The following is a 72,089-nucleotide window of genomic DNA, read 5'->3' on the forward strand; positions in this document are numbered from 1 at the left end:
CTGGAAACGTTACATTAACTACTGGAGCTACTGTGCTGTACTGTGCGGAAACTGGGTAAAATAAAATTTCACTAACTGACTCTATTAAACTGACAACTGGTACACCCATGATGTTATAAGGAAGGGTTCAAGACCTTTCCGGTTGGGGTATATGTGCTAAGGAGGATACTTGACCTCCCATCTGAGCTAGAACTCAAAGCTAATTTCCCAGCTAGCTGCTGTTCGATCCACGAATCGATCAAACTTGCCGTGATTTTGTGCCCTGCTGGATCGGTCTGCGGACCGATCCAGCAAAGGCTGGATCGGTCGGCAAGACCGATCCAGGTGTGTCTGGATCGGTCTGCAGACTGATCCAGGCACCTGGAGACGCTGGGATGCCTTCTGTTCAATGCTGGGTCGGTCGGCTGACCGATCCAGGGAGATACAGTAGGCTACTGTATCCATCTGGATCGGTCGGCTGACCGATCCAGGAAAAGGAATGGCACTGGATCGGTCTAATGACCGATCCAGGTTCTGATAGTCTGAAACGAAATCAGAATTTCTGATTTCCAGCACTAATTCGTGCCAAAAATCACATACACAAGCTCTAGATACATGAAAAACACTCTAGCATGTAAATACTAACATTCTAAACATGATAAACTAAACAAGGCATAGTTTACTAAGCTATAACACCTAGTAACAAGACTAAGTCATAAAAATAGACATGTTAAGTACTAAAACTGAAATAAAAGCGTGTAGATCCCAAGGATCTTTATTCCAGACCCCTTGCCCACACACATCATCGTAGCATCGCCCTCCAGCCTCCGCTAGTCCACTTTTCTTTTATCGGTATCTGCAGTATAAGAAAAGTAGCATCTGTAAGCTAAGAAACTTAGTAAGAAACCATCTACCTCACAAAAACATGCAACGATGCGATTATGTTTTTAAAACATGCTGTTTGAAAACTGAACTGAGCATGGCAACATGGCATGACATACAAACATGTATTGAACTAATCATGGCATACAAACAAGCTGAGCATAACATACTGTATCTGAAACTAAGCAGGAATACTGAACTGGTCATGCATATACATCTAACTGGTCATGAACTCAAATCATGAAACTTAACTGAGATAATTAACTGAAATTGAAACTAAGTTAGTGTTTCCATCACTGATTATATATTTGGAAAAAGTATATATAATAATAGATGAAAATACTAAACATGCTGCTGGGGCCCTGGCAACTGTACTTACTATGCGCGCATCCCTACGAGACCCGGGATTGCAAGTTTCGAATCCAGCAGGGTTACTAGGTTATCTGAACCTAGGGACGACTGTGGGAGTCCAGTCCATGGATATCTGATCCAAGTACAGTGCCATCTGAATAAAAGTAAAATACTGAACACTGTTTTATTTTACTTTGCTGTTCTAGGTTATCTGAACCTAGGGCTACTGTGGGAGCTCACCCAATAGATATCTGATCCATATAGCTGTAATAACTGATAATAAGCTGAATAAAATGTTTCTAATACATTTTTCATGCTGTTAGGACGCCTACTGGTGCATCCTTCTGAACTGGGCATTCTACCGAATGCTTGGTGTGCATTAAAAGCACACCCTAAAACTGAAAACTGTAGAACTACTGAACTAATGCCAAAACTAACAAGCGAGAGCAATTATACTGCAGGTGAGGGGTTTCTTACCTCAATCACAAGGTTTTCTTACTATTCTATCCGCTAGGTTTTCCGGAAAAACTGCTCCGTTCGACAACCCACTTACGTCCTCGCGTTCCTCTCGCGGAGAAGAACCGACTTCGTGCTGGTGTTGTCGTCGGAAAGTGAACACACGATCCTAGAGAAGGAACCCTAGGTCTCCTTTGTTTTGTTTGCTGCGCCGAGAGAAAGAAACGGGAGAGGGAGAGAAAGGCTTCGGTGAGGAGAAAAATGCCGAACCCAAAAGAAATAAACCAATCCCACTTAAGTTTTCTATTTATATCAAATAGTTATTTCTCCCAAATCAACTATAAATATATTTGATTTCCTATCCTTTTAGCACGGCCCTGCTGGGTTCACTTGGTTTCCGGAACACATAATAAGTCGTAGGCTCCGATGGGTCCCGGGTTCGATTCCCGCGTAAACCATTTTGCGACTTATTTGTTTTTTTTTTTTGTTTTTTCTACTTCCGGTACTCCAACAATTATGTAAAAATATCCTAATAATCTAGAAAAATCATAGGATATTTCTAAAATAAATTCGGGAATTTTTCGGGCTTTACAATCCCCCATATCTTATAAAAAGTTCGTCCCCGAACTTAAAACAATTCTGGGTACTTCTGTCTCATGCTGGCCTCTGTCTCCCAAGTCGCCTCTGCTGCTGTGTGATTTTGCCAGCTGACTTTGACTAATGGTACTTCCTTGTTCCGTAATTTCTTTACTGCTCGGTCTATTATCTGAATAGGCCGACTGTCATAGCTGAGATCATCACGGACCTGTACCAACTCGGGCTCAATCACCTGGGTGGCGTCTGGAATATGCTTCTTCAGCATGGAGACATGAAATACGTTGTGGACAGCTGACATCTCCTGAGGTAGCTCTAGCTCATATGCTACCTTGCCCACTCTCTTCGTGATAAGGTATGGTCCCACATATCTGGGAGCTAGCTTGCCCTTCTTCCCAAAACGCATGACTCCCTTCATGGGAGCTACTCGAGGAAAAGCGTATCCCAATGAAAACTCTAGGGGTCTACGTGGTGTATCGGATAGCTCTTGACGACTCTGTCTGTCTCTATCCTCGCGAATCTGCTGTATGGCTGTGGTATCTGCTACTAGATCTGTCTGAGTTCCTTCTGTTCACCACTCTCATACCAGCAGATTGGTGATCTGCACCTCCGCCCATAGAGTGCCTCATAAGGTGTCATGCCGATAGTGGCCTGATAACTGTTGTTGTATGTAAATTCTGCTAGACTCAGATATTTGCACCAACTTCCCTTGAAATCTAGGGCACAAGCCCGGAGCATATCTTCGAGTACCTGATTTACTCGCTCCGTCTGACCATCTGTCTGAGGATGGAAGGTTGTGCTGAATTTTAACTGGGTGCCCATAGCTGACTGTACACACTTCCAGAAGTGTGATGTAAATCTGCTGTCTCTGTCTGATATAATGGTTCGTGGGACTCCATGCAGCCTGACAATCTCCTTGAGATACAACTGAGCTAGCTGCTCCATGGAATAGGATATTCTGATAGCTAAGAAGTGGGCTGATTTAGTCAACCTATCGACTATTACCCAGATAGCATCAAAACCATTCATGGTTCTAGGTAATCCCACTATGAAGTCCATAGAGATATCCTCCCACTTCCATTCTGGAATCTGAATCGGCTGCAGAACTCCTCCTGGTCGCTGATGTCCTGCCTTAACCCTCTGACAAGTTAGGCAGATGCTGACGTATCTGGCGATATCTCGCTTCATCCCAGGCCACCAAAATCATTTCTTTAGATCCTGATACATTTTGGTGGAACCAGGATGCATCGCATAGGGAGTCCTGTGAGCCTCGTCTAGAATCTGTTTTCGTAGTTCCTCCTGATCTGGAACACAAAGTCTGTCACCACAGTACACTACCCCACTGGCGGACACTCTGAACTCTCCACTTTCTGATTCTGCTAACCCTTGCTTGATTTTCTGGATTTCAGGATCCTGCTCCTGAGCTGTCTGGATATCATCAAGCAAGGTAGATGCTAAGGACATAGTGGAAAGCTGCCCGACTATAAGCTCGAGACTAAAAGTTGTAATCTCCTTCCTTAGGGGTGGTGACATAGCTGCTAAAGATAATAAGGTAGCACTGGACTTCCTGCTGAGTGCGTCTGCTACCTTATTAGCTTTCCCTGGATGGTAGAGGATATCTATGTCATAATCTTTGACCAGCTCTAACCATCTGCGCTGTCGCATATTCAGATCCTTCTGAGTAAAGAAATATTTCAGACTTTGATGATCTGTATACACTCTGCACTGAGCTCCGTACAAATAATGTCTCCAAATCTTGAGAGCGAACACCACTGCTGCAAGCTCAAGGTCGTGAGTAGGATAGTTCCTCTCATAATCCTTGAGTTGTCTGGAGGCATAGGCGATCACCTTGCCCTGCTGCATCAGTACTGCTCCTAATCCCAATTTAGAGGCGTCACTGTAGATGTCGAAGCTGTCTGTGTTTTCTAGTATAGCTAAAATAGGAGCACTGGTCAATCTCCGTTTTAGTTCGCTGAAGCTGTTATCGCAGTCCTCTGTCCACTGAAATTTCTTGTTCTTCCTTGTGAGAGCTGTCAGTGGGGAGGCTATCCTGGAGAAGTCCTCTACGAATTTCCTGTAGTAGCCTGCTAATCCCAGAAAGCTTCTGATTTCACTGGCGTTCCTGGGTCTCTTCCAGTTACTTACTGCTTCTATCTTGCTGGGATCTACCATAACACCATCCTTGGAGATGATGTGACCGAGAAAGGCTACCTGGTCTAGCCAAAATTCACATTTCGTGAATTTGGCGTACAGCTGGTTCTGCTGAAGAATCTGCAAAACTGTCTTCAGATGCTCTGTATGGTCCTCCTGAGTGCCTGAATAGATAAGAATGTCATCGATGAACACGATGACAAACTTGTCTAAGTATTCTCTGAATACTCTGTTCATGAGGTCCATGAAAGTAGCTGGAGCATTTGTCACGCCGAAAGGCATGACTACGAACTCATAATGTCCGTATCTGGTCCTGAAAGCTGTTTTAGGTATATCACCTTTCTTGACTCTAACCTAGTGATATCCTGATCTGAGGTCAATTTTAGAGAACACTGTGGCTCCCTTTAGCTGGTCAAACAGGTCATCTATCCTGGGGAGAGGGTACCTGTTTTTAATTGTGACCTGGTTCAAGGCACGGTAGTCTATGCATAGGCGCATGCTTCCATCCTTCTTCTTCACGAACAACACAGGTGCTCCCCATGGTGAGTGACTAGGGCGTATGAAACCCTTGTCAAGAAGCTCCTGCAATTGCTCCTGAAGTTCCTTCAGTTCAGCTGGAGCCATGCGGTACGGTGCCTTGGAAATTGGATTTGTGCCGGGAATGAGCTCTATCTCAAATTCAATCTCCCTGTCTGGTGCTAAGCCTGGTAGCTCTTCAGGGAAAACTGCTGGGTAGTCACAAACGACTCGAACCTCTGATAGCTGTTGGTTCTTGTCCTGGCTGGTGTTGACTACATTTGCTAAAAATCCCATGCATCCTGAATCCAATAGCTGCTGTGCTTTCAATGCTGAGAGAAACTTCCTGGCTTTTCTCTTTGGTTTTCCTATGTACTCAAACTGTACTCCTTCAGGTTGGAATATGACCTTTTGTTTACGGCACTCTATAGAAGCGCCGTATCTGATCAGAAAATCCATTCCAAAGATGACATCGTAGTCAGTCATTTTTAGCACTATCAGATCACCAAAAAGTTCTCTGTCTGCTATAATGACTGGCACTGCTCTGAGCCAGTGCGTAGATGCCATAATGTCTCCTGAGGGTAGTGTTGTCAGAAACTGACTATTGAGTAACTCTGGAGGTGTTGCTAATTTCTCGGCAAACGCCCTGGATACATAAGAGTGGGTTGCCCCAGTATCGAATAAGACAGTTGCATTATGCTGTAAAATACTGATCTGACCTGTGACAACTGTCGAGGCATTTGCTACGTCCTCTCTGGTCAGTGAGAAAATCCTGGCATTTGTGATAGCTGTGGGGGCTTCTAATCTGCCCTGACTGATCTGTGGACCATCTAAGGCAGCATACATCTGGTGTAGCTGCGCTGGCTGAGCTCCATACTGTATCGGCTGAGGCTGAGGAAGACTGTTCTTGTTCGGGCACTGCTTAGCCATGTGCCCTTCCTGTCCACATTCAAAACAACCTCGCGTACCCTTGCGGCAAACTCCTGGATGGTGTTTCCCACAAGTAGCACACTTGGGATGTCTGGAATGTTTTCCAGCTGGCCCTCCTTTTGGGTCACTGCTTGCCTTGCGTTTCCCCTTCCAGTTGGAGCTATGTCCCTGTTGTTTCTGCTGAGTACCTGAGCCAGCTTGTCCCTTGGGCTCTGTGGAAACCTGCTTCTGCTGGGTGATGCTGTGCTGATAGTGCTCGGTGATCAGAGCACTACTCACTAGCTCCTCTGTGGTTTGTGGCCTATGAACGCCACCAGCCACATTCATTGCGATCTCTGGTCTGAGCATCTTCAACATCATTCCTTCTCTGTGCTGACTAGTTCGGACACAGACGGGCCAACCTGTTGAATTTCTTCACGACTTCCTGAACTGATAGGTTGCCCTGACGAAATTCCATAAACTCGTCATAGTGTCGGTTCGTGACTTGCATGTGAAAGAATTCCTCGAAGAATTCTTTCTCGAAGTTGGCCCATGTCATCTAGTTCATCGCCACTCGATTTAATCGATTCCACCACATGCGTCGTCTCTGTTAAGCGATGAGGCACACTTCACCTTTTCGTGCTCGCGGTCTAGAAGCTCCATCGTGCTCTCCGGTGTTTTAAACCATGCCTGCCCATGGTTCACCGGTGCCCGAGAAGTTCTCGGGCTTAATTCTCTGCCACTGGATAAAGTAAGCTTCTCTCTTAGCCCCTACTACTGGGGCTACTGGACTGGTACTGCAGGCTGAGCTGGTATAGCCTCCGTGATTACTGGAGTGACTGGGGGAGTGGTCTGCTGGTTAGCCTTTAAGGAGGCTATCTCCTGTTGCTGCTGTAGCTGAGCCACTAGTGTTGTAAGGTCGGGAGGAGTCCGATTCCATCTGACTCAGCTGATGCTTTCTTAGCTGGACGTCCTCGTACCATTTTCTGAATAGCAGAGAACACATATATATAACTAGCCTATCATGTTATAGTTAACTACTGGTAACATGTTAAATACTATCACTGTAAACATGAATTAATTAACTACCAACATGAGAGCAAACATGAAAGCACATATAACTGATATGAAAGCTGAAAACAAAACTGAGTGAGAGATGTTCTTACTTGGAAGCTGTAGGCACAATGTTGATGTGTGTGTAGGAAGTAAGGAACTTGCTCTGATACCACTCTGTAACGACCCAACTCCTGGGTACTAAGCTGTGAGCTGGAAACGTTACATTAACTACTGAAGCTACTGTGCTGTACTGTGCGGAAACTGGGTAAAATAAAATTTCACTAACTGACTCTATTAAACTGACAACTGGTACACCCATGCTGTTATAAGGAAGGGTTCAAGACCTTTCCGGTTGGGGTATATGTGCTAAGGAGGATACTTGACCTCCCATCTGAGCTAGAACTCAAAGCTAACTTCCCAGCTAGCTGCTGTTCGATCCACGGATCGATCAAACTTGCCGCGATTCTGTGCCCTGCTGGATCGGTCGGCAAGACCGATCCAGGTGTGTCTGGATCGGTCTGCAGACCGATCCAGGCACCTGGAGACGCTGGGATGCCTTCTGTTCGATGCTGGGTCGGTCGGCTGACCGATCCAGGGAGATACAGTAGGCTACTGTATCCATCTGGATCGGTCGGCTGACCGATCCAGGAGAAGGAATGGCACTGGATCGGTCTGCTGACCGATCCAGGTTCTGATAGTCTGAAACGAAATCAGAATTTCTGATTTCCAGCACTGATTCGTGCCAAAAATCACATACACAAGCTCTAGATACATGAAAAATACTCTAGCATGTAAATACTAACATTCTAAACATGATAAACTAAACAAGGCATAGTTTACTAAGCTATAACACCTAGTAACAAGACTAAGTCATAAAACTAGACATGTTAAGTACTAAAACTGAAATAAAAGCGTGTAGATCCCAAGGATCTTTATTCCAGACCCCTTGCCCACACACATCATCGTAGCATCGCCCTCCAGCCTCCGCTAGTCCACTTTTCTTTTACCGGTATCTGCAGTATAAGAAAAGTAGCATCTGTAAGCTAAGAAACTTAGTAAGAAATCATCTACCTCACAAAAACATGCAACGATGCGATTATGTTTTTAAAACATGCTGTTTGAAAACTGAACTGAGCATGGCAACATGGCATGACATACAAACATGTACTGAACTAATCATGGCATACAAACAAGCTGAGCATAGCATACTGTATCTGAAACTAAGCAGGAATACTGAACTGGTCATGCATATACATCTAACTGGTCATGAACTCAAATCATGAAACTTAACTGAGATAATTAACTGAAACTGAAACTAAGTTAGTGTTTCCATCACTGATTATATATTTGGAAAAACTATATATAATAATAGATGAAAATACTAAACATGCTGCTGGGCCCTGGCAACTGTACTTACTATGCGCGCATCCCTACGAGACCCGGGATTGCAAGTTCCGAATCCAGCAGGGTTACTAGGTTATCTGAACCTAGGGACGACTGTGGGAGTCCAGCCCATGGATATCTAATCCAAGTACAGTGTCATCTGAATAAAAATAAAATACTGAATACTGTTTTATTTTACTTTGCTGCTCTAGGTTATTTGAACCTAGGGCTACTGTGGGAGCCCACCCAATGGATATCTGATCCATATAGCTGTAATAACTGATAATAAGCTGAATAAAATGTTTCTAATACATTTTTCATGCTGTTAGGACGCCTACTGGTGCATCCTTCTGAACTGGGCATTCTACCGAATGCTTGGTGTGCACTAAAAGCACACCCTAAAACTGAAAACTGTAGAACTACTGAACTAATGCCAAAACTAACAAGCGAGAGCAATTATACTGCAGGTGAGGGGTTTCTTACCTCAATCACAAGGTTTTCTTACTATTCTATCCGCTAGGTTTTCCGGAAAAACTGCTCCGTTCGACGACCCACTTACGTCCTCGCGTTCCTCTCGCGGAGAAGAACCGACTTCGTGCTGGTGTTGTCGTCCGAAAGTGAACACACGATCCTAGGGAAGGAACCCTAGGTCTCCTTTGTTTTGTTTGCTGCGCCGAGAGAAAGAAACGGGAGAGGGAGATAAAGGCTTCGGTGAGGAGAAAAATGCCGAACCCAAAAGAAATAAACCAATCCCACTTAAGTTTTATATTTATATCAAATAGTTATTTCTCCCAAATCAACTATAAATATATTTGATTTCCTATCCTTTCAGCACGGCCCTACTGGGTTCACTTGGTTTCCGGAACACATAATAAGTCGTAGGCTCCGATGGGTCTCGGGTTCGATTCCCGCGTAAACCATTTTGCGACTTATTTGTTTTTGCTACTTCCGGTACTCCAAAAATTATGTAAAAATATCCTAAAAATCTAGAAAAATCATAGGATATTTCTAAAATAAATTCGGGAATTTTTCGGGCTTTTCAAATAGATTTCCTAATAATATTGTTTTTAAAGAACAGCTTGAAAAATACCCAAATTCGATAATTTAATGCTTGTATATTGTTATTATAGTGTAACAATATATAAACAACATTTTGAAAAACAAATAATTTTAAGAGATGAAAGGTTTTTGTTATCAAAAGGATGATTGATCGATTGTTTGTATAAAGTGATATTTTATATTATTTGAAATATTATTTATGAAAAGACATGTCTTTTATAGGTCATAATCTTTTATTCAAACATCAAAAAAAAAAATACTAATATATAACATTCAAATTTTTTATTTCTTTCATTATTTTCCATTTTAGAAAAATCACCAACAATATATAACAACTCTGCCAAGTGAAATGCCAAATGCACATTTAAGAAAAGCACAAACTTAGAACATTTGCTGACAGATTACAATATAACAAATTTAAATTCTAGTTTGCCATTTAGACAGTTATAAAATTTCTAGTAAATGAAATCTCTCTCTCTCTCTCTCTCTCTCTCTCTCTCTCTCTCTTCTCTCTCTCTCTCTCTCTCTGTTTTTCCGCTCTCGTTCCGTTCTAGTAAATTAACTTGGGCTTAAATTATCTTTTCGGATTTTCCCGATACGGATCGATCTAGGTCACATTGTGAACCCGTACCAATTTCCCCGCCCGTAACCGTTTCCACTTCCATTCCCGTTCTTCTTCTTATCTGATTTTTCTTTTTTTCTTTTTTTTTCCTCCAGAGTAATTCGTTAATTTCCACGCTGTCGTCCTTGTCTTGTTCTCTCACCTTCCTTCAAATGTGACTTAATTAAAATCGAAATTGATCGGAGTAGTACAGCGAAGATGTCGAGGACGGCGACTGCTTTGCTCGCTCTCTTGACTCTGCTCCTCCCGAGCCCTAATCGCCGGACGCTCGCTCTCGCCTTCGCCGGCGTCGCCCTCTGCGTCGCCTCCTACCTCCTCGGCATCTACTCCAATAACCGCCCCTCCATCGCTCCCCAACTCTCCCCCACCCCGGGGGACTGCCACCCGCTCCTCCTCCCCTCCCCTTCCTCCGCCTCCTCCGACGGCCAACTTGGCTTCCTCCCCCTCCACTCCGCCGCCGCCGCCTTCCCAGTTGACCAGCCCCCGCTGCCGCCGCTCCCCTTCTGCCCCGCCAACTTCACTCACTACTGTCCCTGCCACGATCCCCAGCGCGAGCGACTATTCCCTACCCGCGATCTCCAGCACCGTGAGCGCCACTGCCCTGACCCCCGCGACCGCCCGCCTCGCTGCCGCGTACCGCTTCCGCCTGGCTACCGCGCGCCCCTCCCCTGGCCAGCTAGTCGTGACCGCGCCTGGTTCGCTAACGTGCCCTTTCCCAAGCTGAGCGTGGCCAAGAAGGAACAGAACTGGGTCAGGGTGGAGGGGGACTGGCTGGTCTTTCCTGGGGGTGGCACTTCCTTTATCAATGGGGTCAAGTGGTATGTTACAGAGATGGCCAAGCAGGTTCCGTTGAGGAGTGGGGAAATTAGGACCGTTCTGGATATTGGCTGCGGGGTGAGTTATTGTTCATCTTCAGTTGGATATGAATATTGTTCTGTGAATTACTAATTGTAGAGTGTGATATCAAACTGTCGTGTTCGATTTAAAATAGGTCGAGTTTTTTGGTATTTCATCGAATGCCATAGTTCAAACCTCTCATCACAGATATTCCTAAAATTCACATAGGAGTTTGGAGTTGACTAGGAAAGATTCGTGAGGACTGTATGTGGACTATGGATTAGGATGGGAATGTGAGCCTTGCATCTCTTTAATCTCATCTAGTTGCACGAAAGAGGTCAACAGAAACTTGTATAGTTTATGTTATCCACATAAATCAGTTAAGTCATGATGCAGCATGAACTAGGCCAATAGATAATAGTCTAATGAAATAGTGTACAAAATAAAAGAAAGAAATAGTGTCTCCAAATCGGGAAGGAGAAAATCCATTAAAAAAATTCCATGCACAATAATATAATGTCATCAAGTTATATTATGTGTATATAATTCCTCCTTGCATAATATTCATTTCCTACTTTCTGATACCTGTCTTATTTATCTAAAATACTCGAAGCATAATGAACAGGTAATATTTTCAGGTTATTAATTTCTTTCCAGATTGTGCCATGTCATTGTTAGACATTTGCGCTGATTCTGTTTTTTTTCTTATATCTCCATTTCTTCTTATTTGCTGAAGTAGGTGTGTTGTAAGAAAGTAAGAATAGCCTTATTTGTTCATAGTTTATTTGTCTTTTCAGGTTGCAAGCTTTGGTGGACATCTTTTGGACTATGATATCTTGACCATGTCAGTTGCACCAAGAGATGTACATGAAGCTCAAGTTCAATTTGCCCTTGAACGTGGAATTCCAGCAATGCTTGGTGTTTTAAGTATTCATCGGCTCCCATTTCCATCGAGATCCTTTGATATGGCTCACTGTGCAAGATGTCTTATTACATGGACTGGCTATAGTAAGTGCCTTTTCTGACATCCATGTTATGAGTTCATTGGGATAGGTCAACAGATACAGTGTTTTTATGCTTCAACTCTGTATTACAAAGTCACCCTTTCTTCCCTTCAAATTTATTCTATTAACTTGTTTGCATGAAAGTAAGTTTTTTCCATTTAAAAAAGAGGGTTGATCCCAAGTGACTAGATTGGTATGCATAATACATAGATTGATTTTAGTGGTTCTATGAAAAAAAAAAAGAGCATTGAGAATATTCAGTGAAGAGTTGTTTTCTAGTTCATAATATTCTGAAAAAAAAGAAATAGCTGAGGATAGAGTGGATAGAAGGGCATCAAAGAAATAAGAAATGGCTCCTCAAAGAGATTTGATAGTAACTGTAGACTATAGATTAGATAGAAAATTATTCACGCGTGGGTTTATGGATAGACTATGTGACCAGAATAAAGTAGATGTGATTTAAATAAAATAAGACAATCTGGGGATTTGGTGATTTACTTTATTAATTGAACTTAGTTTATTTTGTTTGTGTCTCATTACACTGAGTTTATTGTAAACGTTTATTTGAGAGGCTTCAATCTATTTTTTGAGAGACTGCTCTTTATAAATTTTCTGATTCTCCTATCCTCAATGTCTCTTACTCTTTTATTATGAGATCATCTAATAAGGCACACCACTCATACTTCAAGTGGTATGAAACCCAAAATGATTGACTACCAACAAGCTCGATATGCTAATGCATTTAACTCAATTTAGAGCAATTTTGTGAACCACCTATCATGCACTAGGCTGAGGCTGATGTGAAACTTAGACAAAGAAAATTATATGTACTTTTTAAGTATCAAAATATTTCAAGTGGATAAAAATACTCATGTTAATTGTAATGAAATACTAGTCTCTTTGAGTATTTATGTGTTGCTTTTAGAGAAGAATTTGGACAATTGGATTGATTCTTTCAGTTTGTTAATGGACTTAATTCACCTAATTTAATAAGAGACTAATATGAACTGTAAAATGTCAAAATGTTCTAATTTTAATTTCTAACCATCTAATGACAAACCATAGCATCCAATGTTTTTTATTGTCAATGCCCACATTGAATCTATAGCATGAAGAAGAGGATGAACAAGAAATTAAATATATTAGATAAAGTTTGAATTGTTTTATGCTCTTGCTGACTTCTTGGATTTGCCTATCTAACTCTGTAATTCTAGTTATCTAATGCGTAGTCCTTGTGCATTATTCTTAAAAGAAAACATAATTGAGGCCATCATGGAAACCTGTAAGAGACAGTTGATGGAACTTTTCTAATTTTTAATTTATTTGATTGCCAGATGGCCTGTACTTGCTGGAAATAGATAGGGTTCTTAGACCTGGTGGCTATTGGGTTTTGTCTGGGCCACCAATAAACTGGAAGAACATGTATAAAGGTTGGGGAAGGAAACGTCAAGAAGTTGCAGAAGAGCAGAAAGCTATAGAAGATTTAGCTAAACGGCTTTGTTGGAAGAAGGTTTCAGAAAAAAGCACCATGGCCGTGTGGCAAAAGCCTACTAACCTTTTGCATTGCATGAAAAAATCAAAGACTCTTAATTCTCCACCTTTCTGTTTAAGAACTGACCCTGATTCTGCTTGGTGAGCTTTTTTCTTGAATTAATAGTGTGCCTTGACTTGAAGTTAATCCACTTGTTATCATCTCTCACAGATTTCAGTAATCATAATATAGTACCACCAACTGTTTGATCTTAATTCTTTTATTACCTGCCAAATATGCAATTTCAATCTCAGTTAGACTAGACTTTTTTTAATATGATTTGTGCCATCCTTGCCATCTCTTGATCTTTTTGGAGGCTGATAAACTTTATGAGAGGTCAAATATTATGTTCTAGATACCGCTAGTTTTAAATCAACATACTCTTTTTTCACAATTCAATTCTGAGATTATGTTGCCATTTGGAACTGTCTCACTGTACTAGCTAGATTTCCAATGTTAAGCACGTGCCCCACACTCAGGATCAAAGCCACCATTCACTGTAAACAGGCAAAATGATGACAGCAATTTGGTGCTTTAGGCATCAATTAATGTTTGTGAGCCTTTATTTTGAGTTGGTTCTTAGGAAGTGCATTTGTTGGATGGCTTCTTTTTTTCACATAGGCTAGTTACAATAAAAATGTAATAGCTCCAGTTAATCTTACGCTTTAAATTGCATATTAAAAGTACAAATCATTCAGATAACATCTTTCCATGTGAAGCATACGACCCATCAGTTTGAATGAAACTAATTATCATTTTGAAATTTTCTAGCATCTTAACTTCCCACATGTTTAGATCAGATGTTTGCTTCTCTTGTGCTTATGGTGCCCTGTATCTTTACTATGAAAAATTATTAGTTGAGTTGTAATTAACAATAATGGTCTATTACATGGCAGGTATGAGAAGATGGACACATGCATTTCTCCTTTACCCAAGCTGGAGGTACTAGAGCATACAAGTGGCGGAAATCTTGTAAATTGGCCTAAGAGGTTAAATGCTACACCACCAAGGATACTTGCTAGGAGCATTGAAAGGATCACCATTGAGAACTTCAATCACGAAAACAAACTATGGAGTGAAAGGGTCTTGCATTATGAGGCATATCTCAGTAATCTGCCCAGGGGTAAATATAGGAATATCATGGACATGAATGCTGGCCTTGGAGGCTTTGCTGCTGCTGTGTCCAAATATCCTGTTTGGGTTATGAATGTCGTTCCTGTTGATAATAAGAACGACACACTTGGCATCGTATATGAACGTGGACTTATAGGAACATACATGGACTGGTATGATACTAAAATTTTAACCAAGTTATTTTGTATTAAATGAAAATTATGGTTTCGTGAATGAAGCTATGAATACTTAAATCACATTACTAGAAAATCATTAAGAGACAGTTTGAATCAGGATTTTTAAAGTGCAAGCAGTAGTTCAGTCAAAATAATGGGAGCAATCTTCATTATGGCGACGATAAGTCTGCATACACATTCATGGCAGCCTCATGGCCCACCTTAGTATTTACCATACAGTAGTTTAAACCGACCCTTCATTCTAACTGTATGTTGAGTCCTAGTGCCTACTTGTATGCATCCATAAATGGGTTCCCAAAAACAAAGAAAATAAGAGAAGTTCCTTATAAGTACTATTTAACTTTCAAATAGTATGAAACACATAAATATCCTGTTTTCAGGTGTGAAGCTTTCTCCACTTATCCTCGCACATATGATCTGATCCATGCTAATGGAGTGTTCAGTATGTACATGGACAAGTAAGCTTTCTTCTTCATTATATTGACTACTCTGTTTTAAATCCTTATCATTAATCCCCTTGATCAACTTAAATTGATAATTTCCCAAATGTATCTTTTATGTATAACTATGAACATGAATGTGTGCATTGTACTAGACAAAGCATTTATATGGCTTGTCTTATTTGATGGAGACCGCAAAAGTGTGTTTGAAATATCTGAAAACCAACAATATGGGAATGGAGGAAATGAACTTATAAAGAATGATCTTTTATGTCATAATGATTAACTAAATTAACAATCAGTCGATTGATAGTTCTACTAAGATTGTCCTATTAGTTGGAATTATTAATTATTACCTGAAATAAGTGCTGCTACAGAATTGAAATTTTGAAACATGTGAAATTGAATAGTTGGTTTAGGAGGTAGTTGACTCCAAGTAGTTGGGAAAAACACAGCTTGACAATTAGTTGATGATGACGACGACGCTAATAATGGTGAAACCAAAGATGTTTGAACTTATAAAAGTTTCAATGATGATTGTACCTCCCTAAAAGAACATATACCCGCAACTAAACTGTGTTGGTTGTTGTGATAGTCTGAAACGAGAGACAATAAAATCCAAATCTTAAATGATATAAAGCTGGAAACAGGAGTTGAACTTTGAAATATATACTATTAAAGAAACTATGGAATGCCAATATTGTGTGGATTTTATTTTGATCGAGTGATCCTACACATGAAGTTTTTAGGAGTCTTCGTTGTCCTTTGATGTATTTTGCCAATATTTTCTTATGGAAAACCAATAATCTTCATGATAGCCATTTTATCCTTTGACCTCCTCATATAAGCTACATAATATTATTTCGTTAGCAACATTTTGGATCTTGATTCGAGCCTGCTTTGAACAACTTGGAATTGAACATTTTGGATCTACAATTATCCTTATGCTTTGTTTAACTTTTGCATAGTGGAGATTCTTCAATATAACTATAAATTCTTGTTTCCAGATGTGAATTGATCAGCATCGTACTTGAAATGGATCGCATCCTTCGCCCTGGAGGTGCTGCTATAGTTCGTGATCACATTGATGTTATCGTCAAAGTAAAGCAGTTAACAGATAGTTTAAGATGGCAAAGTCGCATTGTTCACAGCGAAAATGGACCTTTCCATCCAGAGAAGCTTCTCATAGTTGACAATTCAGTACAGTAGACACAAATGTGAGATCAAGCAGACGAGATCTAAAAACACCACTTCAGCAGGTGATGGTACCTCGACTCGACTAGATGGGAGAGTGGCTCTTCTTCCTCGATCACAATGCCATGTCATTTCGATGACTATGGAATTGGTTGAAGGTAACATAATGTCAAAACCTTATTTTTTTAAGTAAAAAAAAAACAAATACATAAACCGTTAGTTATTGTTTCAGGGATTAATGATATGTATGGTGTATGAACTTTATGTAACTTGAAATCAAAGAAACAGTGAGTGCATTAATTTGATTAACCAAGCAATTTATGTTTCAGAGCCAAGTGTCCTTTATTTCGTTTAGCAGGTGAATTTTATGGAAGGATCATGATGAAATTAACCTATCCTTTCTTCGTCGCCACGTACAAGTCATTTATGGAAGGATAAAAATGAAAAGATTATCAGTTCTATCATAAATGCTCTAAAAATTCTCAAACTAAATTAACCATTGTAATTTCATTTGTCTGTCTGAAAAAAACTTAGACGGATAACTCAATCAATCTAATATTTATAATATTATATAAAAGGTGAAATCTATCAACTTAACAGCTCTCATATGAAACTAGTCATCATATGAAGAGTTAATTCCTTGGTCTATTGAGATTGACTTGGTTCAATTTTACAAATCTACTGTCTGATAATTAACTCAACTAAACTCGTGACATTCAATCAACATCTAAATGGGAATTTGCACAATAGTATTTGACATGTCAACAGAACTTGATCCGAATTTTTCATCATCAAAATCCACAAAAAAAAAAAGTACAATTAGTTCCACAGAATATGAGAGAAAAAAAATAAAGAAGAGTTAAACCCATATAGTTAGTCAATTACCCTTCCAATCAGAGCAGAGGAAAGAATGGACGGCCTTCCGGAAATTCAACCACACAATAGCATTGTAATGCAATAACATACCGACACGTGAACTCGTAATTGGGAAACCACGGTTTTAGCCTGCTCCGTCTGCGGACCTGGATCGTGCGTCACTTCCGGCTGGGGCGCCCAACGACAGGTGACGCGGCGGTCGGGACTCCGCCGCCGAGCGCGATAGCGGCGGACTCGACGTGGGTGAGGATGTACTCGTAGATCTTCTTCCTCAGCCGCTCGATCGTCTCGGGCGGCACGCCGCTGGTGCTGCCTCGGGGTAACTCGCCGTCCGCTGCGTCCCCTTCCGACGCGGCCGCACAACCTTCCCTCTGCCGGCTGTCGATCGCCTCCAGCCAGTCGTTCACCTTCTTGAGTTGGGACAGCATCGAGGCCACCTGTTCGCCGGCGGTTGGCCCAGGTGCGATCGCGTCAGCGTCGAGGAACCGTTCCGCAAACGCCACGAACCACGACTGCGCTTCCTCCCTCAGCGCCCGCGCCAGCTCCGTCCCTTCCTCCAGTCCTCCTCCGCGCTCCCACTCCGGCGGCGGCGGCGGCGGCGACGACAGCACAAGCCCCCGTGCCTTCCCCTTGCCAGCAGACGCCAACGGCGGGGACGATCTTGATTTTGACTGAGGTGCCGGTACGGCCTTGGAGGTCTCCGCCGTTGAGGCGGTGGTCCTCGACGGACCCTCGAGCACGACCGCCGTAGCCAGTGAGGCTGTCGAGGGGTGCTTGTGGGTGTAGAGCGAGAAGGGGGACAGGTCGGTGGCGAGGGCAGCGCTGACCCAGGAGGATGCGCGGCGGCGGTTGTTGGCGGAAACTTTCAGTGCTTCTTCCGGGATTGGGCCGGAGACCACCGGCGATGCACCCGAGGAGGTTCCTGCAGTGGAATGGGAAATGCACTTGGAAATGGACTCGGCGACGGAGATAGCACGGGAGAGGGAGGAGTTGAAGGCGAGGAACTGCTCCACCGCCGGCTGCGGGTTGTCCTCCTTGGCATTAGCACTCATCTCTGCGTACATGCTGCATGGTGGAAGCAAGTTAAACTTGCGAACTTCAAATTTCAGCATATTTCTAATGTCCTGTATTTACCATATAAACATTTTTAAATTTTTAAAAAATATATTTCAATATTCCAAACTGCTAATTCTGGAACACCAAAATATCAAAATAGTTTCTATCTCCGAGTAAAGTAGATCATATTAATTTCAGATTATGCAGTGATAAATTCATCTATACTATGGGCATTAACTTGCCCGAGTAGTTACCTCAAGCAACGAATCAAGCTCTCAGCCGCAGAAGCTTCTTGGATAGCATCCACAGCAACCCGTTGCGCCGCATCCCTGTGCTTCAGAAGCTCCTAAAAGAATTTCAATAATCCATTGACAGTCTCAGAAACCACAACCATATGCAGAAATAGATGCTTCAAGTGGACATGATGCAAAACAAGTGGTTGATGTATTAGGTTGATCTAGTGAACGAATCAGGCTGAACGATTAGGAGACCGAAGAAACACGGAAAACTATCAGTAAGAAATCGACCATAAGGATCGATGTATATTAACTTGTCCTGATGGAGTATTAGACGCAAGCACCACAAGTATCCTAGGCAAAAGTTTTTGAGAAGTGAAACACACTAGATAACTATCTTAATCATTCGTAGAAGGAAGATGATGAAAACAAGTAAAATAGCAGCGGCTTTTTACTTACCTTCCCTTGTTTCGCTAGAGATGATGGAAGTGATTGCCATGAAACACTACCATCTGTCCATGTTCTGTTAGTAGGAGCAACCTTCACCAAGTTACCAAGACTTAGACTGGTACTTGTCTCAGAAGACCTCTTCAAAACAGAAGGCCTCTGTTTAGCAGTTTTATCAGGATCCTCAGCAGGAACATTTGCAATGACTTTTGTCGGAGTATGAATCTTAACATCCTCCTTAAGCAATGATTTTTCGTTCTTTGATGATTTCTGTGGAGGAGCCTGCAAACCAGAACCTATATGCTAAGATACCAAAATGAATTATAATTCTTCTTAGTCTATCTATTCCATTATAAATTTGCTGATATAGAAGTAGGGCTGTAAATGAACCAAGCGTTTGTGAACAAGCTTGGTGTTCGACTTGGTAAGAGCTTGTTTATGTTCGTTCAATATACATAAGATTAATTAAACAAGCAAGCTTGAACAGCTCGTTAAGCTAAACAAACAAGCTTGAACACATGTGTTCAGCTCGTTAATGTTCGTGAACAACGTTCGTGAACAACGTTCGTGAACAACGTTCGTGAACAACGTTCGTGAACAACGTTCGTGAACAATGTTCACGAACCATATTTATTAATAAAACTCTTTCAATATGCTAAATAAATAATAAAATAATATAAAATAAAATAAATAAATTTAAATTATCAATCTTAATAATCAATCAAACAATTAAAAGTTTCAAACAATCAAACAAGCTTGAATTGAGAGCTTGATAACATCTAAATGAACCAAGCTCAAGTCAAGCTCGAACCAAGCCCAAGCCAAGCTCAAGCCAAACTTGAATTGAGAGCTTGATAACATCTGAACGAACCAAGCTCAAGTCAAGCTTCAAACAAGCTCAAGCTCATAAAAAATAAACCAAGCCAAGCTTGAACACTCATTTCAAAAGCTTGATTCATTTTAAGCTAAGCTCGGCTCGGCTCGGTTATCTTATCAAACAAGCTTGAACACTCCAAAGCTCGGCTCGGCTCGTTTACATCCCTATATAAAAGCAACTTAACAGAGGCATGTTTTTTTGTGTCATGCAATGGTGAACGTATTGATGCTTTATTCCTTTGACATATCTTCTCTTATTAATGTTTCAGGTCGACTGTTGAAGCAGGGCACCTATTGCTATTGATATTTTCACAAAACATTAACACAGGCTATGCACATTCTTATATCTTGTCTAAATTGCATTGGAAAGACTTGCTTTTACTATTTCATTGCCTAATCGAACAAAGTTTCATAACGAAGACTACCTGTTTAATGAAATTGAGATCTTATGATAAATCAACACCAAATTTCCTACCAATAACACGAGCACAGGAATATTGGTAACAAAAGCTATAAATCTTGATATGAGATAAACAAATAGATGACCAATTTAGATGAAGTTAGATATTGAACTCACAGAAGTGCTTCTAGATTCGGATTTTGTAGTAGGTTTGGCAGTTTTTGAGATAGAATGATCTCTTCCCTTCGTGTCCAGATTCCCTTCCCAGCTCTTTCTCAAAGCCTTGGGTCCCAATTCAATGGTTGGCACCAAATTTCCCAAGAAATTACCAGAAGTAGACTTCCTGCCAGATGTTGCTTTCAGCATAGTAGCTGCTTTCTCAAACAGACTCACCCGTGATGATGCTGGCTTCTCTACTCCTTTAGCTTTTGCATGCTTCTTAATCTCACTAGAGAATTTTTCAAAAGATGCAGGCAAGGAATAGACACTACTCGGAGATGAAGGTATTGACCTTGAGTTCATTGATCTTGATCCCACACTTGGGGAGTCCTTGTCCAATTTGCCAGCTGAAGCTAGTTTTGGAAGAGAGGTGCTTGACTTACTAAAAGAATTCCTTTTCTTTTCCACCTCCTGTGTTTTGATAGTCAACTTTGAGATCCCCAATTTAGCATTTTCATTGTCTGAAGACGTGTTAGTATTACTTTTTGAGTCGTTGGACGGCTTCGGTTTCTCTGTATTAAGAAAACCAAGAGAACTGGTAGCAACAAGATCCTCAGGATTCCCGATGCAAGGATGGCGACCAGGAAGTGGCTTCACTCCCTTAAGAATGGGACATGGAGAGCCAGCCTCAAGGCGGTCAACGTAGATGAATTGACCAAGCTGGATCTTGTCACTTGAGATAAGATCATTATTCTCATCGGGCAGGGAAACAAATGTCGCATGAGAAGAATCAGAGACCTTGAGATAAAAGCCTTGGCTGGTGAAGAGATCACTTCCAGCGAGTGCAGGGACAATACTCACAACCTGGAGGAGGGTCGAACGATGCTCTCCAGCAATCTTCACATCAGTATTCATATGCTGCAAGAGTTTGATAAGGACTCCGGGGACTAACGAAGCCATCTGCTGTAGTTCCAAAGCACATTACTCTACCAAGGAAAAAAAAAAATTGAAAGAACTTTAATACACAATAATTTGACATCGTAATATCAATAGAAATCGCACCTAGCTTCTAGGTTAATCTTATCCAATCGTATTTAAAAATGATCAAGCTTAGGGAATATGGAGATTCCATTTACATAAAGAATTTTTTTTAGTTTTTTTGTTTCGTGTTGTTAAACGAAGGAAATCGTTTTGCTCAATCTTGACTTCTTTAACTAACAATAACAGATGTTCCCACAAAAAACTAAAACAGAAGTGTAGATTTGAGGTTCAGCAGATCACCCTTTCTAGGTCACTGCTGTTCGGATCCACTAAATCTGATCGACGAGAAAGCTGACCAAGCAAACCCCCTTACCGGCGGTTGATCGCGACTGAGATCGAGTTCCCGGATGCGGAGAGTAGAAAGTTTCCTACAGCAACAACAAATCCCCACAAGTCAATAGACATTGAAGAAGAAGAAGAAGAAGAAGAAGAGAAGAAAAAGGGGGAAACCCACTTTTCTTTCACTTGACTGATCAGGAAAAGGGGAGGAAAAAAAAGACCGACCTTTGAACTCTGGTGGAGACCTCGCAAGCGCAGCCGAAGACGCCTCCTTTCTTTCCGATTACTCTCTAGGTTTTCGGCTGGAGAAAAGCCGAGATCTCTGGAGGCACAGTGATTGAAGGGGAGGTCATACAGACACGCACCGTGACAGGACGAAAGGAACAAGGATCTTTTTCGAGCGGAAGCAGCAGACTGCCCTCCCCTGCCGAACAACGAAGAATCCGAATCACAATGATCGATCACATCCCCTAACGAGCAAGCGGGAGCAGCGGCGAAGCAGTGACCTCTTTAAGAGAGAGAGAGAGAGAGAGAGAGAGAGAGATGGGCATCTCCCTTCTATCTGTGTTTATGTGCAGAGAGCTGCATAATAATAAATCTGAAGACTGAAACGAATAGAAGGTTATCTGAAACTGAATTATTACTCTTATTATTGTTAATAAAAATAAAAATAAAAATAAAAATAAAACAACGTTTTTATTTTTCTAAATAGTTATTATTAAAATGTTTAGAATTCTAAGAGAATTTAACATGATTTTTATTTTCCAATTAACGATCTATTTATTTTATCAAAAAATCGAGAGAGAGAGATGCAGGTATTAAATATGTCGGAACTCGATGGACTATAGTCCATTCTCGTTGAGTAGGTGAGATTACCGCACGAGACGGTTCAGGAATCGACATGCGTTGAATAGTTAGCTACTGTGGAGGTGAACTTACGGGGATCATTCCATGTGCTGTGGCGTCCGTATTTGGACTGCTCTTGGACTTCGCCATCGGACACAACTACCATCTGGCGTGTTCCGATAGGCTTTTCATATTTTTTTTTTATTTTCGATTTAGCCTTTAAATTAGGTGGAAGAAGAACAAGGACACGTGGTGACAGCGCTGCCCACTCTGTAAAATCAATTTTATTTATGCTTTGTATTTACTTTACCTTTTCGAGCCATTCCTAGTCAGCAAGTGATGATTGATTGATTGATAGGATGGTAACTGATAAACGTGTCAAACCTCGATGACCATTTGATATTCCATTTTATAAATATTTATTTATATTTATTTAATATAATCGATTAAATAAATAAATTTAAATAATTTATTAAATTAAATAAATAAAAATAAAGATGTTCATAATAATATTCATGAATAATATTTCTCAATAATATTTATAAAATATGTTCATTAATAAAATTTTAATCGACATATTAAATAAATATAAAAATATTTAAAATAAATAAATAAAATTAAATTATCAACCTCAATAACATAAAAAATTTTAAATAATCAAATAAATTTAAATTGAAAATCCCATAACCTCTAAATAAACTAAGCTAAAGTTAAATTTTAACAAAATTTAAATTCATAAAAAACAAATAAAGTTAAATTTGAACCATCATTAAACTTAATTCATTTTATACTCATACAATCCTATTGATATCGTTGATAAAAATCCATGACGCGTTGACCTCATTCTGTGCTGCTGAGTTCGATGAGTTAAGTTCACCGTCATATATCTTCTTTTAAACCATGGTAGCTTCAATACAAAAATCACTGGTTCACAAAGTAGTGACTAACAGTTGAATCCTCATTTCACATCTGAAGTTTCAACTATATCGAAATTTCAGATACAATAACTGCTAACTTATCCATATCACAACAGCAGGACTTATACACGTCGTATCAGCTATATGACAGTTACAAATGGCAGCAAGTATTAAGTGTCAGTGGGACAAAAAATCAAAAATGTTCTTCTATTTTGATCAAGGGAGGTGATACAAAACTAGGTATGGTATGAGCGCGCATAAGAAAAACTTTCAAGATAGTTTATATTTTTAAAAAATTAAATGCATAGATTGCTGAACATGCTACAGCTAAAATGTGTTTTGAGTGGTGATAACTTACTGCAAAGAGATGTGCACAAAATCTTACTGAGCAGAGGCGTTTACTTCAAGTAGGCAGAGCTGCAACCGTCTAAGTTTAGACTTGTGATGCATCACCTTTATCTGGACTAGAACCCTTCACTTTGACAAGATATACCCGCGCAATCGCCAACATATGCGCTGCTTCTTTCTTGTACTGATCAAAGAATGACTATGTTAAAATAGGAAAATGAAAAAAAAATACAGTTATGTTGTAGCAAATAAGACAGTAGGAAGCTTAGCAACGAGAAGCTAGAGTCGGCAAAGTAATATACAGAGTGAACATACAAAGATAGAGCCTTGTTATTTCTATCCAACTACTAGTAAAAGATATCAAAAAGCTTCTTTCCCTATGCTATATTAATTATATGTAGGAGCATTAAACGGCAATTGCAATATAAACAAGGTGTTATATTCTTCTCTCTCCGACATCAAATCTGTTGGAAGGGCATTCAAATCCCTCCAATAGGACAGTCTTAAATGACGACCAGATATTTTTATCACGTACGGGCAATGATATACAACCATTGGATGTTTGCAACGCCAGGTATGTATCATAAATGCACAACAAATTCAAACTAAAGAGGGGATGTTGGCTGCCTCCGCTAAAATGTACAAAATTATTGGCAGCACCAGTGATGAAGCCTCACCACATGTGCATTGTGCAAGAAGCAAAAAGCTATTCAAGGAATATATAGTTTGAGGCTTATTGTCACATCTGTTCGTTTTTAGTTTGTTAGTTCCTTTTTATTTCAGATTTCTATCATAATGTTTTTTTTTTTGCCCATTCACTCTAAAACCCCTTATCTTAATATACAGATGTGACGGATGCATACAGTTTGTGTAGGTTGAACGAGTAATTATTAAAATAATCACATTGAAAATGAAACTAAAAACCATGATACGAGAACATGCCTCATCAACCGCTCCCGACTTTATCTTGGACTGCATGATGCACCATTTCTTGAAATGTGCACCTGTACAAGAAACCAAAAGTTTTAGCTTGTTCTCATTAATTTATAGTTTTGCATGAAGCAAGAGAAGATTTCAAGAGGAAGGTAGAAAGATAAGCAACGAAATGATATTTGTGAATTATCAACTTACCAACTTGTATCTCCAATTGACAGGATGACTCTGAGATTGTTGTCAATGTCCACTTGCAGTGTACCTGAAATAACAAAACATTTCTGAGCTACATGCAATACTATAAGCAAACAATCAAGACTTCAAACATAAGCTCTGTTTGGGGAAACAAAAGTTTTCAGATTTTCATTTTCGATGAAAAGAAAAAATTGAATAAAAATATTTTTTAATTTTGAATTCTTAAAAAAAAACACAATCTTAGTTGAAAAATCATGAATCGTTATTTGCTTGTAGAGAAAAGTCATATATATCAATAGCACATATGTGATGAAACAAATAAATAAATAAACCGACTCAATATTTAATTTCAATTTTTAATAGCAAGTGTTTTTTTTTTAAAAAAAAGAATATTCTAGAAATTGAATAACTAATTTTATAGTTACAAAACTAAACACCTCCGCCATTCATTTAATAAAACTAAACACTATTCAACAGGACTAATTTGCATCCAAATAAAAACAAAAAAAAAGATTGCATTAACCGTAGCACAAAACAGCACGGCAAATAAATCACCAGCATCAACACATTTTGTCTAAGGAAATGAACAGTCGACCACAGGAATTAGATGCTAATATTAGATCAAACAAAACTAAAATGAACATTTTGATTTTTCATAAGATTGTTGCCAACATTAGATCAAATGGTGATAATCCAAGATTTAAAGTTTCAATATTATGCTAATTTTAGTATCAGCCTGAAGAGTACCATCTCAAAGCAGATATGTGCCAATACTCAGCTCATGAGCTCAAGTATAACCGTGTGAACAATCCAATTTAACAGTAAATTATGTCATTTAATATCTTAGTTAACTATACAGCTTTACAAAATTCAATTTTCACGTTACATAAATAATATTTATCCATACTATTCTCCTATGTTTCTATGTCATCTACACCTAGTTTCAATAAATTGACAATATTTCTACTTTCTCCACCCACTTCTTCAGTCTCCTCTGATGAGAATGCAAGAACCATCATCTGTGGAAGCTTTTGGAATCAATGATGTTACACATTCAATGCCAGTAGTGGGAAGGTCGCAGTATCATATTCAATACTAGTAGTTGATGGTAGTAGCGGGTTATATGGAGAGCTACCTCCATCAATAAGCATATTTCTTTGATGAGCTTGTCCAAGCGAACATGCGCTAAAATTATTTGGCCAGCTAAAGAGAATAAAGCCAGTGTATGTGGACACGGATGAGCATACAAATGTGGTCAACATTAAGATCCATCTCTGAGAAAACTTTAGGGATATGTGGTCAACTAATCAACTTAGCATGCTATTAGAGGAAGTTTTTCACCTGGAAATTACACCAGTCCAGTCATATTCACCTGCCCATGCGGGAGCATAAAAAGTGGCACCAAAAGAGAAATACAATAAGCATAAAAGAACACCAGTGGAACGTGTAGCATTGATCAATTGTGTTAAGGACTGATCTTTTCTAACAAAACTACAGAGACATGTGGTCAAGTAGTCCACTTAATGTGCGATTAAAGGAAGAGGTCATTTGTTTGAATCCTATGATATTCCTAATATATCCTTGATTAAATAAAGTTAATTACTGTATATGAGTATTGAGTGTAAAGAACATATATATATGAGATTTTGCATCTATATCCTATCCCCTATAATGGCTATCATATTAATGTTGTATATACGTATATCTTGGGAGGTGGAATATAACTTTTTATCTCATTTAAAATTTGGTTCCATGTCAGCCGGTTGTTGCTGCTGCACCATTCATGACTCCCGATTACCAAATCAAGAAACCAACAAGACAATCACACCTCCAATCTCACTCTGGCACATTACCTAAATCCTCTGTCAACTCCGATGTCACTCAATTCCACTGTAGATATACTTGCTTTCACTGCTTGAAGCTCCTTCGTATACTTTCTCCTCTTCAACTCAAGTCTATTTATAAGCTCTTAATCTCCTCTTCCCTCTTCCTGTTACTGGCAAAATCATTCCTCACTTTACAGGTTGGATCCAGACAAATTTTGGTTTTCGTCAGTGCTAACCAAGACAAAGTTTGGTATTGCAGGTACTACTCAGAATGGCAATCCTACTCATTACCAATGATACTGTTCAGACACTAACCTCTTAACCCATGTACCTTGTGTCAACCATTGAACAGAACAGTATATTTCGGCCGTGCAAGGCAGGCCGACAACAAATTTTAATCCATGTATAGGACATGTAACATTACATTGAAGTATCATATCTACTGGCTGGCTAGCTTTGCTAGATTGGCTTATCACTAGAGACTTGATGGTCTACGAATATCTCTCACTATGGATCCCTTGCATTCTGTGCTGCTTCAAAAGAAAACACTAACTCATAGCTGCTAGAAGGCATAATGCTACACGTGCAAAATCAACTTTTCACTTTGCTTCACTGGTAAATTGCCTCATTCTGCGTGGGCCCAACCAAATGTAGAAAAGGCATTCATAGAAGTCATAGATCTCATCTGGCGCAGCTGACGAATGACAATCCGATAATGGCATTGGATAATGGGTATGGTTGAATAGTTGATATTTCTTTCTGTTTCTACAGTTTACTCTCTTCTGTTTAATGTTTTTAGGTCCCTCTCACCATTGCTACTTTATCGTTTCACAACTTTTAAATGATTTTTGCTACAGTGGTTTCCCTCAAAAGACCTTGACAATTAAAATTTTGACTTTCTGCTGGAGGAAACCCAATAAGATGATTGTTGGTGTCCAATTCATGGAAGAGAAGACATGCATCACTTGTTAAATTTCAGAAAACCCAACAGAAAATAAGATGACTTCCATCATCAACATTTGCAGGTTGAAGGTAACAAACTGTGTCTGAGCTTAAGTAGAAAATAGGATGGCCTCCATTAAACAAAAGAATACTTTCTCTACGAACCAAATCTATTAAATTTCTGAGTGTAAGTACACACCTCAAAGCAAGAACCAAATGGGACATCGTGTGCCTGTTGGACAGTCTCGAAGACCTGATAATTTAAAATATTCAAGAAAAGATTGCATTGAACGACACAAGAGAGAAGTCAAGTTACTGTCAAAAGAATCCAAAGTTTACGGAATCATACATACCAGAATTCTCTTGTCAGAGGAAAGAACGGCATGTTGCCACTCTGTCATGGCTGTGTCTGGAGGACACATAGGACTATGGCATAACGATCTAAAGGTTATTTCTCTGACTTGACCATTGTATTCATCAGCAACATGCCACTGACCAAACTACAAAAAGAAAGCTTGTTACATTTTGAAAGAAAAATAATAGACAAGAAATAAATCTCTCTAAGAATGACAAAATGAGATCATGAAAAATTGGAAATTAAATTTAGATTAATATTTTAGAAGAGAAAAAAAAAGTGATCACACATCATCTAATATTAACTTTGGGCATAGATATCTTATATCCCATGCTTGCAGAAATAGCAACTAGGCCAGAATACAGGAAATAATTTTATCACTATGACTACAATAGAATATTAAATGATCATAATCAAGCAATATCAATGATATTTTAAATTTTATGGTTTTCAATTATCATTTTCTATTTTATTTTTTCTCATCTCTTGTAAAACTCTTATTAAAAGATTCCATTTTTTATGGCGAGAATGGAAAAAAAGCTTATTATTAAATAGAATTATAAGTTACAGGGATGGGACACTCACATTCAGATTGGTATCTCTACGTGCTGACCGATATTCAGCAATAAACTTTGAGTCATCACTCAGTAAGAGGGAAAAGAACTTCTCTGCAGTGCAAGGGAAAGTTTCCTGGTATAAATCAGTAAGGGAAGTTACTGAGTTACTTTCCATTTTTTGAAAAGATTAGTCAATGAAGGAAGAGTAGAAGATATACATTCAAAATGCCAACTAGAACTTCTTCCTTGATGAAAGTTTGAAACTTTCCAGTCTCAACAACACTCTCTTTTGGAATGTTAATGTGTCTCGGACTACCTCTTATAGAGCTGCTGTGTGCCCGTAATGCAGATTGTGCCCATTCCTATCATATGAATAGTAGTGCCAATATTGTTAGGGGCGTTGCATTCAACTAGAAAGAAAAGGAAAGAATAAAAATATAAGATATTATTGAAAACAATCAATGAAGTTTGCAAAATAGCAAGACAGAGTGCTAGAAGCAACAATTCGTAGAAAGAGAGAAAACAATTAGAATCTGACTTTAGAATTCCCTACAGTTTATGTAAGAACAAGTATGAAAAATATATCATGAGTTCCCAACGGTCAAGCTTCATCTAAATTAATTGTTTAGAGCTATTCTTTCACGGAAGAGTTGAAGAAACTCACACTTACATGCAAAACTGCTAAATCACATTCAGATTTTATTGGAGTTCAGATTGTTGCTGATGACTGTTCTATCAAGTCCAAGCATCCAACCCAGGTTGAGCTTTATATTTTTTTCTCTCTTTGGAAAATTAAATTTTGTGTAATATTGAAATTTTTATTTTAAATTCCAAAACTAATGTTTTAAAATTTTATTTTCGATCAGTAAATATTAGGATATCAATTTCAAAGAAAATAGGTAAGCAATTGAAGGCCTTTAAAGTAGATGATTACTTTCAAGAATTAAACATTTATGTGTCTTATTTATTTAGAACCCTAACATGATTTTCAAGAATTAAATAATATATTTTAGCACTCAATCAAGTTTTGGCCTAAGAAATATGGATGTACAAAGTCATAACTGTTGGGGTTGCAAAGTTGCAAATATAGTCCCACATTGAAAACACATGGGAAAGATCATGGATTTATAAGAGAAAGATATCTCCATTAGTATAAGGCATTTTGGATTGTGCTCAAAAACAAAATCATGAGGGTTTAGGTCCAAAGTGAGCAATATCATACCATTGTGGAGATATCTTAATTCTTTTAGTCCTAACAATTGGTATTAGAGTCAAGACTGCTAGAAGGTCTAACCGTCGACTGTGCACAAGAGTTATGGTCTAATCAAGCCATGTGAGTAGAATATTGACCTCGAATAAAAGAAGTGTGGGCTCCCATGTTCGGATCAAGAGGACCAGACACTAGGCAAGGAAGTCCTAGTAGGTTGATTGGACCGAGGGACAAGAAGTCCTAGTTGCAAGGTTGTAAACATAGTCCCATATTGAAAACACATGGAAAGATCATGGATTTATAAGAGAAAGATATCTCCATTGATATGAAGCCTTTTGGATAGAGCCCAAAAACAAAACCATGAGGGCTTAGGCCCAAACTCCAAAGTGACCAATATCATACCATTGTGGTGGAGATATCTTAATATTTTTGGTCCTAACAATAACATAGGCCATAAAATATATCATAATAGACATCAGAAATATTAGATGCACCTCTAACATCAAATATCAAGTATGAAAAGATAATATATGACTAAGTTTTGACCAATATTTAGTGTTAAAATATGGTTGAATGCGCATAACCATCTCACAAGCATACAAGTTTAGCATTTGGCTCAGAAATTTCATTCCAAAAGAGCCACTGGGCAGCTTATTTATGCAGTACACACTAGATAAAGTTTTGGCTGAATCTTGATTGAGTGTCAAAACACCTTATATAATTATTAACACATATGCCAAATTTTAAATACCAATAAGATGCGTTATTTCCCCCTTTTAAACTTTTTTTCCTTTTTTTGGCACTCATCAAGTTTTTGGTCAAAATTTGATGAATGCTAAAACTATATAATTATTGAAAATTAAGTCAGGATTTTAAATACTCATAAGAATACATTACCTTGTTTGTAAGTTTTTTTATTTTTATTTTGAGTATTCAATCAATCGTTTTTAGATTTTTTAATTTTATTGTTTTATTTTTTGGGGGTTGAGGGTGTTCAGGAAAGAGAAGTCATAGCAAGGCATAAATTGAAATAGGGCCTTTGGCAAGACAATAATCAATTGTAGAGATCATTTTAAAACAATTGCCTAATATATATTACTTTGATAAAATTAAGATAATCAATAACACTTATATATCTATCATGATAAAACTCATAATTACGGCCAGTCCCCCTCGGGATGATCTAGTGGCTAGCGCATGAGGTGTTGCCACCATGAGGTCTGGGGTTCAAATCTCAGCAAAGCCGAGGTAAATGCCTCCCTTATGTGCTAGTCACTATTCCAAAGGCTAGTAGCCGCCCGTGATTTACCTCCTCCGTATTGACCCTGGACAGGTTGGCGGGGACGAGCGTATTCACTTTTTGCCATCATGATAAAACTCATAATTCATGTTCCAACATATTAGAATATATTTTAAATTATTATTTCTTTGGATGATTTATAGTCTAGTAATTTTAAAGGATTTTTTTATCCAATATTACTTTTAACAATTATCATATAATTTTGTAGCTACATAATAAATAAATAAAATCATAGTCTATCTATTTCTATCACATGTAATCTTTTTCTTCAAATTTATTTGGTTGACAAATCCTAATTAGTTATAATATTTTACATGGATTTCTTTGACCAAATGATCAATGTTTATTTAAATAATACAAAAAAAACATATTTAAGTTAATTGACGATAGTTTATTTAAGATTCTTTCACCAAATGGTTGATCTATATTACGATAATATATTCTAAATGACCGTGTATTAATAAAAAAAATATATTATTTTTGAAACATATACTAATAAAATCATTTAGATGAAAAATATTGTGATATTATGGAGAATTTAGCTTCTTCTGAAACTATGTGTTAAATAATTGAATTTGTTGTTATTATCTATCATAATAATTTAAAAATAAATCATGCAATATGCATTTAGGAAAACTTCTAGTATTAAATTGGCAGTTTGGCACCAGTTAATATAAGTATGCTTTATGCCTTATTTTTGATATCCTAGATTGATATTTCTGTATTGGATTTGCGCCAAGATAGTCCAATCTGGCAATCACATCCAGAGAAGTACTAAGCATACAAAAATAGACAGAGCTCTTTCTTGATAGCTTATACTAACAGGAATTAGTTATCATTCAGTAAAATCTAACAAACACAAACCAGCAAATGAAAGTGAAGGTTATCCTGGTCTGCATGGACAAAAGTTGTATCAGCACTAAATCCACAAAAAATAGAAAGTACCTTCTTCTCAGCTTCTATTGTTGCATGAAAGTTCTTAACTGCACGTTCTAAAGCTCGTATCGTATGATTTCTGTTCCAAAATGATGCAAACATGTATTTGACTCTCCCTAAGTGGTAGAAATGGTTGGTGGTTAGATTTAAATTTGATCAATAAAGAAGTATAACCCGTTGACACAAGTATAATTGGAGGTTCTGAAAGAATTTTATCTTAAATATGAGGAATAATATATAGCATGGTAAACAGTCAATCAGAAAAGGTAAAAGAAATCAGAACTGAATGACTAATTAATAGACAATGAATTATCATGATAACATTAATATTTCACCCAAATAAACAATGAGTGAATTAACAGAAAATGGAAATGTAATACATATTTTAAATTGCTATCTAGAGCTACAGTCATCATCAATCTATCTGCAATCATGATTCATTAACATAATTTTCTAATCCATAAGTTCTAACTTATATATGATTCCCAGTAACATTTGTAATTCAAACATCAAGTGATAAGAAGAGTTTTTGTATGCAATGCAATAAGCCATTGCTAAAACTTGGGTGCTACAAACGTTCAACTGGATAAGTAGTTTACGAGGAGGAACCTTTAAGTTCTGTCAATTGAGGTGGATGTTGCCTTCTTGGTTCCTCCTTCCTCCTAATCAATACCATCAACACCACATCGTCACACCAATATGGCACTGACACAGTCCTATTCTTATCAGGAATCAATACCCTGGGTTGCAACAGACTTTAATTTTGGTGCTAACAAAATTCCTCCATAGAAATTAGAAATCCTAATAACGTGTCTGATCTACTATATACCATTACCACCTCTGATTATAAGATTTGTGAAGCATGCAAGGTACAGTTATATCTAAAAAATAATTCTCTCACCAATGTTAAGACAATTAAACACATGGGGTAAAAAAATGGAACTACCACTGATTCCTTAAACTTAAGTATAGAGCTAGAAATGAACCACTAGTGGCAATTGTTCCTCTTATTCATTTACAAGATGTATAACATTGCATAAAGTAAATATTCCATCAGTCTTTTGTGGAAAAATCACCAAGAAAACTATATATTCATATGAAAAGATCAAAAGAGTAGAAAAAAAAATACTCAATCTCTCAAACTTAATAGTCATCACTCATTATCATATGCAATTATAAAGAAATGACTCTTGTGTGAACCAAAAGCCCAAGGCATGAAATATTTATGGAGGAAAGAAAGAAGAATCGATGCCCCTATATTCGGTACCAACCATCTGGACTTCCTAAAGGTGGTACCCCTTGTCCACCAGCACCCACTTTGAGGACAATCGTAATTGCAGGGTTGATGACTGCATGTTGGCTTCGCCGTATCTGCATTACTAATATAAAAGGCAATTGAACACATATACAAACTAAGATTAAAAATGAATATCAAGTACCTCTTCAATGTCTCCAAAAGAAATGATGACCTATCAATGAAATTGAATTATGATTTAGTTAATGAGCATATAAAACTTCTAAAAGTATGATGTATTGAAACTTCGATAACATCTCCAAGCTATATTAACAAGTTGAATGTTTCTATTTGTTATAACAAGATTGTCCAATATTAAAGTAAAATATAGGATCTAACCATCTAAAGCAAATCGGCAAGAGGTGGCCATCAAAATGCCTCAATATTTCTAATCGAAAAAATTATCGTAAATATTAATAATATAAATATGAATCATATAGGACAGTCTGCACACCAAAGGATGTAACTACAATCTAGACCCAACATGGATAGATTCCAACATATATGATTGTTTAAAGGAATTAGTCTTGGAAATTGAAACTATTTCAACAAAAAAAACAAAAATCAGTCACAATCAGATTCCGGTTTTTCAAAAAATATACAATGCTTATCTTGATTTTAGTATAAACATATCCTTATTTGGCCACAATATTTTCCCTCCTTGATTGTCTAATAACCAATTTCTAAAATTCCGAAACACCAACTTGAAACAAAAGCACTATAATTCGTCATACATGTTATCACCTTAACATTGACTCCTGTTGCTGTGTAATAAAGTTGCAGAAAATAAATCAAAGATATATTTTCATAATAACTAACAAAATTTCCAGAGTACTTTAGGCTATCAGTGAACTAGGCAAACCAATATAATTATCCTAAGACATCCTTGAATAATCTTAGTGAGCTAAAAATCTATTGATAGATGAGTAGGAGAGGAGGAAACAATGGTTCGAAAACAAGAAGAAAGGTCGACAAGCAGAGGAGACAACCAGAAAGAGATGGGATTGTGTTGTGCTAGGCTGCCAATGTATTGTGCTAGGCTGCCTATGTACCAGGCAACAAGAGAGGCTCATCTCAGGGCTGTATGTGTTGTCTGTTATAGAGGAGATGCTACCGAACTCCACTTGTTTGTGGGAAAGGCAAATCTCATTGAAAGTGAGAAAAACATGAGTGATGATGGTGTTGATCATAAGGGAGGATGAAAGGTGTAGACGGGAGAGGAAACAACCATAGATCTACTGATTTGTACTAAGAAATAATGAAGGAATATTATTCAACAGAATAGAATATTGCATCCATATATAGGATACAAAAATTAAATAATATATGTGGCTTCTGAGACTAAACTATATATTCTAACATTTGGGAGATGACCTAACCTATACATCTATAAAATTAATAGTTTTGGGAGAAAATGATAACCGAGTTAAAAGTCACACATATTTCTGCACACATTTCAGTATCATAATGAGCAGAACCTTGGACGTAATTTTCTATGAAGAGAAAAAACAGTTATATTGGTTACCTTGCTTGAGACTGCAGACCACAATAAGTCCACTTATTAACAACATGTAAAAGGGAAAAAAAAAATCTCCAACATTAAGAGGTGAAATGCAAAATTAAATAAATATAGCACCTCATGAGAAATAATAGTTTTTTTACTAAACATTCTATATTGCAGGAAAAAAAAAACACAATGGACAGTCGGTGCCGCCACAAAAAAGAACTATTACTTCCAACTTATCTAGTCATTATATTATTATTTCCAAATTCAAGTAACTATATGAAGAAATAAAGACACAAGTTTGTCACTAAATAAAATCAACCAGATATCTTGATAAAAATGGCCAAATTCATGTTATCTACCAGACAAACCTATAAAACATGGCAGAAACAAATTGTGTACAAAGAATGGTATAAAATTTATAGAATAAATAGCCTAACCTTCATTTGCTTAGAAAATACATTTGAGTGGAAACAAATGTGCCATGTAGACACATACATGCGCCCATGGTAGAGGAAAGACCTTTCAAGGGCACAAGAATAACTATGATCAACAACCTGATCGAAAAAGAATAATAATTAGTAACTCATTTTAATAGCACAAGAGTCTGGATGAATCACCGGGGTATTTAATGAATTTAATCAAATAAAGGTTACCTCATCAGGAGGAAGATCAAATATGGTCTGCAAGGGTCCTGGTTTTTGATGGACTAAGGTAGGCCCTTGATCCAAAGACAATCTTCTTCGGGCATCAACTCCAGGATAACCATTTAATGCTCTGAAGATCATTTTCGGGCAGGTAAGATAATATATCTTTCATATCTAGATATCTATAGGAACGACTTCAGCGTTAGCCTAAAGATCATCAAGTTAACCGCATTTGAATAAGCAATGTTCAAGGTTGTCAAATTGAGGTTCATATTGCAAATTGCTTTGATGAATTCTTGATAGTGAAGATTTGATTAGGAAATGTAAGATATGTAGGAATCCTAACTTGACATAGTCCATCCCATATAATATAATAAGAGATTCTATTAACAGCATAGTATGATTAATGGAGCAAATTACATTTGTCTAGTCATTTGTATTGGACATGATTAAATTTGTCTATAGGAATGTGCGTCATACCATAGATGTTTTGGCACACCATAAATTTTTTGGCAGAAAAAACTTCTGGATAGGATAGTATTATATACCATCAATTCTAAGCTTTCAAATATCACAATAACTGTAATTACTCTGTGATTCACATTATTTCCAAATAATGACATTATTTCAAGAGAAGGTGGTTAACAATAAGTGGCATGCACATATATGGATTTAATTGTGAAAGGTGAATTATTTGAGTGTTACTAAAAAGTAAAAAGATTCATGAATACAGCATATGTCTTCAACAAGAAATAAGAAATTTGAAGATGTTGCAGAAGTTGTGGGACTAGCATGAAGGAGGAGGAGGAGGAGGAGATTGTAGCTACTCATTGAAGTCTTGCTCTAGGCTTGAACTATGAACAAGTTTAACCAAGGGTGTGAGTGCAAAACCTCATGAACTATGAACATGGGAGTAAGAATATGTTATTTCATTAGTTGGTCTGGTAACTTTAATTAAAGTGTGGAGGATTTGAGTTTTGGTTAGTTTGGTTTGTCTTAGTTTGGCTTGTCTATCAGTTGGTATAATGACAATAAGATGTGAATCCCAAATATTTAAGATTGGCATCAATTTGTATATCTCTTTATTAAATAATTTTAGTTGTTGAAAGAATGTCTGACCAGGCAATGTTAATTGTGATGTTTATTAATGGGCTACTGGCTACCAAACATCTCTTCATATTTTGTTATGTATTTTTAGTCTCCTGTAATTGCTAATGATATGGCTACTCGATCATTTACTTATTCTCTTTTTGTCAGCCTTGAGTCTAGCCATTATAGTAATCATTTTGATATTTGTTGTGTAGTTGTCGTCTCCTGTAATTGCTAATATATGGATACTCTATCATTCCTTTGTCTCTTTTTGTTAGCCTAACCTTAGCTATTATTGTATTAATTTTGATATTGGTTTTATGATAAGACTTATAGTCAATCCTTCCTGTCTGGTTAGCAACTTGCAATTTAATTAGAGAATAGATAGTTAAAGCAGGCTTGTTAGTTGCAGTCTTTGCTTACACTTTGTTAGTATGCAGAATACCTTGGTAAGGCTACACCAAAAACCATACTCAGGTTGAATCCTAGTTCGCACTTAATAATATGATGTGTTTGACACCTGGATTCAAAACCATGTGAGATATTCATAATTGAGTGCACATATCAGTGAAAAAAAATTATTTCAGTACTTGTTTCAATTGGGATCAGCATGGGGATTATACTAGTATGGGAGAATTTTATTTTAGTATTTAAGTGCCCATGTCAATGAAAAAACTTTTTTATCCCACATAAAAACGCACATTGTTTTAGGTATACAAGTGTTAATAAGGCACCAAGACTACCCATTGCTTTTCAAAAGCCCTTCCATAAGCACAATTATCATATAATAAAATTTTCTTGTCATCACCCCTAAAACTTAAATTAGTGTTTATTCTCATAAGGCACGTCCAAGTACTTATTCAGTACAGCCATAGAAAACCAAATTAAGTTTATTGTGTATAGCTTTAATCCAAGTGGTCATCAATCAAATTGGTCTTGAGATCTACGCTTCCTTTTACCAAAAATAGAAGTGATAAATCCTATCTTACCTCCATAGAGCTAGCAAACATATCCAATAATAACAATAAGTATATGTGACCCTTCAAGGGTTCCACTCGTAAGGTGAAAGTATGTTGTGTTAATACAGTCTGACCTGACTGTTGTTTTGATGTTGACACTGATTTAAGTTTGTATCAGATATTAATTAAACTCAGACTGATTAATGATCAAGGTTGATCATGTGGAGAGGAAAAGTCCAAGTACGGATACTTGGCACGCGAAGTCGGAGAGGGCTCGGTAGCTCGTTCTCCGGACTAGGTCAGAGAGGGCTCGGTAGCTCGTTCTCTGGACCGGACGAAGTCGGAGAGGGCTCGGCAGCTCGTTCTCCGGACTAGGTCAGAGAAGGCTCAGTAGCTCGTTCTCTGGACCGGACGAAGTTGGAGAGGGCTCGGCAGCTCGTTCTCCGGATTAGGTCAGAGAGGGCTCGGTAGCTCGTTCTCTGGACCGGACGAAGTTGGAGAGGGCTCGGCAGCTCGTTCTCCAGACTAGGTCAGAGAGGGCTCAGTAGCTCGTTCTCTGACCCGGACGTGGAAGTCGGAGAGGGCTCGGTAGCTTGTTCTCCAGACTATGTCAGAGAGGGCTCGGTAGCTCGTTCTCTGGACCAGGAAGACGTTAGGGTTTAGGGCTGGGAAGCTCTAAAACCAACAGAGCCATTGGATCGGTCTGTTGACCGATCCAGTGATACTTTGGCTGTCTAGATCGGCCGATCCAGTGATACCTTAGTTATCTGATTGGTCTCGAGACCGATCAGTAACCACACAGTAGCTTTCTGTGGGTTATCTGATCGGTCTGGTGACCGATCAGTGAGAAGCGACGAGATTCAGATCAATAGGGGGGATCGGTCTGTGGACCGATCCACCTATAGGCTGATCGGTCCACAGACCGATCAGCATCATCCCAGACCGATCAAGATGTGTCCTGATCGGTCCAGAGGGCTATGGATCGGTCTGTTGACCGATCCACAACGATGTCGTTTGTCTTCTGCTGTTTCTCTGCGATTTCTGATTCATCTGATCTAACCATCTGCTGTAAGCTTTTTGAGTTACAGGTTGCAGGTGTCGTGCCAATGCTTAAATTCAAATTAAGCTCCATCAGAAGAATAAGACCAAGTGCTCTTTCTGTGTTTCACTGCAAATGGTGCAATTGGAGTCTGGCTGCGATCAGTTGGCAACAGCTTGACTCTTGCTTATTGGTTCGAGCTCAGAGACACGAGTGAAGACCATGGATGGTATTGGTGTGAGTTCAGAGAACCAGATGAGGAGGAAGAGTGATTGGCGACGCCTGAGTTGGTCGCAGTGATTCGATACAGGTGACAGTGATTCGGCTCTGGCTGAAGACAGTGAGAAAGCAGAGCAATAAGAAGAAGGAAGAAGAGAGGTTTGCAAGACGATTTTGAAAAACTCTCTGTCGATCAAGCAAGAGTGTTGTGTGTTTTTGAGCTCTTGGCTGAGGAACTTCTTCTGTCTTTGCGCTTGCTTTCATTGTGGCTGTAAGTTTATTGTTCATTCCTTTTAGCCACTAAACTCTGTAAGTCTTGTGCTTCATTTCAAATCTTTTCTGAGACTTTGTGGAGAGGTTACTCCACCGAGAAGGAGAAATACTTAGCCGGAATCTGTCCGGGGTGTGATCTACCGAAAGATCAAGGGATCGTCCACCTTACGAACACGCCGAGGAGTAGGGGCAAGTTATCCCCGAACCTCATACATACTTGTGTTAGCTGTGGGTTGTTTCCTTTCCTTGTGTTAGTTTTTCTTTTGCATATTTCCGCTGTGCTAACAAACTTTTGTGAGAAGTTTGTTTAAGTTTTAAAGAAGGCTATTCACACCCCCCCTCTCTAGCCATCCGAAGGCCCTAACAAGTGGTATCAGAGCAAGGCGCTCTTCATCCGGATTAACACCCTAAAGAGCAAGAAGATGGCTATGAAGGAAGGTTTTAGCACCAATCGTCCACCCTACTTCGACGGAGCGGACTTCCAATATTGGAAGAGCTGTATGGAGTATTATCTCAAGACCGACATCTCCATGTGGTTCTCGGTCAAGGAAGGGTTCACACCTCCGAAGGACGAAGAAGGTAAGGAACTAGAGTCGTCAAGGTGGTCCGCCGAGCAAACTCGCAAAGGACAAGCCGATGCCAAAGCGGTGGTCACTCTACAATGTGGGATAGCCAAAGATCAACTTGTCAAGGTAGGTCCATTTGTGAGCGCAAAAGATTTGTGGAACAAACTCATCGAGCTCCAAGAAGGAACCCGAGACTCTCGGATCGCCAAGAGAGACTTGTTCCTAAACCAACTACAAAATCTCACCATGAAGGAGAACGAAACGGTAAGTGAACTACACGGAAGGTTCAAAGAGATCATCAATGGTCTTCATTCCGTAGATGAACGCGTAGAGAATCATGATCTTGTAAGGTACGCTCTCAAAGCCTTTCCTAGGAATGCCTTGTGGTCATCTATGGTAGATGCCTACAAGGTCTTCAAGGACCTTTCAATTGTTAAATTAGATGAATTCTTTTGTGAAATGGAACTTCATGAACTTGCTAACAAGGGTCAAAAAGAGAAAGGTATTGCCTTAGTTGCAGGAGAAAAGAGCAAGGATGGAAGAAGGAAGAAAGAAAAGAAGAAGGAGAAAGAGATTCCTACATCCTCATCCTCCTCCGAGTCCGATGATGAAGGTGGATCATCATCAAGCGAGATGGCCAACTTCGTAAGGAGAATCATGAGAAGGAGCCGGAGATACAAAGGGAAAGGTAAGTCTATTGATCAAAATGTTGATAAGACTAATGTTACGTGTTATGAGTGTAGCAAGAAAGGACACTATCGGAGCGAGTGTCCAAAACTCAAGAAGAAGGAGGAAAGGGCCAAGAAGAAGAAAGCTCTCAAAGCTACTTGGGATGAATCCTCCTCAAGCTCATCGGAGGAAGAGAAGAAGGAGAAAAGCACTCGTCAATTAGCGCTCATGGCAAGGGAAGAATCGGATTCCGGAAGTGATACATCAGCCGCGGCTTCATCATCTTCGGATGATGAAGAGGTAACTTCTCCTCACTTAGAAAAATGCTATAAAACTATTGCACATTTATCTACTTTGCTTAAGAAATCAAAAACTGAAATCAAATCATTAAAAGATGAAGTAGAACACCTGAAGACTCTTAGGGAAGATGAGGTTGATGACCTACATCAAGAGCTTCTTGAGGATGAAAACAAAACCTTAAAGAGTGAAGTTGAGAAATTCAAGAAAATGTTTGAGAAATTCTCAACTAGCTCTAAGACCTTAGATATGATTCTAAATGCCCAAAGGGCGGTCTACAACAAGGCTGGGTTAGGATATCAACCTAAGGAGTCTAGTTTCATTTCCCTAGTGTCTAGAACCCAATTTCATAGATCACATGCTTCTAGGGTTCATGAGACTAGGAAGGGTGTGACCAAGGCATGGGTTCCTAGGTCTTTCATTGTAGATGCATTAGGTCCCAAGATTTGGGTACCTAAAACATCTATCTTTCGTGTCTTGTAGGCATTTATCAAGGGGGAGCATCTATCAACTTGGTTTGTTGATAGTAGATGCTTCAAGCACATGACCGGGGACAAGTCACTCTTTACTACCCTTCAAAACAAAAATAGAGGTAATGTGTCCTTTGGTAATAATGGTAGTCTTAAGGTTATAGGAGTTGGAGATATTCATATATCCGAATGTCTCCAAATCAAAATGTCCTTCTAGTCAAGGGATGACCTTTAATCTCCTAAGTGTCCAATTGTGTGATCTGGTTACACAATTGAGTTTCATTCAAGTCGATGTATGGTCAAACACATTGTGACACTGTACTAGTAGGCACAAGGGTAGATAACATTTATCAAGTATTTTTAAAGTGCTACTAATGCCTCTGCTAAGTGTTTCGAAAGAAGAAGAATCATGGTTGTGGCATGGGAGGTTGGCCCGCGTAAACATGAAGAATATTCAAGTGGCCAACAAAGGATTAGTTTGAGACTTACCAAGCATCAAGTACCAAAAGACAAAATTATGTGATGCGTGTCGAAAGGGTAAGCAAACAAAAGCGTCTCGTAAAGGTAAAAGCGTTGTAAGTACCTCTACTGCTTTAGATTTATTGCGTATGGACTTATTTGATTGTAGTAATGTCGTTTCATTGAATGGAAGTAGATATTGCTAGTGATCATTGATGATTTTACTAGATATACATGGACTTTCTTTTGAAAAATAAGGATCAAACCATAGATGTTTTTGTTTCTTGAAGAACTGAAAATGAAAAATCAACAACAATTAAAACAATTAGAAGTGATCATGGTGGAGAATTTCAAAACCATAGATTTTTAGAATTTTGTCAAGAAAAAGGATATAGGCATGAGTTCTCTACTCCAAGGACCCCACAACAAAATGGGGTTGTGGAGAGAAAGAACCGAGTCTTGCAAGAGGCTGCACGAAGCATGCTCAATGAGTACTCACTACCGAGCTACTTATGGGCTGCAGCTGTAAATACCGCTTGCTATGTGCAAAATCGAGTCTTGATACATAGGTTTTTAGGAAAGACCCCCATGAACTTTGGTTTGGAAAACCCCCTACAATTAAACATCTTAGGGTGTTTGGTTGTAAGGTGTTTATCTTGAACACCAAGGATCATCTTGGAAAGTTCACGGCTAAGGCTGATGAAGGGATACTAGTCGGGTACTCTCTCATCAGCAAAGCCTATCGAGTCTACAACAATAAGACTAAATTGATTGAAGAGTCCTCGGATGTAGCATTTGAAGAAATTCCTAAATCAAATGATCAATCAAGGGATGTAGGAGAAATTCAATTTGAACTTAGAAATCTAAGTTTAAATGATCAAAACATAGAAAGAGTCGAAATTGACTCCGATGATGATGAGCAAAGGCAAGAGAGGGCTCAGTCTGATCCTTTGTCTGATACTGAGCCCTTGCCTGTGTCTAGTGAGACCACTCATGAGGCACCGCCAACACCAAGGCAATCTAGGATAGCATCTAGTCATCCCCAAGACCAGATTGTGGGAGACATTCAACAAGGGGTTAGGACTAGATCATTCTTTAGAAATGAGTCTAATGAGGTCGCCTTGATCTCAGAAATCGAACCAAAGTTAATTGATGAGGCATTGCACGATCCTGATTGGATCATAGCTATGCAAGATGAGTTAGGTCAATTTGAAAGGAGCCAAGTGTGGGACTTAGTTCCTAGACCTAAGAAGACCACCATTATTGGAACCAAATGGGTCTTCAAAAATAAGTTAAACCAAAAGGGAGAAGTCGTAAGAAACAAGGCAAGACTTGTAGCCAAGGGCTATAGTCAAGTCGAAGGCCTCGATTATGATGAGACTTATGCTCCCGTGGCTCGATTAGAGTTCATTCGTTTAATGCTAGCTTTTGCTGCACATAGAGGCTTCAAGCTTTATCAAATGGACGTTAAATCGGCCTTCTTAAATGGTTTCATTAAAGAAGAGGTCTATGTTGAACAACCACCGGGGTTTGTGAATACCGAAGCTCCAAACCACGTGTACAAGCTCAAGAAAGCTCTTTATGGGCTTAAACAAACACCTCGAGCTTGGTACGAAAGGTTGTCAACTTACTCACTAGAAAAGGGTTTTGTAAGAGGTCAAATAGACCCAACACTATTTCTGCGTAGAGATGGTGAAAACATATTTGTAGTCCAGGTGTATGTCGATGACATAATTTGTAGCTCAAATAACAAGGGCTATTTGAATGAATTTATAACTCACATGGAAAGTGAGTTTGAGATGAGTCTGGTGGGAGAATTGACATTCTTCCTTGAACTTGAAATCAAACAAACTCGAGATGGCATTTATGTCCATCAGACGAAGTATACTCAAGAGATGCTCAAGAAATTCAAAATGAGTGACTCTAAGGAAATATCCACTCCAATGGCGACAAACACTCGCCTTGACAATGATGAGAATGGAAAACCAGTTGATCTAACGCAATATAGAAGCATGATCGGTAGTCTTCTATATCTCACAGCTAGTCGACCGGACATACTTTTTGCTGTGGGCATGTGCGCTAGATATCAAGTTTGTGCCAAGGAATCTCATTTAATTGCAGTTAAGAGAATCCTGAGATACCTTAAGGGCACAATTAGAGTAGGTCTCTGGTACCCTCGCACTGAGTCTTTTGATTTGATAGGTTATACCGACTCCGATTATGCTGGGTGTAAATTGGATCGGAAAAGCACTAGTGGGGGTTGCCAATTTTTAGGTTCATCATTGGTTAGTTGGTCAAGTCGGAAGCAACATTGCGTTGCTCTCTCCACAACCGAGGCTGAATACATTGCCATGGGAGAGAGTGTATCACAATTGTTGTGGATGATCCACACCCTAGAAGATTATGGGCTTTCATATAAGGGAGTGCAAGTGTTGTGTGATAACATCAGCACAATAAACCTAACAAAAAATCCAGCCCATCATTCAAGGACCAAACATATTGAAGTGCGCCATCACTTCATTAGATATCACATAGCTAGGGGAGACATTGCACTCACATATGTTGAGTCAAAGTCAAACCTAGCCGATATTTTCACCAAACCTCTTCCGGAAAATGAATTTAGACATTTGAGGAGAGAGTTGAGAATGTGTTTGGCTCAATAGGTCATTAGGACTTCATCATGATCAATAAGGAAAATTAAAACGACAAGAGAAATTGGGAAATTAATTTGGGCAACTTGGGAACATCTCACACAAACTATAAGGTTTAACAAATTATTTTTGTTTGCTAGAAATAGGGTGAGATGCTAGGATCAGCCGAATTATTCAAAATGTATCATGCATCCCTTGAATAATTAGGTTGAAGAGACATAAATTGAGTATGGGGAAAACCATTACATAATTCATGTGTATTTGGTTCCTAGATCTTACTCATATATTCCAACCAAGGAAACTTGGTTGGACCTTTACCTAGAAATTATGTAACTTTGGTTGATGGACTGTTTGATACCTTTGATCGATACTTTTCATGATTTTGATTGAAACTAGGAGAAGTCCTTGAAATAATGATAGCAATTTGGTTATATTTTGACAAACTTGAAACTGAACATAACAAGGTCGAAAATTTCAGTTTTCAAGCCTTGAGTTGTCTGTTTTTCTAAATGTCTGAAACTTTCAGGCTATAAACAATTTCAGACCATAATCTTTAGGAAATAGTTATGCTTGTAGATTCTTGAAACTGAATTTGGAAGTTTTACTAGAGAAACTTCTAATTATCAACACCTCTACGAATTTCGCATCGAAATTGGAGAAACTTCAAGATGTCGAACACCGATCGGTCTGCCGATCAGAGAAGGTGGATCACCGTCGACCGATCCAAAAATCTCTCCACCCTTCGTTTTAATCTGATCGGTCAGTGGACCGATCGTTCGTTGTCGCCGGGAAGAGTTCCTGATCGGTCGGGACCGACCGGATCGCGCTGCATCATTTTCGATCGGTCTGCATCGATCGGAGGTTCTGATCGGTCCAGAGACCGATCAGGAGGATCCCTAATCGGACTGGTGACCGATCAGGAAGGTTCTGATATTTCCTGATCGGACAGTCGTCCGATCATTTCAACACCTGGACACCGATCTCTCTTAAATCTTCCCGATCTTTTCTCTTCTCCTTTCACGCTGAAGCCCTAGCCGACACTTTCCTACACCTCAACTCTTCTCTTCTCTCTGCACGCCGAAGCCCTAGCCAAAAGATACTTCAATGGCACCAAGGTAACTCCATACTTCCATGGAACTACTCACCTTGGCATTTCAGTTTCATTTCTCACCGTATTTGTGCATTCTGTTTTGGCTTTCGATTGTTGGTGGCTCCGGTGCTCACTTATTTGCCCCATTGTATCACATTATTAAACCTTAGGAAGAAACAAGTGGGTGAAGGAACCTCTAAGTCGCCTGAGAAGTCTAAGTCTAAGGCTCCCTCCCGACCTCAACCATCTGTCTCCGGGAGATTCCCAAATCACCATTTTGAACAAGCCTTTAAACAACGGACCTTCAAATTGCTCCCTTGTAGGTCTGTGGATCGAAAATTCATGGACGAATTTTGTCCATCTGTATCAGAAATCATTGCCTATTACAAACTTGATTCACTTGTCTATTTAGAGCGAGATATCAATTATGACTTAGTATCTGAGTTTTATTACAATCTTCATCAAACTAATGATGTAAGTTATAAAACAAAAGTTGTTAAGCAGACTCTTGATTTCAGTTTCTCAGCCTTCTTTGATTATCTTGCTTGCCGTAGGTGTTCAGGAAATGTCTTTTCCATATATCCTGACTTAACCTGACTCCATTTATGAGTATTTCTTTGGACATCCTAGACCAGGTGGACTAGATGAGCTAGATGTTGATTTTCCTACTTTTGCGAGATTATCTGCCCAGATTACATTCTTTTAAGATTGTCACAAACGCCTTCGCCAATCACATCTAAACCCTTATCTGAGATCCGACCATATCATTGCCCGATGCTTTATGGATTGCGTCGGCGTCTCATCATGTCTAGCATCTATTCTTCGATCATCTCCTATAGTGAGCCAAACAGCTTCACCGTTTATATGCCTTATGGGCATATAATTACAGATTGGCTCGAGACCCTTGATTGATGTCTCCAAGGGTAGAATAGTCAAGATGGTGAGCAGGACTGCAGACTTGGGAAGCGGGCATTTTCCAAGTCCGCATCATAGGACAGAATGGGAGGTTCGGTGGAAGGATGGGAGAGCACTAGGTGAGCTACCACGGGACCTCCACGGGCTGCGCGTTCGGATTGACCAGCCCTACAATGATCTACGCAGTCAGCAGTTGGTGACACATCAGCGATTATGGGATGGATGGCGAGATACCCACCTCCGCAGATTTTCCGGGCTATCCATCCTCGGGCAGCGCCTCAGGGACCCACTCCTCCCGTGATGATGCTGATGCTCCTTATGATGAGGAGGTTGATTGATACATATTGTTCTATGTTGTCATTCGATTATCTATGTTTTGGATGTTGTTTGTTGGATACTTATGTCTGACTGGATACTTGCTGATTTCTTCATTTTCTTGTTTTCTTTATGTTTCACTTCTATTGGCTATTAATATGTTGTTCATATGTCATGTCTTATATGTCTCTTATTTCTTTATCACCTTATAATACACTTAGAGGGCATTCTAGGTGGATTAAGAAAAAAACGTATGGGTTAAGGGGAGTCCTTTAACGCTTTCTTACCTAATTCGCACCTTTTCAGTGACAAAGAGGGAGAAGATAACTAAGTTTAGAGATAAATGAAAGTTTGTTTTTGGGGAGGATCTTGATTCCCCTATCCTTACGTGGTGTTGTATCCGTCTTGGGGAGGATCTTGATTCCCAAAATTAGGGAAATATGAGCATTTTCGATCTAAACTTAAATCGTGTTGTCGAACAACAAAAGGGGAGATTGATTGTAAGTACCCCAGGTTAATTTTGATGTTGATTTAAGATCGATAATTAAACTCAGACCGATTAATGATCAAGGTTGATCGTGTGGAGAGGAAAGTCCAAGGGATACTTGGCACGTGGAAGTGGAGAGGGCTCGGTAGCTCGTTCTCGGACCAGTCCGAGAGGGCCCGGTAGCTCGTTCTCTGACCGGACGAAGTCGGAGAGGGCTCGGCGGCTCGTTCTCCGGACTAGGTCAGAAGGCTCGGTAGCTCGCTCGGCCGGACGAAGTCGGAGAGGGCTCGGCAGCTCGTTCGGATTAGGTCGAGAGGGCTCGGTAGCTCGTTCTCGACCCGGACGCGGAAGTCGGAGAGGGCTCGGTAGCTTGTTCTCCGGACAGGTTAGAGGGCTCGTAGCTCGTTCTGGACCAGAAGGCGTTAGGGTTTAGGGAAGCTCTAAAACAGAGGCATTGGATCGATGCATTGGCCGACCGATCCAAGTATGTCCGGATCGGCCGATCGGTGATAGTTATCCGATCGGTCTCGAGACCGATGGTAACCACTACATGGGTTATCGATCGGCGGTGACCGATCGCGAGAAGCGACGAGATTCGATCGATAGGGATCGGTGCGTGGACCGATCCACCCATAAACCGATCGGTCCGGCCGATCAACATCGTCGCACCGATCGGGATGTGTCCCGATCGGTCCAGAGGATCGGTCTGTTGACCGATCCACAACGATGTCGTTTGTCTTCTGCTATTTCTCTGCGATTTCTGATTCATCTGATCTAACCATCTGCTGTAAGCTTTTTGAGTTACAGGTTGCAGGTGTCGTGCCAATGCTTAAATTCAAATTAAGCTCCATCAGAAGAATAAGACCAAGTGCTCTTTCTGCTGTGTTTCGCTACAAATGGTGCAATTGGAGCGTCAACGTTCACTGGCTGCGATCAGTTGGCAACAGCTTGACTCTTGCTTATTGGTTCGAGCTCAGAGACACGAGTGAAGACCATGGATGGTATTGGTGTGAGTTCAGAGAACCAGATGAGGAGGAAGAGTGATTGGCGACGCCTGAGTTGGTCGCAGTGATTCGATACAGGTGACAGTGATTCGGCTCTGGCTGAAGACAGTGAGAAAGCAGAGTAATAAGAAGGAAGAAGAGAGGTTTGCAAGACGATTTTGAAAAACTCTCTGTCGATCAAGCAAGAGTGCTGTGTGTTTTTGAGCTCTTGGCTGAGGAACTTCTTCTGTCTTTGCGCTTGCTTTCATCGTGGCTGTAAGTTTATTGTTCATTCCTTTTAGCCACTAAACTCTGTAAGTCTTGTGCTTCATTTCAAATCTTTTCTGAGACTTTGTGGAGAGGTTACTCCACCGAGAAGGAGAAATACTTAGCCGGAATCTGTCCGGGGTGTGATCTACCGAAAGATCAAGGGATCGTCCACCTTATGGACACGCCGAGGAGTAGGGGCAAGTTATCCCCGAACCTCGTACATACTTGTGTTAGCTGTGGGTTGTTTCCTTTCCTTGTGTTAGTTTTTCTTTTGCATATTTCCGCTGTGCTAACAAACTTTTGTGAGAAGTTTGTTTAAGTTTTAGAGGAGGCTATTCACACCCCCCCTCTCTAGCCATCCGAAGGTCCTAAGATGTTGATGCTCTTATAAGATGATAGTAGTAATCTCATGACTAAAAACTAATTGCACTCGTATGCCTGAGACCCCCGTAAATACTAGGTAGCAAACCAAATCCTCATGGCACCTGACATCCAATGGCTTGTTTCCAACAATTCAACCCACGTACTTATCTAGACATCATGGTATATATATATATGTTAGATCATCTGCTGTTAAACATAGAATGTACTAATCATATTGCTGATGTCGGTCTAAGAATCACTATTATGAAGCACCTTTCAATAGCATTGTCTCATGCTTTAGAATTGTCTCACATTTATCTTAATCTATCACTGAAGCAACAATGTTATTGCTACCTTTTATTAGAATCTACCAATTGCACATAAGATAACATCATAAATAAAAGTAATTTCATTCATTAAATATGTAACTGCATTTTGCATTTATTAAATATGTAACACATTTTTCATTTATTAAATATGTAACTATATTTTACAGTGAGTTTTTTTTTTTACAATCTTATTATTTCTAGCCAAACCAATCTTATTATCACTATAGTTCTACCCAACCTACATATGACGTTACATGTGTTTTCAAGGGATAAGTTCAAATGCTAGTGTCAAGCCTTCGCTGATGGGTAAAACAAAATGACATATTGATACTATGCTCAAGCTACAGAAAGCCAAAAGTGGCATAAGTAAAGATTCTTGCATTCTCCAGAACTATGAACAGAGGAAAATAAAACCAAAGATAGGGAAAGATAGCATAAAGGAATAAATAACCTGGAAGAATGTGGTGACAGCTTTTGGGTTTTGATATGGAGACAAACCTGGGGAGAAAATTATTTGAAGCTGTTGCCTGTTGATACACTGATAATAAACAATATCGAGCATTTACAAAGACGAAAGATAGAACATTACCTGTCCTGATGTGCTATCCAGGGTATACCAAATTGCACCAGTATGGCCTTCGCTTTCAACCGGAATAGTGACAGAACCAAGAACTGTGCTTTTCCAAATTATATCCCAGTCATATATTGTTACATTAATCTGCAGGGATCATTATCATATCATTTTGGCAAAAGAAACCAACCGCCTTTTTTATGTTCATGAGAGCAAAGCATAATATTACAATCCTAAAGAACTACAACAGTGGCAGAAGCAGAGTGAAGAAAAGTGTAATGATTATCTAATACAAGTGAAAAACAGGGCAGTATACTTACATCCCATACAGATCAACCATAATTAGAAATTAAGAGAACGGCTAATAATAACATTGATTAAACAGATATAGTGCATTGCTGAATATACAACTAATTATAAAGATTGAAATTTGCTACAGATCAACCAAAATTAGAAAGTGATCCACTGAATTCTCAGCACACAAAAATAACCCAACAGCCATTGCACATAAAAGGGGGAAAAAACTAATCTATTTATTACTGAATATACAAATAATTATAAAGTTTGAAATATGGTACAGATGAACCAAAATTAGAAAGTGATCCACTGAATTCTGAGCACATAAAACAAAACCCAACAGCCATTGCGCACAAAAGGGAAAAAACTTAGTTAAGAACTCCAAGTGGTATATTAGAGTGTGTTCTCATTTGTGGATAGATCTTACACATACTGTTAGTGTGTGCACTTATGTGCCAAGACACTCCTTATATATTTTGTGGATAATTATTTAATAAAGACAAGAATTTATCATTAATTATTTACTTTTCTGTACGTATATGATTAATGATAAAGTCCCACATATTAATCGGTATATTAATCTGAAAACAGTCCTTGATCGGATAGATATCTAGAGGGGACATGGATATCTAGATCAACGCTGAGTATGACTAGGTCGAGATAGACCGGAGGGATGAATATCCAAGTTGTACTTGGGGGTGCCTTGAGTTTAGAGGTATACTGGACAGGACCCGCTCAAGAGGAGACCACATATTAAGCATCATTGGTTATTGCTCTTATGAACGAGTGTAACTGATCTTTTGACTTGAGACCTTCATTTATTCTATGCGTGGAGTTATGTGCTTTGACGCCGTTAAAAGCCGTCTTTAATCGGATTGTGATTAATACGGTAGTTGGGTGTATGACAAAACGTAGAGAGAATAGTGTTGAGTCAATAGAGGATTCATTGCTCTCTTGGATTAGGAGTTAACATCCTGGCCGCTTGATAGAGATATTAGTGACTCAAAATTCATGGCCATCGGAGGAATGATTTATCATTCAGGAGGAGTCTATTATATCTTGGAAATTAAGTAAAACAATTAATTTGGTAATGATGCATAATGTATCGAATTAATTGGGATGTAGGCTTTAGATGAAGAGATTGAATTACACAGTAATCCGTTCATAGTGGTTTACAGTTTATAACAGATATTAATTTTATCGCGTTGGGTGGCTAAAAACTGTTGCTAGACGGTTACCTTAGTCTGTGTATGGATTTACACTACCTTCGTGTATAAAACCTAGAGGGTCGCACGCATAGCACGTAGACATGAACAATAGTATCGGAAGCTAGTCGAGATCAAGATCAAATATGGATTTATTTGATACAAAGAAGAGAGAATTCGAATAGCCATAATCATGATGATTAATGGAGAATTCGAAGAGCCATCATAATGATAATTAATGAAGAATTTGAAGAGTTATCATAATGAAAGTTATAAATGAAGAATTTATGGAGCCTATAACTCTTCATCATCCTTATTAATGAAGATCATAAATGATGAATTAATTGAAAGTTTAACTCTTCGTATTCCTTGGAAGCTATAAATAACCATCCTCGGAAAGATTCAATGTAAGGAATCATTCTCTCCGAGTTTCCCTCGTCAACTTCTTCTTCGTTTAGAAGAGATCGTAGTGCTTCCAAAGCTTTGTCGATCCAAGAGGCTAGCACCTAAGGGATCGTGTCAAGTTCGTGATCTAGTGCGCGTGAATACCGCTAGAGGAGTCACACGTGGGGCTCTTATCTATCTTATTTGTCCGTGATATTATTCACACCTATCGAGGACTCGAGGTATGTTTTAAATAATTTTATGCAAAACTATATATACCACGAAAGATCCATGATTCAATATATGTCTTCCGCTGCGCTCCGAACCCAACACATACAACTACAGCTTAATGCTTAAAGAGATCTATACCAAAGACTGTCCATGAGAAATACAAATCAATATGCATTAGACAATAACACATGCAATATCAATGTTAGTTCACTTCAACCGGAGCTAGTATGTGAATTCTTCCACAACAAAAAACTACAGTGCCAGTCAATATACTGTAAACTTTCTTTTAGATTCTTTTGAAAATTGCAGAGAGAAAACAAAAAATTTTCATTCTGGAAGGGATTTCGTATTCCATTTTGACTGACCAATCTACAATGACCCCTATGTCAATAATAAGTTCAGAAGCCGAATTAACAGAGTAGGAATCCACATAGTTTGTCTCCATTTAATAATGTATTCACTGGTTCTGACAAGAGGATTCCCAAGATACTCTATGGATATAACAGTATCAAGCAAGATGTCATGGTAGGTCTAAGATGCTTGCCTCAAGCTATTGGCAGAAAGTTGAATATGGACTGCTTGTGCCAAATGGAGAGGCAGACAATTGAAGAAGCCAAGAAAGGTGGTGACCCAGAGAAATGATCAACAAAGACTACTTCCAAAAACAGTTGAGCACTCCATCATTGCCAAGTGGCAGATGAGACTGGCCCTAAAAAGGTGAGAACCATCAATGCCAATATAGTAATTGAGACTGACCAGAAAAAAAGATTTTTTGCCAACCAAATACCCTAAACAATGGAATATTCTGACAGCACATTCCAAATCAAACCAAGATGTGTGAGGTAAGAAAAATAGGAAGATAGGTCTAAGATGCACCAGCGTCTGTAGTATCTCTAAGTAATCATCATCGCAATTTTCCTAAGCAAGCTATGTTTTGGACATCAAGGTTCAAGGCGTCAAGCCAAGCCCACCCTTTTGACCTCTCAAAAGGTGAACTATTGCATTGAATATGAGCAAGTGATTGAATTCTCCCATGGACTGGATTCATTGTTGCACAACTTAGGCACACAGGAGGGAAGTAGTAAATTCAATGTCAATATTGGAGCAGCTACAATGGCATTGGAATATAGAAAATGAATTGGAAGAAAGCCCAGTGAGGATAGAGATGGCTGGAAGAAGATGAGGATGACTATGAAGTTGGGACACAATCAATGTTGGTGGGACTAGCTCTTGTAGAGGCCAAAAGTAAAGGATGATGATGCCTGAGCTACAGGTTGTAATGTTGCAAATAGTGAATCTTGCTCTGAAGTTGGTTGCAATCCACTGACCAGCATCAGGGAAGGTTAATGTTTCTCTTGGAAATGAAGGCAAGAAGATCACCAGAAGGGCAGTGGCTGAAGAGGGCTGAAAGGAGAATATGATCCCTGAACCAGACATTGAGAGTAGCAGCATTCCTAGGGAATTGAGCAAACAAATGGTTCACATATTGGTCATCTCTCATATCAATGAATGCCATCCATATTAAGCGACACAAAAAGGTTTTAAATATCCTATCCTCAGTGTTGTAAAAGGTGACTGCCTAGGCAATGCCTCGGCGATTGAATTTTTTTTACTATTTTTTATGCATAATATTATAAATAATCATTATTGTTTATAATATTTACTTTTAATAAAATATATTAATTAAAATTTAAAATTTAATCTAAATATTTTTTTAAAAAATGTGTGTGTGTGTAATGCGATAATTTTATTAGCCTTTAATTAAATCTATTTAAATTATCTCAATTATAGCTATGAGTTAATTAAAATTATTAACCTAAAGTTGTTTAATTAAACCCTAACTTACAACCTACCCACGTACCCTATTTTGGCTGGGCGACGAGTATGATGCGTCGTCGGGACCGCGCTATGCGACACGCCCAAAGGCATTGCTGGGCCAAGGTGATGCATCCAAACGAGTTGCTGGGCTAGGGCAATGCGTCTGGACTCGTCGCTTGGCTCAGGCAACGCTTCCGGGCTCATGCGACGCGTTTGGACTTGTCATCGGGCCTCGGCGACGCGTTCAAACGCGTCGCGGTGGCGAAATGGTGATGGTTTTAGGCGTGGTGGTGGCGGAAGGAGGTGAGTTACACCTAAACCCTCAAGCAAAGGCAGTGCGGTTGATGTCCGCATCCCACCTAGGAGGAGCCTAGGTGACTGTCTCAACCGTCATTTAGAACACTGCCTATCCTCTATGTGGGAAACCACAATGGTTGTATGCAATCCATAAGGGAATGTGAGATAAATTGAGCAAAAAGGTACAACATTCATAGATTCAAGAGTCAATCAATGTTGATCCGCATGGTCAAAACATATTGTTCCAATTTCCAACCACTATTGCTACTATGTTGGCACATGTAAATATCACTATGTAGTCAACACAATTCTGGAGGTATTGATGACATTCAAAACCAACTAGACAAGAAGATTCACTACCTGTGAGTCATTGGTCAACTTCATCTATTGGTCATGGGAAGGAAATGAAACACTAAAAAGAGAGAGAAGGGAAAGAGGGGAAGCACCAGCAGCAGCAACAAAGAAACAAAGTGCAGCACTAGATTAGAAAAAAGATATATCTATATTTAATTTAGATTTGGAAAAGTACAGAGTTGACCTAACTTTCTAAGATGCTTATTATATTTTTATTAGCTATTGTTTAAAAATGTTGATTCTAACTTTCTAATTGAAATGGTTTATTGGCTTATATTCACAAGTAACCAAGCTAAGTGGAAATAAATTGTAACAGCACAATACAAAACCGACGCGGAACAATACAAATCCGAAACTATACCATTTCAGCTAGAAATTGGAACTTTAGCCAAAAAAAACATAGTTTAAATCTTGATAACAACAACAACAAGCTATAGTTTTAAAAAATAAGAAAGGCTTTTAAAGATACCTATTAGAATTCATAATGATTTTCAATTTTTGCACTAACACAAAGTATAAAACTTAAAAAATAAATTAAAAAGAACAATAACCTGAACAGGAAGCCTATCGGCAAAAAAGTTAAATTCTTCTCCCCATATTGGATTTCTTGTACCAGGAACCATGGAACTACATGAAATGATACATTGAGAATGTACTCATGAAAAAGACAATCATAATACAAGAGCAGCAGAACAAATTATTTTCTAACACTGATTAAAAGAAAACAATCAAAAAGCAAACAACCTTTGTTAACATTCAACTTCAGTCTGCTTGTAACTATAAGTATGTGGTATCAAAGGTCCACAGCCCTAAACTAGGAATAAAACATAAATATAAAAAAGCACTATGGATATCCTGAATGGCAACAAGCCATGGATGATAAGATGGCATGCTTGAATTTTAATAATACTTGGGAGCTCGTTTCTCTTCGTTCTAACAAATGTAAGTGGTCAAAACTATGAAAGCCTCACGTGAAGTCATTGCAGTTTAGCTGAGGTCTGATTGGTGACTAAAGGATACATTCAAATTTATATAGTAAATTACTTTGACACTAATTCTCCTATAGCTAAGGCTGCTTTAGTATAACTTTTTCTCATTTAGCAGCCATATTACAGTGGTCAGTTTCCAAACTAAATTTGAAGAATGATTTTCTTTATGGGGATCTTACAGACGACATATACAAGGATAGGGCTAGAGTTAAACCAATTTAACTCTAGGCTTAACAATTAAAGACAAGGATTTCTAGAAATCCTTCCAAAATCAGAAATTACTTGTAAAGATGGCTAAACACCATCACTAATCAGGCAAAATCAAAGAAATCAAGAATTTCTGATTCTGTGTAACTGAACTGAGCATATACACGATTTGGTATAAACATGAATTACATGATAGCTTTCTTGTTTCTTTTAGGGTATCAAATTTCGATGAGAGGGTAGGAATTTTAGATCCATACTCATTGAGAAAGCAATGTAACCACAAGCTATGCAGCTGAAGGATGTAAGTCATCCAGTATATGGGAACATAATCTAAATCCAGATGATATCAATCAGAGAAAGACAATAAATATGTTTCTTCAGAACTTTCTGATTCCTATTTGATAAATACATGATTTTAAGGATTTTTCCTTCAGCATAGCTTATGATTTTTCATGTATATATTATGTTCATTACATCTACATACCCAAACAAATCTCAAGATAATTTAAAAATGAAATGTCAAGTTTCAAAATTATAAAGAGTACACACACCTAAATAGCTTTTGCTCTCCACATGTAATTATTGCATAAGGATCGGAAGTTCCATTCAAGTTTGCACCAATAAGATTCTTTGCAGCCAATAGTTCTATCTGAATTATATAAGCATCCATATAAAAACAAAAGGAAATAATACTGCCTAGAGCGGAATAAAAATATCCATAATAGTTCAAATGGAAGAAAGTAATTTATTAGAAAACTGGAAAAGAATGATTTCATCCTTAACAAAATACCTTAACAACATTTGTGGAAGTAACTTGAGTATCGAGTTTGATCATGCTCATCTACAAAATAAGTAGGCAAGTGCATGTCAAGTAAACCAAAGATACTGCACCAAAGCAACTGATTAAACCAAAGAATTTTCTCTTTTGCAAACATATGAAGCGACAAAGGAATGAAAAGTTAGCCCTGAAAGTGTCATAATGATAAACTCAAAAAACAAAACTACTTAAAACACCTACCTCGTAAACAAAATGAAAAAAACTTAACCTAAAAGTCATTCAACTAAGCAAAAAGAGAAGCAGAAAATATTTGAAGGTATTATGAAGATTATTAGGATCTAAGAACCATATCATGTCCTATGAGTACACAACAGAAAGAACTACACTAAGAAGATACCATAATCCCCCAACAGTTTGACTTGGCTATATGGATCAATTCATGTATGAATTTCATAGGATAATTGTCTACCTTCAAAACCAAGAAATTGTTTCCTGGCATTCCTTTGAGACTATTGTTTGTATTTAAAATTAAACAATTTCATATCTAGCCAAGATTATGCAGAAGTGTTATCTAATTTAGACACAACCTAGATAACTCATGGGTGATTCAACTTCTTTCTCTTGCATCAATCAAATCCTTAAATCTAGCCCAAGAGCCTTCAAGGTATCTCCAAAGATGCACTAATTCTATTTTATTTAATATTATAATTTTCATTACAACCAAATCAAATAGTTGATATGGATATTAATAGTGATATAGCATTAGAGTTCAATAGCAGGTTGACCAACTCTGAATAGTTAAGACTCATGGCTTGTTGTTATTTTATGATTTGCATCAGTTAATATTTACAAAATGCAAATATTTGTAAGAAGTGTTAAGTTAATTTTCATCACAACCACTTCAAAATTTAATTTTACAAACTAGCATCCTAAATCTTGCATATATGTCATTCGTAAATCTCTCTTAATAATTGGAATTGCCAATATTGCCCTTTAGAATTCATCAGCATACTAAGTACCTTTGAATTTGATCGCAATCAGTATTATATTAAATCTTCTGAAATATTTTTTATGTAATTTTTTTTTTTTTGAATGCCAGATGAACAAGAAAAAAAAGACTACGAAAATGAAATGCAAAGTGAATAGAGAATGTGATAAAAGAAACCGAATTATAGCCAAACATCATTAATACGAGTTAAGTTTAAATCAGTGGCATTTATGAGACATTTATAGATTTGAAGGGGCATATTATTTAAAAATTGTAAAAGGCTATTCTAAGCGATCGTTCTAAAAAAACAAACTAATACGCCCAACGGCCGTGTGAACAGAGTCCAAATTCCAAATTCACAATTAACATCAAGGGAAAAAAACCCTAAAAATCAGTTTGTTTCATCTAACCTTCTCTTTGACGTCCGCCGGACGCAGGGACGGTTCCCCGACAGCCAAGGAGGGTTCTTCGCCGGAGGACGGCCGGTCATCCTCGCCTCCATCGCAGTCCATTAAAAGCCTCTCCAAAAGGGTGAAGAGAGCGATGACCACCAGCGCCGTGGCGAATGAAACTTGAATCTCCCAGTACGAGGGGAAGAGGGCGCTGACAGAGGATCCGAGCATGGGCGCCGCTTCAGCTACTCGACAGGAGCAGGAGCGAAGGGGGTCGGACGATGGCTCCAGCGCCGACGAGGAGACGAAGAGGAGAACGAGGAAGAGGAAGAAGCGGAGTTGGTTGGAGGGAGACGGCCGAGGGAGCGGCGGCGTTAAATTGAAGTGGTGGTGGGGCCGTCGGAACAAGAGGAAAGAACGTCGCGGGGTTGAAAACGTGGCCATGGAATTCCCCAAACGCCCCCACAGAAGACAACCGAATCACGGCTATGCCATCCTTCGGAATTGACTGACGTGGCAACGAAGGTAACGAATCCGACACGGCACGCGGCCGAGCAACCTCCTTTCGTTGACTTGACCAGCAGTTAGGACTGTGGGGTCCACGATGACCAACTTAAACAATCTTCTGGATGTCACTGTACCCGTTTATTCAATCGATTAATCGAGAAAATGTCTTTTTTATAAAATAAATTTTATTAAAAAATTGAATTTAAATGTCTTTTATGAACCCAAATTCATTATATTCGGTCTTACAAATACTATTCTTTGATTCTGTCAACTAAGACTAATTAAGTGGACATAAACTAATTAAGCGGACTTCATAATTACGTTAGGAACATAAGCGCTATACTTTTCTAATAGAAACTTATATATTTTGATTTGAAAAAGTCATAATATGATTCGGGTGGTAAATGAGTAAGTGGGGTCAAAATTACGTCGATTAAAAATTTGTTAAATAAAATAATCGACATAATTTTGACCCCACTTACTCATTTAAACTATAAATTTTGACCCCACTACTTGGTCAAAGAAAGTCCTAAAATGGATCTAAGTAGTTGAAATAATTATTCAAATTTAACTTAATTTTTTTTTTTATGTGTTTGAGTTCGTTCGTTTAGATGTTATCGAACTCTCAATCCAAATTCGTTAAAATAATACTAATTCAAGAATTGTTATTATGTTGTTTCCAAATATGCTCAACTAAGTTGGCACGAAATTGGTAATGCACTTAATTGTCATGTGGTTCGGAATTTCTCTAAAGATAATCATAAAATCCTTGATTTGAGCTTTAGACAAGTTGTGCGGGTTCATCACCTTCATTATCGTATCAATTTGTGGAGAAATATCATTGACGAGTCTCATATGTTCAACTTCACAATTTCTTTGGATAAACCTTCTTCTTCACCGCATCTCGTTATTGTTAGCACAGTTAGCATCAATAGCCAAACTCAGGTTTTGATGAATAACAAATGGATTTAAGTTGGGTCTGAGAATCTGATAACTGGCACGAAATCCAAATGTGCAATTCTGACAGAAAGTCCAGTCGAGATGTTTGATTCCAGACAATTAGCTGAAGTCTAGATGTGTGATTACGACAAGAAGACCTAGTGGGTCAAGAGGCAAGTCAAATGATTATAGATGGTAAGTAAATATAAGTCACTCAAAGAGAGTGATCAGTGAGAATGAGTCCTAGAGGGACTATAGGCGCTGGTCCAGCTTAGAGTCATTTTGGAAGTCTAAACTGAGACCATGACTAGATCATGGTCTTACTAAGACAGGATTTAATTAATAATTATTCTATTTTATATTATGCTAACTTTATTTTATAGATTATACTTTATTGTACTAATCTTGTGATGTGGGAAATCAGATGTCTAAAAAAAGGGTCTTCGGGCACTTAAGAAGGATCCAAGTGCCTGGATTGGCTTGAACCTAGGCACCCGAGCAGATGAGTTGACGCATGTTGATTGGTCATCACATGTCAAAGTCCAAGCGCCTGGATTGGCTTGAACCTAGGCACCTGAGCAGATGAGTTCGCGCATGTTGATGGGTCATCACATGTCAGAGTCCAAGCGCCTGAATAGGTCCAAGCGCCCGGAGATGGATGATTTTTCATAGATAGAGCTTTGACGAGGTGCTGACACATCAGTAATCCAGGCGCCCGAGAACTTCAACAAATCGCTTGTTAGATTTTAAGGGATGTCCTAAGGCAATTGACTTATGGTTTTACTATTTATTTGATAAATATAGATTCACTGTTTGAGTACATATTGTATATTTGAATAGTCTTAAACGCATTTACTGAATATCCGTAATACAATTCATAATATGAGAGAATCTGTGATTGGATCATAACTTGTAATTATCTATACATGTGCAATTATGAATGTATTGAAATTTCCCTAGTCGTTGAATTGGTGCATTCGAACATCATCAATTATATAAGACTAGCACGGGTTATACTCCTTGGTTCTATCAAGTAACTGTTTCTCACTAGCTGGAGATATTAGAATGTAGAGAGTTAAACGTGGATACTAGTTATGGTAAATAGTTCATTGGAATGACTTGTTATAAGACTTTATATGATTCTCTACATATATGGATTTGTCTGTGAAGTTCTTGACAGTTCGAATAGAAGTTTCCTTCGACTTAAGGTATATAAGTCATCTTGGTCATGGAGACTTATACTTTGACATCTTAAGCAAACATCTCTTGGAGGTGTGGACCCGAGATGATTGCGTATAAGTCAAAGTGTTTAAAGGTGTTTGGATAGCCCACAGAGGATTCACCGCTCCTTACGAGGAGACGTATACCTTATATCCACCTGTTAGGATTATTACTCAAAGTCTTTGGCAAAAACATCATATGTTAAGAGTATGAGACTCTTGTACACATGTACAAATAATTTGAATCCGTAGAATAAGGAAGTATTACTAGGACTAGGTGCGACGTAGTCAGCCTAGTGGGGGCAGACACAGACCATGTCCTGAACCAAGTGGGTATAAGACAAGTGAAAGGAATAAGGCATGACTCACTGTACCTACTGAAGGGTTCAGAATTAGTTCTGAGATCAACTATGATTTTTAATTAATTGGGAATCATGATGTACTACTAGGTGTTACTCATGATCATTCCATAATTAAGTAGTTAATTATGGACAATCGAGATAAGCTAGAAACCTATTGATCACATGTACTACAAGTCTCTTAAAGACGTAAAACAAGTTAGAGAATAAGATTCTCAGATCAAGAGATAAATGTTTAATTGGACCATACATAAGATAAATATGAAAATATTTGTTAGAACGAAAGCATGGATGGGTCACATCTCTTATGAAAGAGTTGGATCATATTTGTTTAGTCATGAACCAACTTGATTTAGTTGTGAACCAAACTAAGGGTTAATGGGCTAATTTTTAATTAAGGCATAATGGTTTGGATTTGGACTTTCTAATCTAACTTATTAAATAGGACTATATATTAATATGGTTAAGAGATAATTAATATGTAATTCATTATTGGCTTGATTAGGTTTTGGAAACCTAAACCCAATACCTCTCTCTCCCTCTCCCTCACTCTTGCAGCCAACCACAACAAGAGGTTCTCCTCTTGTTACCGTGAGCCACCCAAAGGAAGAAGATCTTCCTTTTGCTTCTTCTTCCTCTTCTTGATCTTTCTCTTTCGCTCGTGGTTAGTACCTTCCAAAGGTGAAGCTTGTTCTCTTGGAGTTGTCTTGAAGAGCTCGGCGTGGATACGAATAGATGTGAAATTCGATAGCATCGCAAAAGGTTGATGCCCTTCTTACTATAGGTCATCCATAAGATATACATAGAATAATTATTATTCAATTTCGTTTTATTTTATGATTTTGTCTGCTCGATTATATCTTGCATACGTGTGATGTATGTAATGTAATAAATTAGTTTAGTTATTATTAAGTCTTCTGCTATGTATGTTTATGAAATGTATTTTTAGCACACACTATATCAGACATATCCTAACAGCGCGAACATGTCAATGGTCTGGACACCCGGACATGGATAAGTCAGCGACGAAGCATGATCAGATAGACCTCAATCCAAGTGCCTCGGGGTGATCCAGGCACCCGGAGATGGCTATAAAAGAGTCTTCGACCAACAATCACAATAAAACTTAAACATGAGCTCCAGGGATCATTCTGCGACTTTATCTTCACACTGTGGCTTCACTACTGCTCTACTACGCCCGATCGCAACGATGTTGCAGCAACAATTCCAAGCTTCAACTTCCATTTACTACTAGTTGAATAGAGAAAGTGTAGAATTGTTACACTTTTTTCGATCATTTGTATTCGGATTACTCTTCTGGCAGTTTCGGAAGAGAATTTAGTAGATTACCTATCGATAGATCCAAGAGACTTAGGTCTTGAAGTAAGAGTCACCGAAGGCTCCGAACTAAGTAACCGACCATGTTTTGTGTGTTTTCTTTCGTTTATATTATTTACGTTGCGCACTTGATTTTAATTCAAAAGAAAATATTTTAAAATACGCATAATTTACACTCGCGTCTCTCATGTGCCACGATCCTACAGCTATTACTTTAAACACGCCCTGAGGATATACTTGTACGTTAAATTGGATAGTACCCCTAGTGACAATATAAAAAATAATTGATATCAAATCAATTCAAGTCAACACAAATACTAATGCGATATAAAATCACTAAATTCGTAAAAACTGTTGTGTATATATATGCATGTACATATGATCATACTAAACTACACCTGATAAAAGTTATAATATTATAACAAAACATCAACAATTCGACAAGGGAAAGTAAACAATAAACATTGACAACGATCCAGAAAATAAATCAACTCCAAAATAAGAAACAAACTCGAGTGGGATTAGCAACCAAGACATCTGAGCAACATAACACATCCTCTAACTACTAACCTGGAGGTCAAAAAAAATAAGGGATAATGAGTACAAAATACTCAGTAGATATAAGAAAATAGTGCATGATACTAAATATAAGGAGATCAAATGAAACGGTCTTATGTAAAATATTTACTATAAAAGTAAGAGTGTCAATATAATCAACTGCTAAAAAAAGTATACACAACTACATAACCCTTCTCTAACCTGCTCAATCAAGTATAGGGAGTAAATCGAGAGTACTTATAGTATATCTAAACTTATACGAACAAATACATAACTGACATATAGCAAGTATATAACAAGCACTGACTGTAGGAGAAACGCTTTATCGCAATGACAACAGTGGCAATGTAGCAGCAGCAGGCAAGCATGGCAAGCTATCAATATTCATGAAGTGTCACATTTAGCATGACTGTCAAATGAAGACGCGACTGTTGGTATGCTCAAACAAAAGCTTTGCCGGCATAAGGCGATGATGATGAGCGCGACGAGTGGAATGGCGACGACAGCTACTGTGCGCATAAGAGAGGAGTGGATAGAGTTGTCGACGTTGTCTACTCACCTGGATGGAGGCCGCGTCGACATCGATTACTCGCGAGCAGCGGTCGGCGTCTAGATCGGACCAGCAACTTAGATGTTATTGGTCACGCAGCGTGCGAGAGAAGATGGGCGGTGGCTAGCCTTCGAGATAGCCGTAGGCATCTGAGGAGGGCGGCGACGGTGAGGTTTTAATTGGGCGACGATCAACACGTGGCGGCGACGAAGAGCAACGCATTGGCGTCGCATGATGTGTCGCGTGAAAGAGATGAATAGTAGCGGAAGAAATGAACTTAGGGTTTGATAACCCAACCTTAGATTATATACTCAATCAACTTCCACTTTAATTAGGTAATCTAAATAGACTTTATATCTTACCCCTTTATCCCATAAAATATAGGAAATGAATTAAGGATATATGTTTGCCGATGTTATGTTTTTAGAATGAAGGATTGCATAACACACGGTGTCTATGTATATTGTTTTTATCATGCAACGGTCAGTTTTCAGCATCTAATTTTTAACGGCTACTTTACAATAGTTACTTTTCAATGAAAATTTCATTAAATGATAGGAGAATTACATTAATTGAACATTACATTAACTAAAAATGAAATAATACTAAAAATTGAAGGTTGAGTCCACATTTTAGATGTTCTAACTCTGCATAATCTCCTAACATAAGTGTTCATGAAAGATAAGTTGCTCCTCTGTATTTGTGAAGTGATCCTTGGAAAGAGTTGCATATTCCTTTAACTTAAGTTGGTGATTGTTAGCTTTAGATTTCTTTTGCTTTATCTCCTCTATTTTGAGTTGTTTTTGTTTGACTTCAACTTTGGTCTTTTTTATGCTTGTATATTCAATAAACTTTGCAAACTTATTATTGTAGTTCACTGTTATATCTCCATGGTCAATTTGGTTGTGCCTTTCCCATTTCTTTTTGTTGTCTTCTGACTCATTAGACGAGTGTCTTTTTCATTTAGGTCTATATATATCTAGACTCGCATCTTTATTGAATGCGATGTTATTTACCTCGTACTCTGAGGTCCTTGCCTTCTTCGTGCCAATAAGGTGATCAATGGATTGTCGAGTAAACATTGAATAATCTTTGATGATTCTCTACACATGCTCAATATTAAAAGTAGTGACATTATTTTCCTCATGATTTTTTCATATGCAAGCTGCAATATATCCTCATCACTGTGACCACTTTGATACACACTGTAAATACTATTGTAATTTGTGTTGAAGTTGTAAGTACCCTGTGTAGTTTTGATGTGGTCAACTAAGTTCAGTTAAGTCCTGTTATATTTAATCCCTGTGTCTAAGCGTGCAGAAGTTTAGAAATACAAGAAGTCAAGTGAAAGACGCAGTTAGTGACAAAGATGGCACCGGAAAGGAGCCGACAGATTCGGTGCATCCGAGGGACGAGGCGCTGCGGAAGAGTACACTGGTGAACGAGAAAGGCATGCGCGACATTTGAGGGATGAAAACCGGGGACGAAGCCTGCTTGAGGAAAATGTCAGAAAATGGATTCGGGTGAGCACTATTCCGGATGGCCGAAATCACCCAAGCAAGCAAAGCAGCGAAGAGCTAAAGGGGAAGTTTGGAACTCAGTAGCAGATGTTGAAGGTGCCTTCAATGGTATTGAAGGTGCCCTCGCGCCTTTCGGGAGGAAGGTGCCCTCGCGCCTTTCGAGAGGAAGGCGCCTTCACGCCTCTATGAAAGGCGCCTTCAAGGGGTTGAAGATGCCTTCAAACAATGACCATCGCGAAGATAAACTTATCTTCACACGGATAGGATTTGCCATGTTGGAGGTGCCTTCTACCTTATTAAAGGCGTCTTCCAGCCTCGGATAAGTTTTTCCAAGGGTTATAAAAAGACCCCTGGACTTAGAAAAAATACAAAAACTATACTACAAGTCTTGTATTTACTTCCTAGTCATTTTGTGAGTTGTAAACGTGTGTAAGAGGCTACTCCACCTTCAACGAAGGAGTTTTTCTATTGGAGTTTTCTTCAACGCCTTGGATTAACAACGACCTAGGTTATAACTAAGTAAGTAGATTGTCCTCTTACTTTTTGTTCAGTTTTATTATTATGTTTAGCATACTTGTACTACTAACTAGAGTTGAAAGAATGAGATAGGTTTGCTTTATTTTTAATAGGCAATTCACCCTCCTCTTATCGGCCCCGCTACACCAACAAGTGGTATCAGAGTCAGAACACCTTAGAAGGACTAACCACCGACTGAAGCACCGAGACAATGGCTGAACCGAGCATCTACTCACCGAAGTTCGAAGGAGAATTCACGTTATGGAGGTATCTTTTAAAATTGATTTTGAAATTCTTTTGATAATTAAATATGGTTTTGTAGCTTCCAAAGACCCACAAGAAAATTAAAAGAAAGAATACCAATGGACCAAGAAGGAGCAAGCAGACATCATAATGAATGGACGAGCCGAGTTTCACCTACTTAGCATACTTTCACCCCAGGAAGTAAATCGTATCAGAGATTACGAATCAGCAAAGGAACTTTAGGAGAAGTTCCTGGAGCTTCATGAAGGAACTTCCGAAGCAAAGCTTGCGAGATGGGACCTGCTCCAGAATCAACTAACAAACCTCCGAATGGAAGAAAGAGAAATAGTTGCACATCTGCACTTGAGGATCAAAGAACTCATCACCGGATTCATGAATCTCAAAGAAAAGGTAACGAACCGAAATTCATTATGGTATGCTTTAAATGCATTTCTTAGGACACTCGAATGGACCTCTATAGTCGACTCATTTTATATATCTAAAGACCTTGGAAGTTAGTTCATTAGAAAATTTTTTTTTCACCTTTGAACTTCGCGAATCTAGATGTGTAGAGATGAAAAGAGAGCCTAGTCAGAACATTGTCTTGAAGACAAGAACAAATGAAACAAAGTCCGAAGCATCAATTGATGGAGACGAAGCGGCTCTAATGGTAAAAAAATTTGGTAAATTTATTAAAACTAATCAATTTAATAAGTCACAGGTAAAGAAACACTTTCGGAGCAAATAAAGGTACGATATTACAACTACCTAGAACTAAAGAAAAAGGAGAATGACGAGGGCAAAAAACCAACAAGATCAAAGCACAAGAATTTGAAGGTCACATGGGATGAATCATCCTCCGAGTCCGAGATTGAAGCATATGCCAGACTAGCCTTGATGGCAGAGCACCAGAGGGATATTGAAAGTTCCTCAGAGATGAGCATCAACGAAGGGAGAGGATCCTCTAAAGAAAGCAATGACAAAGGGGAAGCATCAGAACATGAGGTAAGTGAGGTACATATACTATCTCCTAAGAAATCTTTTGAGTTTATCAAAGTGCTCTCTAAAAATATGTGCAAATTAGAAAAAAAATAATTTTAAAAATTAATTAGTCAATGCATGTCCACTAGAATTGTTTGATAATTTGATATTAGAAAATGAAAAATTAAAAACACAAATAGAGATATTGAAAGATAATCATGCATGCTCTAATTACTATCAAAAATCAAGATTTAGAAATTATGGTAAAATCAACTGGTACATTAGAAATCACCAAGGCCAAATTAGAAAAATATCACAGAAATATATCCCTAATAAATTTTTAATTAACCCAGTAGGTAGAAACTTATATTGGGTTCCAAAAATATAGTTAGATTAAAGTGTTATGTTTGAAAGATATACTTAGAATGTTCAGGAAGAAAATTGAATATTTAATTTCTTTAAAAGACTTTGTTTAGAAGTGGTTGTTGTTCCAATATCCAAGAAGGTCTAGTGCCTCGTCACAGCCTGGAAGTCAATTATTAAAATAAATATTTAATTAACTAACTGAAATAGAAGTTTTTTTAAATTTTATTTTTTACTTAAAATAATTTTAATATTGTTTAAATATTTTATGACCATTCAACTGGTATAAAAATTTTTAGATTTTTTTAAAACTCTAAAAACTTCTTGATTTTTTTCTATCCCTTAAACTTTTGCTGAAAATTCTGTCCAGTTATTTGCATAGACTACTCCTAGAAAAATATTTTAAAATTTTCTAAAAGTTTATTTTATTTTTCTCAAATTTTTTTTTTTGATGTGATTAAAGAGAGAGAAATAGGTACAAGTTCAAGGGGAGGTAGGATTTAGAATTTTTAATTATTTGTTTGCAAGCATTTTTTTACTTATTTTACAAATAATTTGTTATCTACTTTTATGTTATTATATTTTTAACCCTAACTTGAACTCGGGTTGATGCACATCAAAAAGGGGGAGATTGTAAGTACCCCAGGTAGTTTTAATGTCATCAACCAAGTTCAGTTAGGTCCTATTGTGTTTAATCATTGTGTCTAAGTGTGCAGGAGCTTAGAAACACAAGAAGTCGAGCAGAAGACACAGTTAATAAAAAGGATGGCACGGGAAAAGAGCCGATGGGCTTGGTGCATCCGATGGATAAGGTATTGTGGAAGAGTACACTGGTGGACACGAAAAACATGCACGATGTTCGAGGAATGAAAAGTTGGGGAGGAAGCCCACTCGAGGAGAAGGTTGGAAAATGAGTTCGGGTAATCCCTATTCCAAATGGCCGAAATCACCCAAGCGAGCAGAGCAACGGAAGAGCCAAAGGAGAAGTTTGGAGCTCGGTAGCAGTTGCTAAAAGCGTCTTCAATGGTATTAAAGGCACCCTCGCGCCTTTTGTGGTGGCAAAAAACAAATACGTTCGCCCCCAGCGCCCCCGCCAATTCGTCCCAGGGCCAACACGGAGGAGGTAAATCACGGGCGACTACTAGCCTTTGGAATAGTGACTAACACATAAGGGAGACATTTAAATAGTGACCGTGCAAAGATAAACTTTATCTTCACACGGATAGGATTTGCCACCCTGGAGGTGCCTTCCAGCCTCGAATAAGTTTTTCTAGGGGAAATAAAAAAACCGTTGGACCTAGGAAAAATATAAAAACTGAACTACAAGTCTTGTATTCACTTCTTAGTCATTCTATGAGCTGTAAACATCTGTAGGAGGTTACTCCACCTTCAACAAAAGAGTTTTTCTAGTGGAACTTTCTTTAACACATTGGATTAACAACTACTTAGGTTGTAACCAAATAAATAGATTATCCTCTTCAGTTTTATTATTCTGTTTAGTATACTTGTGCTACTAACTAGAGTTAAAAGAACGAGAAAGGTTCGCTCTATTTTTAACAGAAAATTCACCTCTCTCTTGCTGGCCCCGCTGCACCAACAGAAGTGGTATACCTTCTTTTAGATTATATTGTGTCAATGCGATTGTATCACACTTGCACTTCTGCTCAATGAACCTACGTGATGATTCTTATTGTAGTAGTTTGCAACACGTTCCAAGAAAACATTCACCTTTTGACCATTGTTGATGATTGGGTCATCTCTAATAGTGACAATAGATCTTGCTAAGATATGATCTTCAATCTTTTTCCAAGTTTACTATTTTCTCGTATCCTCAATGATTGAATCCACCTTTTTTAAACTTACGAGGTCAATTGATGATTCACTTTAGTAGAGTTGAATCTCCGAGATAGAAGTTGGTGTTGCTGGTTCTTTCCCTGTCGGAGATGTAGAGGGAAATGTGGTTGCTTGTGGATTAGAAAATCCATAAAAAGAAGATAATGTGAAATATGGATTACTTATATTTTGCCAATATTCAGGTGTATGCGTTTGATATGGAGATCGGGGGCATTATTTAGATGATTCAAAGAAGTTTCAAAATCTTGAAAATTTGGATTATATTGCGGAACAAATGGGAAATTTAGAAATTAAATAGAAGAAGAAAATTGAGAATATTGATAATTTAGTAGAATTTATGAATTTTAGGAAAAAGCATATTCTTCTAGCATGTTTCAATTCATGAAATTTTTAAAAAATCCTCTATTATTTTTATTCATTTTGGATAAAAATATGAATATAGAAATAAAAATTAAAAATAAATTTGAGATGACTACAATAGTAGAGAATAGATTTTGGGAGTGATGTATGATGTAGAATAATATATTTGTATGAATGAAATAATTGATAAAAATAGATAAATATTTATAGAAGAATTTTTCAAAATTTATTTGAATAACCGTTATACATAGCCGATTGAAATTTATCATTTTTTGGATTTTTTTTATAAAATATGATCATTCAAATACTGTTGGGGATCAGATCATTGAGACAGTTGAGAATTTTTCATTTTTTAAATTTTTTTTATAAAATATGCTCATTAACTGTATTTAAAGAATTGAATGTTGTTATTGCGTAACTTAGAGCCAACCCTCATGGACAAGGTGGGACCAATGCATAGGGACCACCTCCGGTAGGGCTTACTTTTTTTTTTATTTTAAATATTTTTTAAGTAAATACTAACAAAACGTGTTCATTGAAAAAAATAAATTAAAAAGATGAGACACTTTATTTATATATATATCTATATATATTTAAAGTAAATGCTAACAAAACAATATCTAAAAAATAGTTTATGTATTCGATAAATGAAATTATTTGTATATCATTGATTTTATTATTTTTTTATATGAATACAAAGAATTTGTTTTCACCGGACTTATAAGACCTACTAATTGAGTATTATAACACTCGTATATTAACATTAATATAGATGCTCTTATCAAATAGATCATCAAATTTATTTAAGAACGTTTAGTTTATTCATGATTTTTAAGGATACGTTTGATTCAAGTTATCATGTATAACTTTGGTTATGTAATTACAAGGTAATCACATAACTAAGGTTATGGGGAATAAAACATAACCAAATATTGTTTGGTTCAACCTAGGTGATGTAACAAAAACTTATTTGTTTGAAAGTTTTAATGAATACCTTAGTTTAATATTTTACCGTATTACCCTCAGTTACAAAATCAACTATACATATTATTATTATTATTATTATTATTATTATTATTATTATTATTATTATTATTTATTTATTTTATGTTTTTTTACTTTTCTTTTTCTTGTATATTTTTTTACTTTTTTATGTGTTTTTTATTTTTTTAATGTTTTTATATTTTTTATATTATTTATATTTATATATTTTTTTACATTTTTAAAATTTTAATTTTTATTTATTTTATTTTTTAATTTTTTAATTTTTATAAATTTTTTATTTTAATTTTTTTTAATTTTTAAAATTTTTAAATTTAAATTTTTTATTTTTTAAATTATTTATTTTTAAAAATTTTAAAATTTTTTAAACTTTTTTTTATTTTTTTTACATTTTTTCTCATTTTTCCATGTTTTTTATTATCGGAGGGTATTTTTGGTAAAAAAAAATTCGTTAACCCCGGAATCAAGAAAAACCTTAGTTTTCTGAGGTTTTTCGATTCCGGACTGCATGACCCTTTTGCTAACGTGTCGGGTATGGAACATTACTCGGGAATCATCAAATACCTAAACCAAACAAGATTTTTGTTGATAACCTTGGATGGATAACCAAGGTTATCAAGAATAACCCTGAACTAAACGCACCCTAAATATTAGACTCTTAAAAGGTTAGATCTAGTTCATAGCACGAGTGCAGCGCATCATGATGTGCTAGTATCTTGCATTGGGTTATGTGGGATAATAAAGGCATGTTCAAGTTGGTTAAGTGCATAAAGACTTAACACACTTGAGTGGATGTGGGAGGATAAGTGCTAGAAGTTCAAGACTTAGTACTGAGGAGTCATTAAACTTTGGTTACTGCATTGACTGAATTTGAATAAGGGTAAATAGTTATGGGATTCATTACAGTTTAGGGTAGTTTTGGACAAGACACGAGTTCAATATTGATGCTGACAAGCGGTAGTTATTTTCTTTGTTCCTTATCTACTTGTATTAATCCATAAGCCATGAGTTGCATAGGATATTGAGAAGCCTGAGCCTTCTTTGTGTGTAAACTATGGTTCTCCTTTATAATATTCAAGTTGTGTATGAATGCAAAGGTTGGGCATTGCTTGTAAATTGATGTGCCTCGTTTACTGCATGCATGTGTGTTGATTTGTGTTGACTTAATGAGGAAAGGTCAAAAGCGAGTTGACAGATTGAATTGGAGTGAAATTCAAGTCGCAGAAGGTCAAAGAATTCGAGTGATACTTTGCTACCTTGTGACAATTAGTATGAGAGCCAGGTTTCCTTCTGATTCATTGGAGTTGTAGACGTGCAGAAATGGCAGAAACCTCATTAAGCAATTCTTCGATGAATAATAATGTGATTCGTGATCGCATTCTCGAACAGAAGATGAGGATGCGCAGGTTGGAAGGATTTCTCAGTGTTCCCTCTAAACTCCCAACAGAGACACTGTATCAACAAGTTGAGGGCTTGCTGCGTTCCCAAATCTAACAGTGGTGCTGTGGCATATCTATCTTCATTTGTGAAAAGTCAGATGGTCTCGATGAGGGAAGATCTCGAATCCAAGATGGCAGGATTCGAACTTGAGATGAATCTGTTGAAGAAAGCAGTGGGTGCTAGGGCAACTGAAAATGTTCCTTCTTCAACAAAGTTCAAAGTTCTTGAACCTAAGCCATTTGATGGTAAACGCAGTGCCAAGGAATTGGAAAATTTCTTTTGGGACATGGATGTTGGTGCAACCTTAGGTCAAGGTTGACCTGGTTGACCCGACTCGAGTTAACCTGACTCGAGTTGTATTTTGATGTTTGACGAGAATAGAAAAGTTGTATCTTGATGTTTGACAAGAATACAAACTTGGGAGATTGTGGGTGCAACCTTCGGTCAAGGTTGACCTGGTTGACCCGACTTGAGTTGACTTGATTCGGTAAAGTCCAAGTATAGAGAATTGGCACAGGAAAAGTCCAGGTATGGAGACTTGGCACGGAAAAGTCCAAGCAGGGAGCTTGGCACGGGGAAAAGTCCAAGTATGGAGACTTGGCACGGAAAAGTCCAGGCAGGGAGCTTGGCACGGGAAAAGTCCAAGTATGGAGACTTAACACGGAAAAGTCCAAGCAGGGAGCTTGGTACGGGAGAAGTCCAAGTATGGAAGCTTGGCATGGGAAGTCGGAGAGGGCTCGGCAGCTCGTTCTCCGGACTAGGTCAGAGAGGGCTCGGGAGCTCGTTCTCTAGACCAGACGAAGTCGGAGAGGGCTCGGCAGCTCGTTCTCCGGACTAGGTCAGAGAGGGCTCGGGAGCTCGTTCTCTAGACCAGACAAAGTTGGAGAGGGCTCGGCAGCTCGTTCTCCGGACTAGGTCAGAGAGGGCTCGG

The 72,089-nt window shown here is 38.2% G+C and overlaps 3 protein-coding genes across 5 annotated transcripts; 1 reads left to right on the forward strand and 2 right to left on the reverse strand.

Moving 5' to 3' along the window:
- The first annotated feature begins 10,098 nt into the window (after positions 1–10,098).
- Positions 10,099–16,579, forward strand: LOC121980874 (probable methyltransferase PMT19). The gene is made up of 6 exons (XM_042533135.1): positions 10,099–10,852; positions 11,593–11,803; positions 13,134–13,431; positions 14,227–14,616; positions 15,021–15,098; positions 16,088–16,579. The coding sequence occupies exons 1-6, from the start codon at positions 10,157–10,159 to the stop codon at positions 16,287–16,289; spliced, it is 1,875 nt and encodes a 624-aa protein (XP_042389069.1). The 5' UTR covers positions 10,099–10,156; the 3' UTR covers positions 16,290–16,579.
- A 447-nt stretch (positions 16,580–17,026) lies between these two features.
- Positions 17,027–22,248, reverse strand: LOC121980875. 3 transcript variants are annotated; one of them, XM_042533137.1, is made up of 6 exons: positions 21,870–22,248; positions 21,679–21,733; positions 20,343–21,310; positions 18,902–19,171; positions 18,461–18,552; positions 17,027–18,215 (listed from the first exon to the last, which is right to left on the reverse strand). In XM_042533137.1, the coding sequence occupies exons 3-6, from the start codon at positions 21,282–21,284 to the stop codon at positions 17,309–17,311; spliced, it is 2,211 nt and encodes a 736-aa protein (XP_042389071.1). In that variant the 5' UTR covers positions 21,285–21,310; positions 21,679–21,733; positions 21,870–22,248; the 3' UTR covers positions 17,027–17,308. The 3 variants fall into 3 exon arrangements, with proteins under 3 accessions (XP_042389071.1, XP_042389070.1, XP_042389072.1); XM_042533136.1 differs by having other exon boundaries at positions 21,606–21,733; XM_042533138.1 differs by lacking the exon at positions 18,902–19,171 and having other exon boundaries at positions 21,606–21,733.
- A 1,241-nt stretch (positions 22,249–23,489) lies between these two features.
- Positions 23,490–57,795, reverse strand: LOC121980876 (BAG-associated GRAM protein 1-like). Its single transcript, XM_042533140.1, has 18 exons — positions 57,427–57,795; positions 56,041–56,091; positions 55,802–55,899; positions 54,606–54,681; positions 49,487–49,615; positions 49,349–49,395; positions 35,464–35,584; positions 35,248–35,364; positions 33,449–33,478; positions 33,281–33,380; positions 32,019–32,125; positions 28,782–28,925; positions 28,592–28,696; positions 28,005–28,151; positions 27,851–27,904; positions 24,887–24,950; positions 24,698–24,759; positions 23,490–23,939 (listed from the first exon to the last, which is right to left on the reverse strand). The coding sequence occupies exons 1-18, from the start codon at positions 57,637–57,639 to the stop codon at positions 23,841–23,843; spliced, it is 1,764 nt and encodes a 587-aa protein (XP_042389074.1). The 5' UTR covers positions 57,640–57,795; the 3' UTR covers positions 23,490–23,840.
- Between the last annotated feature and the right edge of the window lie 14,294 nt (positions 57,796–72,089).

This window comes from Zingiber officinale, chromosome 5A (assembly GCF_018446385.1).
Source record: "Zingiber officinale cultivar Zhangliang chromosome 5A, Zo_v1.1, whole genome shotgun sequence".
Taxonomy (NCBI): domain Eukaryota; kingdom Viridiplantae; phylum Streptophyta; class Magnoliopsida; order Zingiberales; family Zingiberaceae; genus Zingiber; species Zingiber officinale.

What these genes read in the sequence shown, in the direction of transcription:
- LOC121980875 (XM_042533137.1), bottom strand. Translation starts at nt 21,284, where the DNA reads ATGGCTTCGTTAGTCCCCGGAGTCCTTATCAAACTCTTGCAGCATATG. An exon ending in CTCTAGCGAAACAAGGGAAG is followed by an intron (nt 18,553 to 18,901) that starts GTAAGTAAAAAG and finishes AAATTCTTTTAG; the next exon opens with GAGCTTCTGAAGCACAGGGA. An exon ending in AGCTTGATTCGTTGCTTGAG is followed by an intron (nt 18,216 to 18,460) that starts GTAACTACTCGG and finishes TCCACCATGCAG; the next exon opens with CATGTACGCAGAGATGAGTG.
- LOC121980874 (XM_042533135.1), top strand. Translation starts at nt 10,157, where the DNA reads ATGTCGAGGACGGCGACTGCTTTGCTCGCTCTCTTGACTCTGCTCCTC. An exon ending in ACTGACCCTGATTCTGCTTG is followed by an intron (nt 13,432 to 14,226) that starts GTGAGCTTTTTT and finishes ATTACATGGCAG; the next exon opens with GTATGAGAAGATGGACACAT. An exon ending in TTCAGTATGTACATGGACAA is followed by an intron (nt 15,099 to 16,087) that starts GTAAGCTTTCTT and finishes TCTTGTTTCCAG; the next exon opens with ATGTGAATTGATCAGCATCG.
- LOC121980876 (XM_042533140.1), bottom strand. Translation starts at nt 57,639, where the DNA reads ATGCTCGGATCCTCTGTCAGCGCCCTCTTCCCCTCGTACTGGGAGATT. An exon ending in GGAGAGCAAAAGCTATTTAG is followed by an intron (nt 54,682 to 55,801) that starts GTGTGTGTACTC and finishes CATTTCATGTAG; the next exon opens with TTCCATGGTTCCTGGTACAA. An exon ending in TATTTTCTAAGCAAATGAAG is followed by an intron (nt 33,479 to 35,247) that starts GTTAGGCTATTT and finishes TTTCATTGATAG; the next exon opens with GTCATCATTTCTTTTGGAGA.